Source organism: Stenella coeruleoalba, assembly GCF_951394435.1.
Source record: "Stenella coeruleoalba genome assembly, chromosome: 1".
In the NCBI taxonomy this organism is placed as follows: Eukaryota; Metazoa; Chordata; class Mammalia; order Artiodactyla; family Delphinidae; genus Stenella; species Stenella coeruleoalba.
This window is the reverse complement of record NC_137169.1, coordinates 76,423,347-76,492,101: the sequence shown is the minus strand read 5'-3', so window position 1 is coordinate 76,492,101 and position 68,755 is coordinate 76,423,347. Positions and strand designations below refer to the sequence as shown.

General features: G+C 42.8%; 1 protein-coding gene across 3 annotated transcripts; it reads right to left on the bottom strand.

The window, feature by feature from the left end:
* Positions 1-9,839: 9,839 nt before the first annotated feature.
* On the bottom strand, positions 9,840-28,607 carry LMO4 (LIM domain only 4; the record flags this gene model as incomplete). Of its 3 annotated transcripts, XM_079921354.1 has the most annotated exons (5): positions 27,728-28,605; positions 24,756-24,994; positions 17,309-17,405; positions 16,756-16,911; positions 9,840-11,707 (listed from the first exon to the last, which is right to left on the bottom strand). In XM_079921354.1, exons 2-5 carry the CDS (start codon positions 24,989-24,991, stop codon positions 11,699-11,701), a joined length of 498 nt encoding a protein of 165 aa, XP_079777480.1. In that variant the 5' UTR covers positions 24,992-24,994; positions 27,728-28,605. The 3 variants fall into 3 exon arrangements, with proteins under 3 accessions (XP_079777480.1, XP_079777478.1, XP_079777479.1); XM_079921352.1 differs by lacking the exon at positions 9,840-11,707 and having other exon boundaries at positions 16,744-16,911; positions 27,728-28,607; XM_079921353.1 differs by lacking the exons at positions 9,840-11,707; positions 27,728-28,605 and adding an exon at positions 25,194-25,263 and having other exon boundaries at positions 16,744-16,911.
* Between the last annotated feature and the right edge of the window lie 40,148 nt (positions 28,608-68,755).

Sequence of the window (68,755 nt, the reverse complement as noted above, 5' to 3'; positions counted from 1 at the left end):
CTGGGGTAAAAATCATTTTAGGCCCCAGCTGTAATCAACAGAAGTCAAAGATGTCTAAGGGCAGACTGTAATTCCATCCCTCTCACGTCAGGCAGGAGCGCTGCAGCGCTGCCTAGAAATAGATAACAGCAGCTCAGATTTAAATTGACCCAGAATCTTGCAGGTGATACATCTTTTTATTCATTCATTCATTCACTCGCTGATTCATTCATTCCCACACTTGTTTGTTCAGCCATTCAACAAAGATTCATCGATGCCAGGTACTCTTCTAGAGAGCTGAGATACAGAGAGAAATGAAATGCATTTTTGCCTTCCAGGAGCTCTCGTTCTGTTTGGAAGACAGATGATTTCAATCCAGTAGAGGAATCTGGAATGTAGTTGGGAAATCCAAGAAAGCTTCACAGAGGAGGCAGCACAAGTCCCAGAGGAAAAGCTAACAAATTACACAATTGTTGAACCCACATTAACCCTATCTGTTAAAGACAGCTATACCCGAATCTAGGCTTCTATCCTAAAATCTACCTACCGAGTTTAAGACCCAGTTTGCGAACGTCCAGGATCTTCACCTTGCCTCCCGGCAAAGGCCTTAAGCAAATTCAGAAGAGACTTGTATTCGTCCAAAGCAACATGGAGTAAAGTGGGTCAGATGAAATTAAAATATGTTCCAGCCAAAGGTTTGTCTCATAGAAAATGGAAAAAATAAATGCTACAGATATAGGGAGCCTCCTTTGATAAATGAGAGTGACTCACAATTGCAGCCATTTTTAGAAAATGTAAAGAAGAAATATGCTAACCAACCCAGAGCTCAGCTTACATTATTTTAACAGTAGCTAATGAGATTTGATAAATCTCTAGATGGTGAGGAGAACAAAAAAAAAGTGCTCCTAAAGACCTTTAAGATTGAGGACACAAACAGTCCAAATTTTAGACATTTCCCCTCAGTTCATTCTATAAATGAGCAATGGCTGTTGAGTAGAGTGGAGCGACACAGCAGAGGTAGCACAGTTCTGGGTCACACACAGCCTTTCAAGACAGGCCCTCAGCACATCATGCAAACCCTCGGGACCTCCACTTCGTCATCTGTAAAATGGCAATCATGCTACCTTCTTTGCTGGGGCTGTCACAGAAGTTATAGGAGGTACAGTACATGGCACATGGCAGAATATTGCAGACAAACATGGGTTCAGTGGTCAGCTTGAGCATGTGCTATACGTAGGGGGCAAGTTATCCAACCTCATTTATAATTCTCAGTTTCCACATGTGTAAAATGGATTCATAAAACCAACTTTATAGGTTTCTCATGAGAATTAAACGAGTTATTGCATGTAAAGTGCTGAGCTCAAAAATAGCTCTAATTGAATTACTAGATAAATAGCAAACGATAATTCCTTCTCCTTCCTCGAAGAGCCACAGAGTGGGAAATAAAGGTTATTATCTTTTCTAAGGAAAGTGTATGGTCAAGAGGGCACTATAATTATTTTCATATGTAAATAATGATACCTGGATCACTGTCTCCTTCCAAAGGCAATCAAACATTTTTAATATTCACAAGTTTGCTACGGTTTTAAATGTATAGTATCAACTCCATTATCTGATGGTAGACTAGCCAACCAGGGGATTAGCTGTGGTAAAGCTTTAATCTTAACATGCTTTCCCCTACAGGAGGCCATGGGAGCCTACGGATAGGGCTCTGGGGTCAGATTCACCTTTTTCAAATAACTCTAGCTGTGTGATCTTGAGCACCTTATTTAACCTCTGTAAGTCCCTGATCCCTCAATTGAAAATGCAACCTTCCTCAAGGTTGAATGCTGGGGATAACATATGGAAACAATGCATGGCCCGTATAATTGTTTAATAAATGTTCATCTCTTTTCCTGAGCTACCACCATTTGGTCTGAGTTTATGGAATTGCAAATTTTGTGTAACATTTGCTTAACAAAAGCATGATCACCTTGCTACCAAAAATGACGTAATTGAAAACTTACATCCACACAAAAACCTGCCCACGGTTGATTATAGCAGCTTTATTCATAATTGCCAAAACTGGGAAACAACCAAGATGTCCTTCAGGAGGTGAATGGATAAATAAACTGTAGTACCTCCAGACAATGGGATAGTATTCGGTGTTAAAATGAAATGAGCTATTGGGCCATGAAAAGACATGGAGGAACCTTAAATGCATATTACTGAGTGAAAGAAGGCAGTCTGAAAAGGCTACATACTATAGGATTCTAATTATACAACATTCTGGAAAAGGCACAACTACAGGGACAGTAAAAAGATCAGTCATTATCAGAGGCTGTGGGGTAGGGATGAATAGCAGAGCACAGAGGATTTTTATTGTGGTGAAAATACTCTGCATGATACTGTAATGATGGATACATGTCACTACACGTTTGTCCAACCCCATAGATTTTACAACACCAAGAGTGAACCCGAATGTAAACTGTGGACTCTGGGTGACTGTGACACGTCAACAATTGCAGGTTCATCAGTCGTAACAAGGGTACCACTTCGGTAGGAGATGCTGATAATGGGGGAGCCTGTGCAAGTGTGAGGGCAGGGAGAACATGGGAACTCTCTGCACCGTCAATTTTTCTGTGACTCTAAAACTGCTCAAAACATATTTTTTTCAAATGAAAAAATTATTACATTCTAAACCAAAAATAAATTATTAGAGTGTTACCCATTATTTTGGATTAATCTATGTCGTAAGTCCCCTCCATCAGAGAAGACAGGCAAGAGTTGGCTATAATCATTTTCAAAGTAAATTGAAGACTTTATAACTAATCCTTATATCCAAGAAGTTACTATACTTTCCATTGTTTCAGTGGTTACAATCCAAGGGTACCATTAGCAGAATATAAAGCCCTTTTACCTTCTCATGACTCATTTAATGCATGGGCAAATATAGCTGTTATTAGTAAATTCCTATTTAACAGATGGGCAAAATGAGGTAGTGAGATTAAATGATTAGCCCATGGCTAATATTTTATTGGAAAGACAAATTTAATTATAGGTTCCATTTGACTTCCCTTCAGGACTAGAATTAAATTGCAAGTGTTTCCTGACTCCCAGTTTGGTGCTTATGTCACATGACAGTGCAATGTGTGCTTTATTACGTGCTTTAAAATAAAAAGGAAGGGTGAGGAGGCATGAGTACCTTTATCCTAAAAATCACAGAGCACAGAATACAAGGTAAATATTCCATCATTAATTTTCACAGCATTCCCCTTAAGACAACAGTGAGTACTGTCTCTCCCTTGGTTGGTGCAGAAACCTAAGCTAAAAGAGGTTACATAGATACACAAGATGCCCACAGATACCCAGGGAATCAAAAAGAAAACCCAGAATTATATAGCCTGAGAATGGAATTGGATGACACACCTGGAAGGCACACAGTTTTATAAGCCTTTAGGAATACGGGGAAAGCAAAGAACTTCTTTAGGGGGAGTTGCAGAGGGTCGGTAAGGATAGTTTTATAGTTTTATAGAATGTTTAGCAGCAACCCTGAGCAAGTTGGTAGTGTTTTGGAAAATATTTTTTTAACTTAGTCACCCAATTCTCATCAGGCCCAACCAACCAACTGCCTCACCCTTTTTTGGTTTGAAAAATAATGTCACAAATCTGTCCAGAGCTGGATAAAATGCACAGTAATGGGTTCATTAACGTGCCATCTGCATACAAAACAAGGGGATTCCAGAGGCAGAATCCTTTGGTGGGCCTGTTGGAAATCAAATTCTGGGCTAAAAAAAATATAAAACACAACTTAGGCAGAAAAATATTAGTGCTACACCTTCACTTGGCCCACTGCAAAGACAGTCTGGCTTCTGAGAGGGCCAAAGCCAGTCGGAATCTTTTTTCCCCCTTCTTTTTAATTTTAAAACATGTTTTACTACTCAGAGGGTAAAAAAACAATTGCTTACAGCATGAGGTGACGGATGGAGTTTTGTGAATTACACCCATCCCTAGGAAGAAAGACCTAGCTAAAAGCCTCCGTGGCAGAAATCCATTGAAGATTGCCTGTCCTTTGAAAATCAAGTCTGTTTATCTGCCTGATTCACTGAGTAACAAATCAGAAAACTCAAACCTGCCGCCTCCATCTCTTCCAGCCCCCACTGCCTCCACTCCACTCCCAGAGAAGGGAAGGATTAGGTTTCCAGGGCTGTAGTTGTAACAAACCAGAGGCAATGTTTCTTGCCCCAGCGGTACCCCACGTTTCATCAAGAACATCGGAAGCTGCTTCTCTTCTGCTGCAATTTTCATTTCACCTCAGCTCTCCCTGACACACCTGTGAAGGGTCACCAAATGCTGTATCATATCAACTTTTAAAAACTGCCGACACTGCTAACGTCTGAAACCTCCTGATGTCACAGCCTTGCACAGGCTTGCAGCCCGCAAAAGCATGGTTGGAGTTTCACGATGCACAATGACGGCATCCTGGCTGGGTAAGGGCAGAGCCTCTTGTTGACAGTAGTGAAATCAGACAAACAAAGCCATGTCAACGGGATGTGTGGCGAGGGCATCTGAAGTGTCCCTACAGCCTTCCTCCCAATCTGCAGCGAGAGACCCCATCCAGCCCCTTGATCCTCCCTCCAAGAGCGATTTATTTAGGCAATTGTTCCTTCCATCCTCCCTACTCCCATTTTCTCATGAAATTTCTCCAGAGCCTAGGATTTAAAGAGAAAATATTTTATCTGTCATAAATTCCATAAACATCTATTCCCACTCCCTGCCCGAAAAAAAAAAAACGTTGATAAACACCAATCAGGTCCCTGCTTGTGTCAGTTATGCAGCGCACTGGCTGAAAAACTGGTTTTCCGTCAAACTATGGAAAGTAGTATAACTAAGTAGTTGAGCACGGGTCCTACAGGCTTGCTCACTACCTGGCGCAAATCTTGCCTACCCCTCGGTGATGTGACCAGACTCCATTTACTGATTTTATAAGCAGAGGTCATAATATACACATAACACAAAGATTCTCGTTCTTTACACTTGATACTCTGTAGTTTTTAATCTATAGTGCGTTCATCTATGCATATTTTTTCAGGTCCTTACCATTTAAAGAGGATGGATGTATATCCAACCCTATCCAATGAGAAGGGTAATTTAGTCTTCAGACGGGAAAAAAACATATATTGGGAAACTGAAGTCTCATTTTGCACACAGTAGAATGAAAAGATTAAAAGACCACGTGCAAAGAGTCATTGGGCTGAGATACTCCATGAAATAACATACAGAGGTTATGGGCTTTGAGAACCGGCCCTTTGGCACCAAAATCCGTACAATCAGGAATCCAAGCCGAAAAAGCCCTTTTTGCCTAACCTTTACATCAACATCAAAATAATGTTTTATTAAACTAAGTAGAAATCGTCCTTAACTATTTTTCCTTCTGTAACAAAGGCAGCTTGGATTTAATGGTATGTTATAGGAATTTATTTACAAATTTTGGTATCTTTTTGGATTCTAGCAATTAATGAGAAAACAGGAAGTACAGCCAACAAAATTTTCAAAATCAGCTCAGCATCACATTTGGATGTAATTAAAGGTATAATCTGTTCCACTGGAATACTTCAGTGCTATCCTATCTTAGAAAAACAAATATGAATATTAGTTCTTTCATGATATGTCTGCTTTTCTACATCATGCTAGAACATATAAAACTTTTCTATAAAAATTATTGTGTATTACCTCTTTTATACTTATAAATAAATGTTACTTTTACATAATTGAATTCATTGGCCTTTTATTTGCCACAAATATGATATTCAGGCTCAAGCCACAACTCATTCAAACATTTTAAACATACCATTTATTTCTTTGTATGGGATATAGTTAGTTATCCATTTCGCCTTCTGGACTGAGTCCTAAAGTTTCGCTTTTTTTCATCAGCCTCAACCACTTGTAGGCAGAGTTGTTATCAATTATATCTGATTATTCACCATAAAGTCATTGAGCTTTGTCAAAATTCGAAAGAAATTTCTTTGAGAGTGAGGCTAAAATATGCAGGTAATCTAAATGAGTCCGCATTCCAGGCTGGATAAAGATAAAATGCAAAACTTTCGTTTTTGAAGAGAAGAAAAAAAAAAAATAAAAACTAGTTACAGCTCATAGAATAAAGTATATCATTGTTGCAGTCTCACAATTTATAAGGCAATTCTACCAAAATGCCAGGGAACTGGCAGTTCTGGCACTTTGGGCATTAATAACAGTGCCCAGCAATGTTGGAGCCTGAGGAAAACGAAAGATAATACTGATCCTGCCTTTATTGGAAATTGTGATTCTTTTGTTCATCATGGGTGTTTTTGCATTAATTTTATTTTTAAACATATTGCATTAAAGCATCACCTTGATTACTTAAATGTTGCACCCAAAGAGAGTGCCCATTCCCCTCACTGTAGTCCTGGTCCTGCTTCATAAGTCACCTCTCTCAACCTTCACGACCTCGTCTGTACAACTGAGGCAATAAATCACTAAGAGGACTATTGAAAGGACTGAGTGAGAGAACATGTGTAAGAACTTGTTAATAGTAAATGTTAACATATAAATACATTTACAAAGCATTACACAACTCCAAGATAAAGTCATTATATTAAACATTACATTTAAAGATGTAAGGTTGATGGAAAGTGTAAGTCCCATAACTGATGATAGAAATTGAATCAGAGGCCTTAGAAGAACAGGCAGACTTGAAGACACACCCATTTCTACCTAACTATATTTAAATAAAGAAAGAGGTATACAATCACAGCCCAAGCAAGCAATTTCCTTTCCAGTTTTCATAATTAATCTTTGTTTGTGTAAGTTCAGTTTGTCTTCAGATTCCCTCTTTTCAGTTCCTAAAAACATTCAATTCACTGAAAATGAAAAATTAATTTAGGAAGAAACTCTTTAATGTTTTCCTCTTACTTAAAAAAATTACAGCTCAAATAACACAGGTGAAGTCCTACAAACAGATGCACTGCACATGAAATTTGTTTTTGAAAAAGTGGAGGGCATAAACCTTTTGATTCAAGGTAGGGAGAACTTTCTAGGCCAAGGTAGGTGCGATGCCTCCTGTTTTCATGAGCTAATGATGGTTTCCAAGCTGGTTGGAATTCAGCGCTAATTGTATTTTAAAACGCCACCTCTGAAATCCTTTCCTCTCTCAGGATCTTACATCAAGTTTTCGAATTTTCCGGAAAACCTTTGCACTTCACCTTTCTCACCCAACAAATTCTGAACTTTAGAAGAATTCAGTTCAGAGCTTCTCTTTCCCCTGCAGGTTTTGATCTGGGGATGGTGACGCCAACACCCAGGAAAGCTGTCCTGCCCTGTTTCGGAGGGGAGAGGGACAATTAAGTGGTGGCTCCACTCAGGCTTGTCCCTTCTAACAGAGTCATTAAACAACTTCCCAGTGTCATTCAAAGAAATTATAACAGAATCAATTGATTTTCATCCTCTGTTTTATTAGCTGTAATTTAGGAGAGAGAACGGCCCTGTTGACACAGCTGTAACGTGTCAGGACCTGCAGTATGTTATTGGCCTGAGGCCTCCGAGTTACAGTCTTCCCAGCAGAATCAATCTGAACTCGAAAACCTTCCCTCTAGGAAACATGTACCTATCTACTAGCAGAGAGCACTTCTTGTACAACTGAAAATAGTATTCACTTGAGGTATGTTGCAAGTTCACCTTCCCCAGATCAGCCCTGACGTGCCATAGCTCTCAGCGTGTCCACGATGGGAGAAGAGGGCTACAGATGTCTCTTAACTAGATACCCAACACGGGTGCACGTGTGACACTTCGCTGCTAGTCAGATCCCAGACTGCAAGTGGGAATCGCTGGCTGTTTAACATGCGTTCAGAGCCTTGCCAATCTAAAATGGCTGCTCCGTAATACTTTAATTGCAGTTTCATGGAAACAAATTGCTATTTAACTGCAGTAAGCATTTCTGTGACTTGGCTGGACTGACAATAGGTGAGTCTCAGTAGCAAAGAGACAGGTAACATCAACTTGTAAACGGTCTGTGTTTCAACAGCCTCTCCAATCGAGTCACAGGATGCAAGCACCCAGGATAGAATTCCTGGGTGAAGGAGGCTTGGGACAACGTCTTCTCAATTTAAATACAATTATTTAGGCTACATGGAAACCCTTCACTATAGCGTTTTGATAGACAGATCTTGGAGTCTATGTTATGCAAGTTATTGGCCCTAAGAAATATTTTATATAAATAGTAGTACACATTAGAATCTTACTATATTGACATTTAAGCCATTTAACTTAAGAGCTTCATTTTGGATTACCAGTTGTTTCAAACATCAGTGCAAATCAGGGCAAAAGAATTTAAATACGGTTAATATTAAGAGGATGACAATTTCACAAGCTTCATGTTGGTGTGACAGTTTTCTCATTTCGTATTTTATAAGACACTACAGTCTGTGTTAAACTATTTCCTAATAAATCATGACAAGCTGGAAACAGTTTCTCGTGGCAAACGATTCGGTTTGGAAAAGCTTCGTTCGGGCTCTCCGGCCTTTCGGACTGTGTAAATCTAACTAGACAGATAGGTAAAAAACATTAAACCCTTTCAGAGGACAATCTGTTTCATTAGCAAGATTGACAATTTGCATGATTGAGACATTTATATGTATCATAAACTTTTTTTTTTAATCAGGAGTTCAGATGGGCTCAGTCACATTTGCTTTTATTTTTAATTGCACTTGCTTGTAGAGACTGGCGCCATTTTGCTCTATGACGTGGTTAATATTACATAAGTCCTTTCAAAAGAACAGAGCGCATCTCACTAACATCACCAATGTCACGATGAAAGGTGAACAAGCTCGTGTTTTTTTTTTTTTCCCCAGCAATGTTGGAGCTGGGGGAGGAACACAATCACTGCTCACATCAGAATAAACCTGAGTGTTTTTAGTAGCTTTCTATCCACACACAGCATCCCCATTAGAGCCAGGTTTTATTGTTTGAAACGCCTCTGGTTTCAAGGTAGTGTTTTACCTAAAGCAAGACTACTACTTAAATATGTTCTATTGTATATTCATAGCTCCATTAGTCCTCCAATTTAGCACATCAAAGAGAAGCCTTCATCACTTGCATGTGGATTATACTAACATGAGTGACATTTGTAATCTTATAGGTCTGCAACTTAAGAAATGCTTTTAGAAGCTCGTTATTAAATACGCGGCAGTGCTTGAGGAACTAGCCCTATAATAGTTCATTTAAAGTCTTTAATGACCTTAGCCCTCCACATCACTAAATGCCACACTGTATTACTGACTACAAAGTTATTAACTATCTCCTTTGAATTTCTACACTATATGGGACATGAGTGCTTATGTCAAAAAGAATTAGAGAAGATGCTAGCATTCTTATTAACACATTTCTCCTTTTCTGTCCTGAAGAGTCCCACGTTCCCTTAAAGGATTTTTTTTTTTTTTTTTTTTTTGCGGTACGCGGGCCTCTCACTGCTGTGGCCTCTCCCGTTGCGGAGCACAGGCTCCGGACGCGCAGGCTCAGCGGCCATGGCTCACGGGCCCAGCCGCTCCGCGGCATGTGGGATCTTCCCGGACTGGGGCACAAACCCGTGTCCCCTGCATCGGCAGGTGGACTCTCAACCACTGTGCCACCAGGGAAGCCCCCCCCTTAAAGGATCTTGAAGGGAAAAAAAAAAGGTGTTAAAAACCAGAACTAGTTCCTAGCAATTCCCCAAGGATCCAACTCAGATATTGTTATCTATGTGATTTTGTTCATTTTATTTTTTTCCTGCATATTCTTTTTATAAAGCTCTAATAAACTATTCACTTTAACTAACTCTGCCTTTAAATTCTCCTACACGAGGTTTATAGGAGGTTTTCAGTTGGAGCAACTGATTTTTTTTCTCTTGGCCTGGAATCTCTGGAAGCAGGAGATCCCAAAGGGAAGCTGACTGCTAGTTGAGAGGTGTGGTGAGCCAGACCTCTCTGCAGAACCATTCCCATTCTCAGAGAGAGGGTGGGTCTATATCAGGAGCTTTTCTCTGGAACAAGAGAAAATAAAACTTAAAGGAGCATTATGAACACACCTGCTTTTATTAACCTGTAAGAGAAGTTGCAGTCGAGTTTGCTCACATACTACAAGCCTGGCAGGGCAGCCTTTCACGTGTTTCCTCCTTCCAGCAACGGCACTGGGCCCACTGAGTCCTTGGCCTACACGTGTTTTCTGCAGGCAACTTGGGCGCTGGTGGGGAGCCACTGCTGCCTAGAATGGGCGACTAAGTACCTCAAGACTACTACTAAATGAAATCCAAATCCTCCGCCAAACACATGGAAAGGCAGAGTCAGTACAGGAGCGTAAGAGCAAACCAAAATAAACAAATCATACAGCAGACCACAGGAGTCTAGAAGCTCAGCAGGAAATGGCTGCTTCACCCATCAAAGAAGATTGTAAAAGAGCTCGGGGTCCTAACAACTAATGGAACTTCAAAATCCGTACAGGTATGGTTTAGAACTGCTATTTCCTTCAAAAGCTATAAACTTGGTAAGAGAACAAGATGGTTATGCCACATTCTTTAACATGCTTTCCATCAATACCCAAGGCTTTCCTACTGAGAAAAAAGAATAAACGAAATAGCTGAAGAATCAAACGTATATATATAAACACAAAAGATTCACTGTGATACAGCAGAAGTGTAATGACATGCTGTTAACAGAATATTATGAATTTACAGAACGGACTCCGTTAGAGACATGGCTTCGTACTCCTGCCAAAAATGGCATAGTTAAGTAATCTGAAGAACACCTTATTGGCTCAGAGCTAAATAAATATACCCCCTGCTTCCCTCGACCCCCGAAGATTTAAAGTGAACTTGGTACGGAACAAAAAAATAAAATAAAATTTTCCAAAACACAGAAAACAAAAAGCAGTTTTTAAACCCAAACTCCATCGAATATTATTCTTTTAAGTTTTTATTATTTAAATACACCATACTAGAGCAAATGTCTCTGAAAATATCACAAATAAAAGATTTTTTTCTTCATTCAGCAAATTAGAAGTAGGGGGGAATTTCTACACAGTAGCTTCTATGAGCCTGACTTTTTTTCCGATTTTTTTTCTTTTTTTCATTCTTTTTTTTTTCTTTGCCGTGGGAGTAGCAACATTAGGACGAAAACACTTACATGCATACATACATTGTATTTTACAGAGATACAATAAAAGTGTTTGTGATAGAATATCACAAAAGCCACATCTCTTTCCTTTATCTCATGTTCAGTTTTGATTGAAACACATTTCCTTACAACACTTAAATATACAAAGAGCAAATAGAATGTTGTTAAGGTAAAAACACAGGGTACAAACTCTGGCCAGTGCCCTGCTAATTGTTAATGAGGGTAGAAAGCAGATTTGAATGCTTCTTTTAATTAGCTTCATTAGTCATTTCCCTCCTCCCAAGCTCCCTCCCCCCAAAGATGTCGTCCGGTGGATCTTTTTTCATTTTCTCTACAGTCTCCCATTAGCCCAGGTTCATGGAGTCCTTAATGTTCATATTCAGTCATTTTAATACACCAATAAATGCAAGAAGGGCAATCAAGACTAAAGAAGGTGCAATGGCATGGAGCTGGCACTGGTGCTAGCTACAAAGGTGACTTGTCTACCGAAGACACATGGGATCCACCTGTGATGAACAAGATCTGAGATGAAGGCACGCATTCTGCATTACTCTGACCTTTTAGCAGACCTGCAAGACATAAAAACGGGCATCTTAGCTACAATGCTAAACTTGGAGAGATATGAAAACTCAAACATGGCTGCTTTTGTCTTCCCTACATTCACTAATCTTCTTCTATTAATAGATTACTTTCCAACTGTGACTTGTTAGAGGCTTTCTACGCTACTTACTCTGGCAGTGGAGAACTAAAGCATAACATCTTCTGCACTGTTACTAGCGGACAAAATGAGACGATAAATGGACTTCCAGAAAGTTTCTGGTGTAAACTTCTACAATGAATTGCTGAACTCTGTTAAAAGCCAGTTTCTTTCTGCAAGGAATGAATTGTAACATCTTGCCTCGAACTAGGATCTTAAAGGCACGTCAGAGCCAAGTTCCTCCTCCCCAGGAAGTTTTGCGTTAATATTCTCAACTGTGTAAACTTTGGCAAGTTACTTAACTGTCTGTGTCTTGGTTTCCTCATCCTAAAAGTGGGGAGGGATTCCCTGGTGGCGTAGTGGTTGAGAATCTGCCTGCCAATGCAGGGGACACAGGTTCGAGCCCTGGCCTGGGAAGATCCCACATGCCGCGGAGCAACTAGGCCCGTGAGCCACAGCTACTGAGCCTGCGCGTCTGGAGCCTGTGCTCCGCAACAAGAGAGGCCGCGACGGTGAGAGGCCCGCGCACCGCGATGAAGAGTGGCCCCCGCTCGCCACAATTAGAGAAAGCCCTCGCACAGAAACGAAGACCCGACACAGCCGTAAAGAAAGAAAGAAAGAAAGAAGCTTTCATTTAAAAAAATAGTAATAATTTAAAAAGTGGGGATAATAAGGGTGTTATAAGGATTACATAATATATAGGGAGCGCATTCAACAGCGCCTGGCACTTAATAAAAAAGCTAAACGAATACTGGCAGTTAACATGATTATTCTAATATCCCCATATGATGTCTATGCACCCATGTCCTTCTCTGCTTATAGGTATGTGTGTATATGCATGTGTGTATACACACACACACACAAAAATATTGATACTTCTTTTCCCTTAGTATTTCCTACCATGCCACTTAATATTACATGAATATTGTAAACATATGAATCAAACATATGTAATGTGTTAATGACTTGTGCTCAATTAAAGAATGTAGTTCAATGGAAGTCTAACTTTAATATCTAAGTTAGAATTGATAATCCAGTTGTCCAATACAAGCTGTTTGCAATTACCAAAATGAAATAATAGATATTAGTTTTTTATGGTTTTTTAATGACATTGTGAGCTTCCCAGGAAGTTCTCATTTCACCCTTTCCCTAACTTACTAAAAGCCTGAAGTCTATTAGGAGCTGCAACCCCCTACTTCCAAGCTAATTAAAGTGGTAGAGGCTTAATCCCCAGAGTGGAGGCTCAGTGTGAGAAAGGTAATTTGTCTGTCCAGAACAAAGATGCGGCAGCAGCCAGCGAGCATATTTAATAAATGAGCAACAAATGTCCTCTACGATGGACACACACACAACGTCAATTATGTAACTACGGGGCGGGGTGGGGGGGAACTGCGAAGGGGTATGTAAACTAGAACCCTCGCTAAATTCTCTTCTGACCAAAGAGATGTGATCTCTTATTTTACTGAAAAGCACAGATTATTCTAGATGAAACCATCACTCCTGAGTGGAAGAAAGAATTCCAGAGCAGGCAAAAAATTTACCAACCCCTCCCCAAAAAACCCCACAATTCTTGATTCTATTTACATAACTCTCTCTCTACAAGGCAGTATTCTCCTGAGGGGAGCCAAGTCTCCTTCAGACAATATAGGCTATAACATTTTGTAGATCCTAGAACAAGAGTGGTCTGAGATTTCAGTCAGAGAGACTGTATGATTTAAGAGCTTAAGATTATTTTTTCTCAGAACATACAAAAGCCAACGGTGCAGAACAACAACTAAACTATACATCCCAGACGCTGGGAACAAATTTCAGGAGGATAAAAGTTGAAAGGGGCCAGATGATGGGGGCCTATACTTTCCATACAATTTTAGCTGCCTTTAAAGAACGGATGTACAAATAATCAACCCATTACTTTTCAGCCAGAGGATGTTTGGGTATATTTATTATGCATCATGCGCTAAAAACGTAATTGGTTCTGTGAACGGAAGGAAAATGGCCAAAATTAATGTCCAATTTTCCCCACCAAAAATATAGAGAATGAGAGAGAAGAAAATAATAAAATGGAGCTATTTGTCATTTCTCCCCATCTCATCTCCTCCAGAAAAGAAACGCCGCAGGGTTTGGGGAAAATCATTTTAAAGCGTTCTTCAGGTCCAAAAAGCAGTTTATGATTCCACCAGGAAGTATGTTTTCATTACTTCTTCCCCCTTGCCCTCTCATTAATATCTCTCTGGACCACATTCAGCTTACCCCAAACGTTTATTTACAAAAACTACCTTGTGAATTGACTGTGCTCATGGTGAGCTGAGCACCAAGGGCAAAAATGTAAGACATTTAGGCCAACGGGGATATGTTCTTAATTAACATCACCCCCAAAACACAGCTTCTCACCAATGTCTGACAAGAACACATCCTTAAGTTATACTTCCTTATTCCTTTTAAGAACTATTCATTTTTGAAGGCCACCTGTCTCCTTTTAAAAGGCTTCCAACATTAAAATACACGCCGGTAGGCTCTTTTTCACTGCCTCATATATTCTGTGTTCCAAAATGAACGCCCTACCTCTCCCACCCTGCAAAAGGTATGGACTTATACGAAAGGCACAATACTTGCAATCTCGTAAACACGTAAACCAGACTTTGCTCAAATTTTCCTCCCTAACGCCTCCCAATTTACATCATCTTTTTTTTTTTTTTCTGGTACGCGGGCCTCTCACTGTTGTGGCCTCTCCCGTTGCGGAGCACAGGCTCTGGACGCGCAGGCTCAGCAGCCATGGCTCACGGGCCCAGCCGCTCCGCGGCATGTGGGATCTTCCTGGACCGGGGCACGAACCCGTATCCCCTGCATCGGCAGGCGGACTCTCAACCACTGCGCCACCAGGGAAGCCCTTTACATCATCTTATACTCAGTAAGATGGTACTGTGAGACGCTGCTCGTACTTATTACGTGTCTGTGTACTTAGTCCCTGGCTAACACTGCTATGGCCTGTATTCAGTCTGGCTACATTTTCCATCTTATCTCTACATCCTTCAATTCTCACCATGCACGTTGGTGAGCTGTATCATTTTTTATGCCTTGCTAAGTCAGGGAAAGAAATGGTATAAAAGCAGCAACAAACTTAAGATATCATTTGTAGAGAAACTAAGCTTTTACCTTGGGGGGGTGGATTTTATTCTTGTACTTTTTTTTGGCTACCAAGTATAACTACAAATGGCTTTGCTTCTACATGAAATGGGTATCTCAAAATATTTGTTACCCATTCATTGTCCTCAACTCAGCCCTATAGATTCACTTAATTACAACTGAAACCACGAAGGTCTGTAAGTATTTATATGTATTGGCACTCCTTAAAGAAGCCTGAACTGGCTCATCAATGGTGACTGATTAATTTGCAATAAAAAATTAGATTTCCGTTCTTAAAATAGTATTCTATGCAGTTCCCATATTAGTAAATAAGGAAAACTGTACACATTTTGATGCAATTAACCTTTACCTAATAAAGCAATGGAAAATACATTTAAAATCATTCCATAAACTTGAGTAAGGGAAAATGATAAAAATAAGCATCAAAATATGGCAGTATAATTTAAAATTTTTCAAATATTAGTCATTTTCCCTGTACACAGCATTAAGAAAATGCATTACGGAAGACAAAGAAGCCTAATATCTTTTCCTGAGATTTTTGAAGCTCGCTAAATTCCTATTTGCAGATAAATGTTGTTTTTTGTGATCCCTACAACAGACATTAATGAAGTTCCTATTGTAAATCCATAAAGAATTACCAAGTGAAGTGTGCACTTTTTGTTTCAATGCAATAACTCAGTGCTGTGTGATTGCCTGGGTTAATGATGAAAAAGTCAAACATACTATCAGAGCTGATGGAAAAATCTATCACCAATCTGAAATTAAAATTCATCTGTGGTCAATAAGATTTAATATCCATGCAAGTGGTGCTGTAAAGAGTAAATGAATCAATGTCATCAATACATAATCAGTATGAAATATGATGTGAATAAAATTATGTGCACGAGTCATACATTTCACTCTTTTCTGGGCCAGTGTGGAATGAACAGTCTCTTAACTGAAGGTTGACAGTAATTGTTACAAATTAGGCACAGCAGTTATCAAAATGCACTCACTTGCATAGCTATAGGACTTACTAAGGAGATTAAAATAGATCTGAAACTATACAGTACTGCAGGTGCTGGACAACTGTTGATCACCCATTTTCCCCCTGGAGTGCCCTCTAATAACATGATTCGTACATTTGTATAATTTCCTCGTTTCTAACTCTGGTCCAAAAACTTTCCAGTTGTGGATCGAGAATCAAGACATTTAATCTTTAATGATCAGCAAGAGCTAGAACTTTTAAAAAAAATTTGTAACTTACTCAAACATTATGGGACTACCAATCAACAAAAATGCTCTCCTTTGGAATTCCAGAATGTTTTGTAAAACTGCTCTTCTAAGATTCAAAGCACCGTAAATTGGGTTAGGAAGGCAGGTGTCCAGATTGCTATTACTAATGCAGAAATCATTCTTTCATGACAAAGACATTTATTCCCCCTTCCTACCAAAAATGTTCTAATTCCCCCCGCCCCGACAATAACCTAGTCACATCGTATTTCTGAATTTCAAAATTGTCAAGTGGGATAAACAACTGGTCGTAGGCAAGTTTTACATTCTGCCTGACTCTGCATGTGATAATGTGTTCAACATTGGTAAAGCTACAGCTATAATTAAGTCAGGATTTTTTTCACCACAAAAGATTCATGATTTAACCCATCAATTCCTCTATTTCTGAACCGTGTATGTATGAGTAGTCTACATTTCTTTAAAAGGGCACGCAAAAACACAACCACCTAGGAAAACTCCCTCTTGTCTAGACGAAGAGGTTGAACCTTCCAACTAGGTATTCACCTTCTGGTCTGGCAGTAGTGGATTGCTCTGAAGTGAATTCAAATGGCCATTGATGAGAGCTGTAGGTCTATCATGTTCACAAAATAAACTGCCATTGATGTAGTGAAACCGATCTCCTGGGACCAGGCGATTCCGGCAGGTAGAGCATGTAAAACACTGAAAGGAAAAAGCAAATCCACTGAAAACAAGTACAAATTAAGTCTTTCTTGGTCACAAGTTTATAAACTGTTTTTAAGCAGGTATCTGTCAAGTACAGAGAGCCACTTATGGCTTAGTGTTTTCTTTCCTTCAACATGATTCTGGAAAAGAGTAAGCCAAAATGCAAGAAACTGGATCAAGCTAAAGGGGAAAAGCGGCAAACAGGTGCGTGCTTCTGTGGCATGGGGGAAGTGGCGTGGGTGGATGTGTAATCATCACTGCCACATAACAATTTCAGTGGATTCCTTCCATGTTTGCGGCTTGAGAAAACAGGGTTCCTACTAAGGAGACATGCTTTGTCTCCATGTAGGAAAGTTATGGTTCTTTTAAAAAACAGAGGAGGAGCAGATGCTACCTTCAGATGATACACATTGCCTTGGGCCCTCATGACGAGTTCGCTCGCAGGAATAGACTGTCCACAAGCGCTGCAAGCACCGCTATTCCCAAATAACCTGAAACAAAGATGACGGGGACACCAATGAATAATCCCAAACCAAGGAAAGAGAAAGAAATCCCCAGCCTCTGGCCCTCCCTTTGGAATGCATTTGACAGAGACTGAATGCTTAGGCTCCGGCCTCAAATTTTATGAGTGATTTACATAATCTGGGGAAAATCCTTTTGGGGGGGGTGGTCACAGCTAACTTCTCCCTACCGCAGAGGAAGAGGGTGCCCTGGGTTTCAACAAAATATTGACTTACACCTCTAGCAAATATGAAACAATTCTGTTCTACACACATTTTATCAGATTACTGAGTTCATCATAAAAAAAAAAGATACAATTCATGCCTGAAGTTTAAATGTATTGTGTCCTTGAAATTATGTGAAGAACTCTTTTGTACTTTAATCATATCTTGAGATATGAGTCATCAAAAGGGTTAAGAGGATTTGATTGTATATCTAAGAAGACATCATGCTCAGTGTATTGAAACTCCCGTAAACCTCCATCAGTGCAGACTTTCCATTAGAAACTCTCTGCTATCCAGGTTGATATATAATGTGTATGGGTTAACCTTTTCAATCATGGTGTCAACACTTAAGATTTGCCTCTGCTCATCTCTTTCATCCTAACCTTCTCTCTCTCTTGATAATGAAATGCTTGCTCCAACTTCCCTCTATCTGCTCCTGAGTCCACAATTTAGATTACTTCATCTCTGCTAGCAACAAACTGAATGAAATTTCGATTTGAGCAGAAAGTAATTTACCGGGATCTGGACCCATTTGTCATCATATCTCTCTGGGTGTTTGCTGTATCACTGCAGTTTTCCTATGCAATCAAATGAGACCACAACATCTGCCATGGGGGGAGGAGGGGGAGAAGAAGAAGTCTGCAGAGGAGGGGAAAGCTCAAGGAAGTGCGGTGTACTGAAGAAAAAGATATACATAATTCCTTACATCCTTCCACAGGCGTGACAAAATATTTTAACGAACACCGAACTTTGGCTTTTATGAAATCCGTCGACTCAAACTGGGAAGCTTTATTTGCTTTTGGGCTTCCCTCTTTAATATCCACAAATATTTATTAAACAGACCAAAATGATTTCACACTGAAAGGTGGTATCGGAACGAGTAAGCAGGGTCAGAGAGGCACTTTTCAACAATGAAAAACAAAGTAATAGGACTTACAAACTAACATATCGGTGTCATAATACATATTAATACTTGCATTTCTTCCTTGTCCAAAGAAAGTCATAAAATGCAGTTTGTGTCAAACCATGAGACAGCCTCCTATAGAACACCCCGTAATCTGAATGATTGTGGCATGCCTCTATATAAAAATAATTGCTTTGAGTTTTCAGAATCTGGTCTTGCAGAAGAGGCTTGTCATGTTCAAACTACTAATTTGCTGTCGCCACTTTATTGAAAATAGCCTGTAAGTTGTTATTAAATGTATCGACTGAACGACAGGGAGAGTAGTAAAACTGCCCCTTAAGATGGCTTTTAATAGGAAGCCCAAGAAACAAATTTTGCAGCAGCATCGATTTGAAGAGTTCAATCAAAACTCCATTTCAAAACTAATTAGTCTGAGATCAACAACACATTGACACGTTCTTACAGAATCAGAACAGTTACAGAGAGAAAGCTGAAATAATACACTGTCAGGACCTCTAGCTGCAGGACCGCACCGTGTGGGAGCTCAGGGGCCGCTGGCCTGCCATTTCCTAACACTGGACCATTTCAGGAGCATCGATGAAGCCTCCCGGAGTCTCACCCACAGCATCCTGCGAGTGTGGGTTGTCACTGCTGCCACGAGAGGGTTCTCAGAAGGGTGAGGTGGCCAGAGAATTAGCATTGCCAGGGGGAGTTTCCAGTCAACAGCAGGGCTATTTCAATCCCCAAAAGGGGTACCAACTCAAACACTTCAGGTAAGAATAAAATTAAAAACCTGTCGATGTAGCCAAAAACATGCTGAGGATAAAAGGGGGGCGGTGTAGATTAAGGGGGTAGGGAACAGAATCCTACCTGAGCTAAGGACCAAATATCCTCTTACAGCAACCCAGAAGTATTTTAATGGCTAGGAGTCTATAATTATGGCTGCCACTACCAACAGGTACACAGTGACACTCCATCTCAAAAATACCCTTTCACAGTACCAATCTGATTACCCAACCTAAGTGTTCATTTATTTAACAATTCACCCTGAGTAAAGTCAGCTGTATGTCTTCAATGTCTAAGGGCAGTTGTATGGAATCCAAAAGCTTTTCATACATCTCATTTTCTCCAGCACCACTTTCACAACCTTTCAGGGGACAATCAGCCACAAAATCACGGGATTCCTAAAGTGTCAGAAATTACAGTTACAAAGTTTGAAAATGACCAAGATCTACTCAGGACTGATGTGCTATTGAACAACATTATTAATGGAGTTTAATATCTTTCCGTGCCTACAGCTTTAAGGCTGCCTCAGAGCAGAAAACTTACATGTCTAAACACATTTTAATCCCTTTTACCAGAGAGGAAGGCTACCATTAGAATTCCACCCTTTTTTCTGAAAAGTTGTGTGTGTGTGTGTGTGTGTGTGTGTGTGTGTTTTAACAACGTTTCTGTGCACTGGAGAGTTAATTATCTAACCAGGGGGACTGTCCAGGACAGTGTTTGATTTAAAAGGCTTGAGGCTTTAGGTGCTCAATTAAGTAGCTATCGTCTCAGACTGGACTATAATGGGCTCTTTTCTCTTTAACTCAAGCAACGGGGAGATATACCCCAGGTCAGGCTAATTAAAGCCAGGGGAGTCTTTAATTGTGATGACAGAATCGGTTTCAGTTTCCTTTCTTTGGGTCCTCAGTCCAAGAAGGTCGTTAATATTTCAGCATTTGGGCAATGCAATCAATCACAAACATCAAGAGGTTACTTACATGGAGAAAAGGGAAAAGAAGGAAAGAAATCCCACCAAACCTCTACACTTTAGAGGTGCTCTGCTCCTATGAAAAGTACCATGTAGTGCTAGTACTGTTTGCCAGCTCCAACTCTCCTTGCTGACAGAGATGGAGAGCAAGTTGTATTTTTAGTTCAGTAATAATACTTAGCATCTTTCCCTAACTTCAACGACCAATAGGTGAGCCTACTTGCAACTGGTTACTTCAAGCAAAATACACACGATACGGAGCATTACCTGGCTGTTTTCTAAACCGCTTTCAGGCAAGGAGAGGTAGGTTTCTAAGAGTGTGGCTGAAAGGTATACATTTGTACCTACAAGTAAATATCAGCAACCTATCTGAGGAGAAAAATGCACATCCACAGCTACCGATCCAGAAGCAATTGGTTTTCCAGCAGGTTCCTATATTTAATCTAAATTCTGCACCGGCTATATTAAATGTAACAAAGAAAATGCAACCCAGAAATTATGCCTGGAGCCAAGTCCATTAAAAGTACTTCGGAATAACTAGAGACCAAGCACCTTAAAAGCACCAGAAGCTATTGATACTTAAGAGGGGGGCTGTGAATAATCGCAACTGATGCGTTAGAGAGGGGAGGGAGAAAAAAAAAATCAGCCAAATTACGCTTGGTTAATTCAGAGTAACAGATCTGCCCCCAAGTGAATTGGAGGCCTTGAATTAATTCTGTTATGACAAATCAAGATAAACGTTCCCCCTAAATTGCATGCGATTTAATTAATTTTTGAGATCCTAGGTTTTTTTTTTTTCCTAGCTAATAGTTCACATGCTCCTGTGCTGTCATTGTGCTTGAGTGGGCAGACTTCAAAGTGATATTAAATAACCAACTATTAGATTTACCTAGCACGTCCTATTGGAAAAGTGCCATTTAATTACCTAGCCTGTTCAATTAAAGGGACAGCATTCTCTGAATATAGCAGCTTGCTGTTGATTACCAGGGAAATGAACTCGCTGTCTGGCGGCGCCTCCGTTCCTAACGCTACCCGCTCCCGAAACGCACCCTCCACCACCAACCACCACCAATCCCCCCGCCCCGGGCCCCCACCCCCAGCTGCGCGGCGCTCACTGCGGCTGCGGGCGCCACGTGAACCTCCCGAGCGGAGCCCGGGGAGAGAAAGCGCTACCCGCTCGTCCGGCTCCCGCCCTGCGCTCGCCCCCTCGCGGGCCCGAGGCTGCCGGCCGGCTGGGCGCCTGAACTGCGGCCTCAGGCGCCGTCAGCCCCCAGCCCGGCCCCCGCCCGGCCGAGCGAGCGAGCGAGCAAGCCAGCGAGACCCGGCACGCCGAGAACCACCACCCGAGCTTCCGGCGCGTAGCCTCGCCTCCCCGGACCTGGAGCCCCACCCGTCGATCTCCGAACTTCCTCCTCTTGCTGCACTTTCCGCGCCAGTCTTCTGGCCCGCGGTGGGGGTGGAGGAAGGAGGACTCGAAGAAAGAGAATCGGAGTTTCTGAAGCTACTTGGTGGCGCTGGGATTGAGCTGGGGGGTCGGGAACCCGGGGGGGAAGGGGGAGGACGCGCTTCCAAGGTTCAACGACTTTTGTAATTTTGCTAGGTGGCGGGGCCAGGCCGGCGTTGGCCCCTTTAAGATCCACCCTCCCTTTCCTCTCCCCTCCCCCCTTGTCTATCCCTCCCTCTCTTAGAGGCCAATTTTGTTAATTAAATGTTTTGTTTGCAACGCAGCTCTCATTCATTGCGGACACGTCATTCGGAGCAGATCTAAGCCAGAGACCAGATCTCATTAGATAAAGCCCATCAAAACTAAGAAAATGGAGGAGCCACTAATTAAAGCTTTTAATTGTGCGGATTCGCTGCAGCAAGGCAGCCGCTTTATCTGAAATCTTGGAGGGAGGAGAGGCAGAAGCCCAGCTCTGCCCAAACGACACTTGGTCGCGCAGGGGGAAGGGGCTGGGGAAAAGCAGCACCACCCACCCCTCCCCCCCCACAACCCCCTCCTCCCCGGGCCCCTCCCAGCTCTCCCAAAGCTTTTTAGCCAGATCTTGCTGGTTTTCAAAAAGCCACAACCTCAAAGTCAGACAGTTTAAAAGCCCCTTAATAAATCGCTCTGTGGTCCCAGCTGGGGCCGAAGAGCCAAAGGGTCCCCTTCACCTGGCGGCCGGCGAGCGGATTAGTCCCGCTCCTCAGCGGCCGTCCCTGCAGAATTGAAAGCTCCTCCAACAAGTGGACTGAGGGGAGACTGAGGAGGGAGTGGCTGAAAGGAAAGGGAACGCGCAGCCTCCCCACCTTCCCACCCTTTCGGCATCTTGGTGGGCAGAAGGAACACTGAAGAAAGACTTAGGAGATCCCTTAAACTTGGTGGGTGAGAGGGGGGTGTCTGCTGCTGAGCCCTGAGCAGTGTGAGGAAAGGATCAATTGGGTACTGAGCTAGAACTCCGCTCTCCCGAACAAATCTAAGGTCCTCAGGGTAGCCTCCAGTTCAACAGCAAGCGTGGTTCCAGTTTTCAAAGTCAGGAAAAAGAAAGAAAGGGAGAATATGGACCCAGTTAATTAAGTCTTGGGGCTGGGCACACATCCTCCATTGCTCCATTAAGCCAACAGAAAAACACCAAATGGGCATTTATATTTGTTCCCAAGAATAGGGAAAGGAATGGAAGTGATTCCCAGGAAGCCACTTGCCTAAACTTGTCCTGAGGGAATGCAAGTGGACCCATCTTCTTTTTAATTAGTGGTAATCAGAAGCGAAGGTCTTCTGAAGGCACTTGGAAAAGAGATGAATCTGTACCATTCACTGCTTCTGAACAGCACTGTCAATTTTTCCCCTTTAAACCACCCCCCTTCTTACCAGTTTTGCTCTCTAATTACAGTACTGTCAAAGCTCATGGCATTGCTTGGAAGGAGGACCAGAAAGCATTATACCCACGCTGCTGCTGATTTTCCAACGTTTACTTCTAAAAGAACACTTCGTGAAATTAATGCTGCCACCTTAATTTAAAAATAAAAGCCCTCTCCCTTCCTGTATTTCTTTTACTTGGCTGATTGAGGAGGCCAGCAAAGAGGACATAGGTTGCATTACTGGAATAACCAAATATCATCTTATTCCATCATTTACACTAATGATATCGCTGGGGTAAACATACCCATACTCAGCTCCAAACTGCACTGGGATCTTCTGCAGTTTTAGATGCAGAGTCAGGGAATCACAATGGAGCTAAACTTTGAACAAAATACCTCATCTATTGATTCAGCCTCATTGAAGAAAGGGCAAAAATTTTCTAATCTCTATAAAGAAAATGGTTTAGGGCACAAATTTTAATAGAACGCATTTCTTAAAAGTGAGTGGTTGTCTAGTATCAACCGTGTGCGTGTGGGTTTGTTTTTTTTTTTTTTTTTTAATTACTGGATGTTGAAACAGAACACCTCCTAGAAGCATTCATGTGCATCAGTCTATCAAACCATTTACTCAAATTAAATGTGTAATCCTTCAAATGCCTCCTTTCAAATTAATGAGTTTAAGTAGCTTGAGTTCACCTGAAAAGATCCTATAGGCACCTGACCTCCTGAATTCTTTCCATTAATTGCACTGAAACTTGTTGGAAAAAGGCTGCTTACATGGGCATATGAATGTTCCTATACATTGCTTTAAAATGCAAGATTAGTATAATTCTATAGCCTCTTTTCCTAAATCTCTTTTGGGGATCAAGGGTAGTGATACAAATGACAACAACAAAAAACCCAAAATCTGAACATTCCGCAATTGAACTACAAATTCTACATCACAAACCACACACTAACACTTGAGTATTGCGAGCCTTCAAGTAACAATATATAAAGAGAAACATTACCATTAAGTTTTTTTTTTTTTTCTTGTTCGGGTTTCTTTGCTATAAGAAGAATGACAAGTCTTTAAACCGATGGGCAATCAGCATTTTTCACAAGGAGCACAAAGAATGAGTCAGTTTTCCACTCAAAAAAGTTTAAAGGTGCTTACGTAAATATCATAATCAGCCATCACCATATCATTTCTCACTACCCACACTTAAATTTTTAAATCAGTCTTTTGTCTCCCAAGTTCCTATGTTGGTCCCTACCTTGCTTTAAGAAAGCAGCTTAACTCCCACTTGAAAGGTTTATTTTTAGTGGAGGGTCCAACTGCGGCTGACCACGTGAAATCCTGGTCGCGAGGATCCTGGTCCCAACCTTTGCACACCTAGCAGCCCAGTCCCCCCAGATGCGCAGTTTTTACTTCGTGTGGCCTTTGCCGTTAATTTGCCACTAAATATTGGAAGATTAACACATGCTTCTTTAACCCCTTAAATTTCGGCCAACCAGGTTTTTGAGGTGAAGGCTACACTGTATTCTGAGATGCCCTGCTCCTTTCTTTCAAACCCTTGGTAACCTTTGGCCTTGCCATTGCTCTGCCCGCCCATGTCGGGGAAAGGCAGCCAAGTCTTACCTAATGTAGTCATTTCTGCAAAGGATCATGCCGCTCTTGGTGTAACAGGACGTGCCGATGTCGCCCAGCTGCGCCTGGCAGCAGGAACACTTGAGGCACCGGCTGTGCCAGTAGCTGTCCATGGCATAGAGCAGAAAGCGGTCCGCAATCTTGCCTCCGCAGCCTGCGCACCGCTTCCAGGAGAGGGAGCCGGCCGTAACCGGGGGCGGCTGTGAGCTGCTGCCCGGATTCACCATGGTCTGCAGAAGGCGGGAAGGGGACAGGGAGAGAGAGACAAAACAGGGGCGATGCAAAAGTTAGTACTCGCCGCGCGAGTGAGCGAATCCGTCCCCCGCCAGCCCCCAGAGCTGCTGGAAGGAAGCAGCAGGGCAAGGGCGGGAAGGAGGATGAGGGGGAGAGGGAAGGAGGGAGGCTTGCCGGCAGCAGCCGCCTGTTTACTTTTCTCAAGCTTTGTTCTGGGGCCACGAGCTCCTCTCAACTTTCCAGCGCCCGCCGCCGCTGACAATTTCAGCTCGGGTACTGTCAAAACTCAAGAGAGCGAGGCTCCGCGGCGCGCTCCTCCCCTCGCGGCGCCTCCTCCCGGCCCCCGCCTCCGCCCACTGCCCCCTCCTCCGCCGCCCGCCTCCAGCAAATGAGGGTCAAACCCACCCACCGCCTCGCCCGGCCCCTCCCGGGGCCCCGCTGAGCCCCGAGCGCTAGTCGAGGGGAGTGAGAGGCGGCCCCCGCCGGAGCCACGTTCCCTCCCGAGCTCTGCCCGGGGAAGTGCAGCTGCAGTTCACAAGTTGGAAATAGTTCGGCTTTCTGAAAGGGAAGGAGGGAAGAACCGGCGGAGGGGAGATGGAGAGAGTGGTGGTGGGAGGGGAAGCGAGGGGACTTCGGGGGGGGGGGGGGGTGCGGTGTGTAAAGTTGCGAAACTGGTTTTTCTTATTTTAAACAGCACCTTTCACATGCCATTGTGGTGACCGCCATCTCCTATTATTGTTCCAAATCTCATTTCATTTTGAAGATCAATGAGTGTTTTCTCTGCGTTTGCAGGACACAGGCAAGAATAATAGATCATTGAACTTTAGGATGCCTGTTAACTTCCTATACAAACACTCTCCACTTTGGTCTCACTAATCTGCCCTTGATCAGCAATTTAAATGGTAGAGCTTTGTTCCTCCAAAAGGGTGAGGGGTACGTTACTGATAATATGTGAGAAGGCACTGTTAAAGGATGCACAAGTTATATCTGAGCCAGACCTACTGTCACCAAAAACTGCTTTTAAAAATTCCCCACTCTTTCTAATGAATGTCACGAGAGAAACAACTGGGGTCTAATATAGGAATCAATTTATAAAGCTTAGCCTAAACCGATTAATTTGTTGCCTCCAATCCTGAGTCCAATAAAGTCCTAGTGTTCCTCCAGTCACTTATTCTATAAAAAGATCAAGTTATTTACTGCCAATTAAGCAGCCTGTTTTGTCTTTGTCCTCTGTAAGCCGAGAGTGTGGGCTCCCCCCGAGGCTCCCGGCTATCTGCTCAAGACATTCAGCTGATACCTCAGAAGCGAGAGGACGAACTTTGCCTGTCCCCGGCCCAACTTGGCTGCTGCAAAAAAACGAGGGGAAGGGAACGAAACAAGGACTTGTGTTCCTTAAATAGGCCGATTTTAAACACATTTCCTCCGAAAGAGTCCTGGAACGTGTGTCCAGTGACCGCACAATAAACCAGAATAAGAACTGCACCAATTAAGCTGTAACAAAACCCTGAGACTTTGGAAACAGGACCACTCTAAAACCCATTAGCATTGCATTTAACCGAATGCATCATACCTTTATGTAAATTGATTTATCTGATGCATTTACTCGAGGCATTGCTTTTTGTTACAATTTCAGCCCTAACCCAAATGAATCTGCATTTCCTGCCCTAGGTCTTTAAACTGCCCACCCCCGCCCAACGTTTTAATCGCTCTGAATTCCTTTTTAAAAGAGGAGGAGGGAGGAGATTCCAAGCTCTTCCCCGCCCCCATCTTTGGTGAGAGGTAAATATATATGTATATTTTTTTTGAAAAGGAAACATTACACTGAGAAAAGCATCCAGTAACCCCATTAGCTAAAGCTCTTAAGGACAAGCAATACCTTAATGCTGATTAAATCTAAAAGAGATGAATCAAGACGACTGACCAGAAACTGACTCCCCTGATAACTAAGGACGGGCCCTCATCAAGTTTCATTTAGAGTTGGAAAAAAAAAGAAAGCTTTTAAGTTAAATAGGCTTATACTCTAGTAATTACATAGCCAAGCAATTTAGGTCCTGAGGTAGTCTGTGAAATAGAAAGCAGAACTGGCAGCTAGAGGCAAAATCTGCCCCCCTTTAACAACGTCTCTGGTGTTTTTTAATGGAGACCAAGGGAGGGACAAACGTAGCGCTGACAATTTGTAGTACAAAAATGGATGCTTAATTCATGTCTTGATTTTAATTAGGTGATTCACCGGATTTCTCCTGGATTGGAACAAAAGACTTATAAGCCAAGAGGAATTTTTTTAAAAGAACCAGCAATACCGAATCCTGCTCACTTAGATCCTTTCTGCCACTGTTTCAAAAATAGTGGTGGGGTGCGGGGGGTAGGGTCGTGACTATTTTCCCCACACTACTTCTCAGACTTCAACGCTTAAAGCACCTCCTGCCTCTCCCTTTGGAACTGAATATATCCCCACACGCCTCCAAGGTCCCCACCAGCCCCGTCTCCAAGAAGAACCCTTTTGTAAGCAGGAACCGCTACAAAGCTGGCGGCCCGGGGCTGCCCTCCGTCCTAGCTCGCAGGCCGGCCTCGGTAGTTTCGGACTCGCGCATTATCTAAGCCGACGTATTGTTTACTTGCAATTTGGGACGGTCAAGGGAAGGAAGCCAAAGAAAACAGCCCCGGCCCAAATCGCCCCCCTCCTCCTTCTCCCCCCCTCCCTGCCCACGGCTCTCCAGCCGTCCCCTTACCTGCTTTTCCCCTATATTGCAATATTGCGAGAGGCGGCGGCGGCGAAATTCGTGCGAAGCCGCTCGGCTTCCAAGGAAGGGGCGCCTTGGCTGGCGGAGGTGGAGGGAGAGGGGGGGATGTTCTCGCAGAAGCAGGAAAGGGGAGGAGGGGGCTAAGGGCTGCTTTTCTTTTCTTTTCTTTTTTTTAACGCGCTGCTCTGAGGCTGGGTTAGGGGGCCCCGCGTAAGTGGCAGGCGCCGGGAAGCAGAAGCGTCAGTCTCGGTCCTCGTCGTTCTTCTCCGCCTCCGGCTCCGCGCGAGCAGCTGCAGGAGCCCTCGGCCCGCGCGGCGCGGCGCAGCGGCAGCAACTGCTGCAATCGCTGCTGCAAGTTTGGCAATGTGGCTTCACTTTGTATATTCCCCCGCCCGGAGGCCCCCGCCCCGCCCGCGCTCCTCCCGCTCCCCCTCCTACTCCTCCGCCTGCCTCCCTCCCGTGCGCCCGCCCGCCCGCTCGCTCGGGGCTGCTGGCGGCGACGGCCGCTCGGCCGAGCTTCCTGCACCTCCAGCCGGGGAGCGGCCGCAGACACAACAGCCCCGGGAGCGGCGGCGGCCGGCGTGGAGGCCGGGGGGCGGGCGCGCCCAGGAGGCGGGGAGCTGCGGCCGGCGGGGTCCCGCGCGCCTGACCCTCGCCCCTGCCGGAGCTGCTGCTGCCCGGCTTGGAGGCGGCGGTGGCGGCGGCGCTGGCCTCTAACCGGCTCACTCGCTCCCTCCGCGGCTCTTACACATGTGTTACTGACAGAGCAAAATCCCAACTACTCCCAGGCTCTGCCGCCGACGTCAGCGACCCTCAGCCACTGGGCGGCCGGATTGTTCAGGCGGAATAATAAAACCTGCCAATCCGGGCAAGGACAAAGGGATGACTGAAACGAGACTCCGGGGGCGGGGGAGAGAGCGAGGCGGCTGAGCCGCCGGAGGCTGAAGCGGGGGAGGGCCCGAATCAGGTGGGGAGAAGTCCCTCGGGCGCTGCCGACCCCGCCGGCTCGGCCCCCCGTGGCCCGAGATGGCAGGCCGAGGCGCGGGGGCCACACCTGCCCTCCCTGCTCACGTGGCCCCTTCGGGACCCGCGCCCGCTCGCCCCTCGGGGATAGCCCGTCCTCGCGCCGAGAGGAGCCCCTTAGGAAACTTACTTCACATCTGTCTCAGAAATGGGCCTCTTCCTGTTGAGGTAGAAAAGCTTGGTCGAAATCTCAGGGCGGTGGACTTCACACACACGCAGAAGAGATGGTTTCTGAGGAGTTCTTTTGTTTTTGTTTTTTAAATTCACGATGTTAGAGATTTATGAACCTTAGTGGAAGTTTCATTAACAAGGTAGAAGCTTCTCCCCATCAACCTGAGTATAAACTAAGTGCCCAGTAGGCATTTCATAGGTATTTGTCAATTGCTGGTGGTAGAAAGATCACAGTCCTTACGTTCAAAGTTGAGGAAAACTTCAAGGGAAAAGCCTGGCCCCCTGTATCCACCCCACTGTAGAGGATGAGAGGCCAAATTTCTCGTAGCCCCCAGAGCGATGGAAGTTATTGCAAGATTCAAAATCTCACAGCCTCTGGAGAGTAAGAAAGGTTACTTCTAGTATAAATCAAGTTTTGAGGAATGCTATTAGGGTGGTAATCTGAGTGTCTCTTTCCAGGGCCGCAGCTCAGCCTAGATGCTTCAACTTTATCTGCTCTGCCAAATAGGTTTAATAAATCTCCGATCTGAGGCTAATATTAGGTCTGATTATTATTAGTAAGTTCCAGAGAGATTTTTCTGGTGGAAATTATCATGAAAGTGCAAAGCCCTTCTGCTGAGTATCATTAAGTAAAACCAGCCTTGTGGGACAAGTTTTCATACTGTATTACGCACAGTACTGCTAGATTGAGGAAAGAAACCTGCAGAAGAATCTGGCTAGACAATGCAGATGTTAAACATCTATGGTTTTAGTGTCTGTTTGGGGGATTTCTGTCTTTCAAACCATCAACATTAAGGCTGCAAAAGAAACTATAGTCATTGCCTACAATATCAAGCAGAAGACATTTTTAAATACCAGTTAGAATACTCCTTTCTTTATATTTCTAGCACCTCGAAATTAAATGGCTTACTTTTATTGATTGGAACTTAAAATTGCATTTTTATGATCAAGTCACTTTGTGAAAAACTTGATATGAAGTTTTTCGTATGAAAATCTTTTTAAAAAATCATTATAACTATAATAATAATTAAAATATTCTGTACAGAAAACAGCTGCAGATGGGTGTGATTAAAGAAAGCCAACTTAAAAACATGTAATGTTCCTTGAAGTTTGGTAAAGAAAACTCAGTTAAACAAAAAGGGGAAAGGAACCCCGTAAACAAATAATACACATAATAATACAAATAATTCCCTTGGTCAGCTTCAGTTGTTAATAATTTATAATAATCAAAATGAGATAACACAAGATCTTAGTGAGCTGCAATTAAGTTATGATTTGTCACGTATAAGTAAATTTCCTGCTCTGGCCCTTCATTTTCTAATCCACAAATGAAGGAATTAAGCCAAATCGTCTTTATTTTTCCCTTCTTTAAAAAATGATTTTCTTATAGAACACATAATACATAGGTCTGGAATGAATTGTGGTACTTTAGTTATTTCCCAAAGTATGTGCTCCGAAATTAAATCTTTATTTTAAAACGAAATGTTAGAAAATAAATCAGACATCGGATATCACTGAGTAATTATCCAAAGGATTGTAGTTTTTGTGGAAGGAAAAGAAGAGAGAAGGATAGATAAAACTGTCAGTATAGATCTCTAGGCTTGCAGGAGCCTAGGAGGTAGTTTCAGTGTTTTGGCTCTGATTGTGTGTGGAGTGAGGACTTTACACATGTCCCTGTAGACTGGAGTGGGTGGGAGTATGTTACTGGAGACCTTTATTTGCTGATGCTGTGGTTATAGAAACACAAAAGCAGTAATGGCTAACAGTCTCTCTTCAGAGGGGTAGGAAATAAATTCATTCACTGTAATCAAAATTCAGGTGTACTTTAACCACAGCGCCACCTCTGGGTAGTCTTTATTTCTGCATTCCTTTCATTTAGCAGGCCTTTCTCATCTGGGTAGCGAGATGTTTGTGGTCTGAAAGGGCCAGGTTGAATGAGGTAGCAGTGTTAATCTTTTATTTCCACTGATGCTAAACTCGCAAAAACTGTGTAAATACAAGTTCATTATGGGTAAGGCAGTTCTGCATTCAGGTGTTCTTCAAACGGATATAAAAGTGCTCAAAGTAATCCTGGTATATAGTAAAATTAACTAAATTCAAAATAATAGTATTATAGTGTGCCCAGCAGTTCAAGAAAGCTCAGCTGATGTCATACACTCATCATTTAACGACTCACCTACAATGAGAAATAAGAATACAGTGCTTCAGAAAAGAAAGAGAAACTCAAATCGTTTCTTTCTTGAATCCTAATTAAATGCAGGAACTATATTGATCTTAGATCAAGCCCTCATTCTCCCCACTCACCCCAAAATGATTTGTCCATACCTTCCCTTCTTCTCCTTTAAGTCCTCAAATCACAATCATTTTTTCCATTCTCCAAGTGACAGTTCTCTGAGACTCTCCCGTGGACAGCCAGAGGTTCCACACAGACCCGTGTCACCTTCTGTGCCCTGAGAAAGGCCAGATTATTTGATGCTGATATGACAGCTTCCACGTCAAAGTGCCCCAGCTCCTTCTCAAGAAAAATATACTTTAACCTTTTAAAGTCAATGCAAAACTGTTTTTGAAGGCAGTCTTTTTAGAAAGGCATTTTTTTAAAAATCTGCCTACCATTATTGCTGCCATCGTAGAGATCCCTAGAAATCAAAAGATTCAGCCAAAGTGAATCTGAAAAGCTTGAATCTGGGGCAACAATTCCAAAATATAAAAGGTGTGGAGAGAAGAAGCAACGATAGTTACCAACAGATGTCATGAGGAAAGAGGAGGAGGAATGGCACTTAGGTCCCTGCCAGTTTTCGCTAGGGGGTGGAGAAGTACTGCACAGTGGTAGAGTCGGAGAGACTGCTGCAGCATTTCAGAATAGGGATTCATCTACAATATGACACAAATGAAATTATCTATGAAACAGAAACAGACTCACAGACATAGAGAACAGACTTGTGGTTGCCAGGGAGAAGCAGGGTCAGGGAGGGATGGATTGGGAGTTTGGGATTAGCAGATGCAAACTATTATATATCGAATGGACAAACAACAAGGTCCTACTGTCTATCACAGGGACCTATATTCAATATCCTGTGATAAAGTATAATGGAAAAGAATATGTGTGTGTGTGTAACTGAATCACTTTGCTGTACAGCAGAAATTAACACAACATTGTAAATCAACTGTACTTCAATAAAATAATTGGTTTTAAAAAAGATTAGGGGGCTTCCCTGGTGGCGCAGTGGTTGAGAGTCCGCCTGCCGATGCAGGGGACGTGGGTTAGTGCCCCGGTCCGGGAAGATCCCGCATGCCGCGGAGCGGCTGGGCCCGTGAGCCATGGCTGCTGAGCCTGCGCATCCGGAGCCTGTGCTCCGCAACGGGAGAGGCCACAACAGTGAGAGGCCCGCGTACCGCAAAAAAAAAACAAAAAAATTAGGGATTCATAATGAACTCAACTTATCTAAAAGACTATACTTCAAATAACTATATCTTGGCTTTAAATATTGATAATACTTTAAATTCACTGACTGCCTTTTGTTGGTATTTCTCAAAATCTCTTATAAATATCTCACTAACTGTTTCATGTGATAAAGGGGTAGGTTCTTGCTTTTTTAGAACATCTTTTTCTTTCTTTCTTTCTTTTTTTTAAGCAATCCAAATGTCTACATTTGGTAAATGTCCCACCAAATTATGTTGATCAGGATTTAGGAAATTCTATCCTAACCTCTCCTTTATAGGGTAATATAAAAGCATAGTGAAAAAGTCAATTTCGTTGAAATAAAACAATTAGAAGGTCACTGAGGAAAAGGAAACAGCATTGATACCGTATGATCAGAAATATAATTTACAACGTAGATTTTGCTTTTAATTATTCTACTTGATAAGGGCATTTGAAACTCCTGGAAATGATGGGAAAGGTGGAAAAGATGATGGGAAAGAAGAAAATACATCTGTGACACATTATTTTGTCTGACATAGCAAAGCCGCTTTTATTATAGTGGCAAGAAATGACTCATTTTCTTCATACACGTTTATCAGGATAGGAACAGGACCTTAAAAATCCCCCAAATCTGCCTCAGAACTATCAGCAAATCTTCATCTATGAATATATTTCATAGTGGTGATATTATAGGAAAAATTACTTGGCTTACGCCTGCTACCTCTTGCTAGGACTGAATTTTGTCAATAATATTCAAGCACAAGTGATATTCTGCATATATCATTGCAAATAAGTTATGAGACTATATATGTGAGTATGTTATTTGTTCATTAGGGTCTTCGAAATGGTCTACTGGGCCCACAGGCAATGCTTATTAAAGTCGAGTTAAATCTTACTATGGATGAATTAAATTTTGTAGTAGTTAAAAAAGAGGGTATGTAGATGACTGGGCCATTTGTGTATATGTGAGGTGGTTATTACTAAGAATATATATTAAAATTATAAATCCAGTAGAAAATAGCAATTCCATTTAACATTAATTACTGTTCCTCTCCAAGACGATGGAAATGAGCATTTATTGATAGAGAAACTAAAGCATTAAAGCATAATTCATTCCTGCTATGTTCCCACTTACAGTTCTTGGGAAAAGAAAGGCTAATAATTCGGAAATTTCAAGTACCCCAAACCACAGCTTCTTTAGTTAGTGTCACTTTTAATTATAGTATTGATATAATTAAGCTTTTTCTCTATGTAGATTTGCAATAAAATGTAATTTTTTAAAGTATAATACTGGTCTCTATTTGCTCACAAAAAAGTTGATGAAAATATGATAATATTTATTCATCTAATTATAATGAATAACCCTGGTGGAATTAGCGGAGTTCAATCCATAGCTGTCCATAGACTTGAAAAACACATATTTCTATTCTATACAGTGCCATAAATTCTTTAGAATAAAACGAACAACGAGATATGGATTTTTTTTAAATAATAATAAAATTGGATAACTCAATTGACTAAAATGTGTTCCCTCCATGCAGAGGTACACATTATAACGTCATCATTTATATTTCTCAACATAAATCAAATTTCATAATAAAATTTTTTTTGATGAATCACCACTTCTCTTCTAGCTTCAAAACATTCTGACAGAGAAAGCAAATTTGTCGATTTCTCTGTATGATAAGAAATCACCGAAAATATATTTAAGACCTTTAGTCTAAGATGATCATTTGTGTGGTCAGGGGCAGGGGCAGGGTGAGTTTCCTTTAAAAGGAAAATATTCAAGCCATTTTAAAATTCGGGAAAGCAACTCAAGAATAAAATAGACTTTCTTTCCAGTATTTTTTCAGAGCCATCTGTTGTGCTTTCTGACAATAGGGCCAGGAGAAGTCATTACGGAACAATACTCTGGAAACAATTTGCTGCAAAGAAAGAATGAAAACTTAAACAACACTACCTTTGTACATGTTTGTCCTAATTAGAGGGTTAAAACATCCAAGCACTGTACCCAGATGTCACTCTCTGTCCTGTTTTTATTGCTTTTCTCCACTGAGATAACACTTAGCGCTGCATTGAAATTTCTACTTACTGTTTGTGTCCAGTAGTAAATCCTGGCACATTATTGGAATATCTGCCTGTTATCAGCTCAGTCAGGGAATGAATTATTGACTATAACTCATTGCTGGGAAGACTACGTATGACACTCCAGTGAAGTTTTGATAATTTCTGGAAGTCATGGTAATTTATGGAAGGGGGGTTTTGATTGATCTCCCACCACCTATTTTGCACCTATCAGTAAATAGGACACATATTGATGGCCTACTTGAACTGTATTAACAATATGAGGAATTCACAACTTAAGCATTTCTTTCTTTCTTTTTTTTTTTTGTCAGTATGATTTCTACTAAAACAGTAACTCAGTTTCTATTAATTTTCTTTTGTGTGGTTTACCCATGGGAGTGGGGAAGCACAGATCTAGACTGTTGAATGCATAATATCAATATTGTAATAATTATTTAGGTATATTCCTCATTTGTAGTTGTACCAGCCCTGCCTTTTATTTATTTTATTTTCTTTTTGGCTGTGTTGGGTCTTCATTTCTGTGCGAGGGCTTTCTCTAGTTGCTGCGAGCGGGGGCCACTCTTCATCGCGGTGCGCGGGCCTCTCACTGTCTTGGAGCACATGCTGCAGACACGCAGCCTCAGTAGTTGTGGCTCACAGGCCCAGTTGCTCCGTGGCATGTGGGATCTTCCCAGACCAGGGCTCGAACCCGTGTCCCCTGCATTGGCAGGCAGATTCTCAACCACTGCACCACCAGGGAAGCCCAGCCCTGCCTTTTAGAAAGAAAGGCTTGAGACCCTTGGAACAGATGAGGATGGATCAGAACACATACTGAAAGATTTTAAAGGGTATCTTCAAGTGTTAGGATATAGCTCGTAGAACAAAAGAGAATTTTTTAAACTAACAGATAGTCGGCAAGTTACTTACTATGTGAAAAAATGTTTGTAATATATTTTATATGAAATTTACAGATACCATTTAATATGATATGACTGTCAGCTTAAAGTCCATTTGTCAGGACATTAAATAATCACTAACAATCACGACTTTCTTTTAATTGAGGTTTATTTTCCTCCTGTCTTATTTTTGCTGCATTCTCCAAATTCAATTATTTCTCAGAGTAAACTCTACTAGACAAATGTTTCCTTTATTTCTTTCCTGAGTTTCCATCATTGAGATTTCATTATTGTTTTATTTACTACAACAATTGCTTCTCAGAAAAATAACCAGTATTTTCAACTCTTAAAATGTACCATGTAATAGAGCAAACAATATATATAATGCTTTAAAATCTAATGGTTATTTCCTAGATGACGTTGAAAGCATGTCTAGATTTCTAGAAATTTCAACTTATACCCAAATAGTCTTTAGTAATCTGATACAAAAGTAATGGTGTCTCTTGCCAGCTCAGTCAACATTGGGGGTGGGTAACTTGACTGAACACTTGGCTTAAAGAAAATAATTCTTTCTTCATTTTATCTTAATTTAGTAGCTTCTAGTAGTCATCTAAACAATCTTAAAATTAAAAGATAATGTTAATGGGAGAGACTGTTGTCATAGGATAATGGTTTCCTGCTGCTAGATTAATGCAGTGGCAATAATACTAGAGCATTTATTGAAAATAAAGGGAAAGACAAAGCCAGGAGATTTATTTTTAAAGCAGGTGTCATGCATCCTCTGACACTGTTGTGTTGTAGTTACTTTGTTTCAATGTTGCCAAATTGCTGAGGGAGAAGGATCCATTTTCCTGATGGATGTGGGGTGGCAGAATGACACTAGCTGGTACTCCCATGGCTGGAGAGTGTATTCTTTCTAACTAGAGGAACAGATTTGTTGTGATTCTTCCAATCAGAAGGCACCTTCTAACAGCTGTGCCATTTAAAGAAACAAACAGCAAAAATGCACAAATAAATGTGTCCTTTTCAAAAGAAAAAAAGAAAAAAGAAAAAAACAGGCATCATCTACTTAACACAGTTATCAATCATTCTAGAAACATTAATAAGACTTTCCACATCGGTACCCCAAATACCTTGCTCTCCTGCAAGCCCCAGGAATGGCCTACAGGACAAAAGCTCTGTCCATGGATATTAGCCACTGTAGCCAGCTGTCCTGAATTTATCTTCTTTGAATACATATGATAATTTTGGACCGACTAATAGACTTCTCCAGGTGACATCCTCACAGGAATGCTGTGCTAGTCAGAATTCGAAAATGGCCCCCAAGATTCCAACTCCCTGGTGTACACACCCTGTATAATCCTTAAGTGTATAATCCTTAAGATTCGGGTTGCTATGTCGAGAACAAACTACATAGGATTTAGGCAAAAACGAAGAGACCACCAGACAAGAGGTTCTTGCAGTAATCACGCAAAGGATGATGGTGGCTTGAACCACAGTGATAGCAGAGGCGAGCTGAGAAGGGATCGAATTTCAGATATATTTTGAATATCTGAGGCAGATAGGACCATGGATTCTATTTCAAAATTTACAGTGATGAGTGCATGTGCCTTTGACAGTTCTTTTGTGCTTTCATGATTCATGACAGCTATAAATTCCCTTCTGCTGCTTCTGAGAAGTCGAGCAGGGCACCCCCGCCTCACCATCTCCCACCCCTGTATGACTGCCCTTCCCAACATGCTGAGGTTATGTCAAAAATAGCCACAATATTGTTTTTCACTCAGATTTTCTATTTTAAATCAGAGGGAGAAATAATGAACGCTGAACCTCTCAATGTGTGCCAGACCCCGGGCTAAGTTCTTTCCATACAGCGAACCATTTAATCCTGTTAACAACCTGATATAAGGTATCATTGCCTCCATTTTAAAACTGAAGAAATGTGAATCATAAAAGTTAAGTGATTGCTCAAAACTTGGAATTCTGCAAAGCTTGCCAGGTTGAAGAAAACTTCCACAGTTCACCTGCATCTGCTAATAAATTAGTATGTAGTTTATACATACTAATGGTTCTCAGTCAGAGATGATTTTGCCCCCGGTAGACATTTGGCAATATCTGGAGACACTTTTGGTTGTCACAACTGGGAGGCGGGGATTGCTACTGGCATGAGTTGGTAAAGGCCAGGGATGTTTCTAAACATCCTACAAGGCATAGGAAAAGACCCCTATAATAGAGACTCATCTTGCCCAAAGTGTCAGCAGTGCTGCCAAGGTTGAGAAACCTGGCGCTAAACCACTGCTAGGTAATTAGACTGTCATAGTAGAAGTAACATCAGTTATAAAACTTTTATTAATAATCTTTTCATTAAGATGCTTAGAAATGAGGTTTCTGTAGTCAAACAATTTCAGTGGTCATTGGGGTGAAATTTACAGTTACCCAGGGAAATTTTACTAAGTATGGACGATTGGCACAATGTTCTGTGCATATAAGTTTTTGAGCTTATAAGAAAAAATGTTAGATACCTGAAGTAAAATGTTTAGTGGCTCCAAATTACAAAAGCAAAACCACAAAAATTAAAATTAATAAACGTCCAAGTAAATGTCGACAAAGGTAACTGGTTAACTTGACGCAGTTTAATTCACTTCTTATATAGGCACAACCAAATTCTATTTATTGTGGGATGTATTTTATGTGATTCAGGTAGATATTCTAAAAGTAAGGTTTCCTAGGCTCTACAGAAGTATGATAATAGCTCTGAAGTCAACATTCTAAAGAGTAATATCAGGAAATGGGGCAAGACTGTACCTGAGTGAAGCGAGGTGCTGAGTCACGCCAAGATTTGGAGTAACACGTTTCAGGCAGCAGAAACAGCAAATGCAAAGGCCCTGCAGTGGGAATAAGCTTGGAACGCTCAATATAAACTGGTGTTGCTAGAATGAAATAATAGGGACAGAATGTGTAACAGATGATGTTGGAGAGAAAGACAGAGCCATTAAATTTTAATTTGAGCACAATGGGCAGCCATTGGAAATTGTTAAGCAAGGTAATACCATAATTAGATTTTTTTTAATTGACTGGGGAAGAATTGATGAAAGGGATTTGTGGTAGAAACAGCTACAAGTTTACCGCAGGATCCATTCTCTCCTTCCTCTTAGAAACAGAACCCCAATTTAAGCGGCATGCATCGCCACCTGGAATGAAAGACTACATTTCCCAACCTTCCCTTGCACGGAAGAGAAGGACGTTGTGACTAAGGTGTAGCCAATAAATAATATGTAAGGGGAAGTGGAGATAGGACTTCTACGAAAGTGTTTAAAGAGCTGATTCATCTGAGAAGGACCCTTTTTTTTTTTTTTTTTTTGCAGTACACGGGCCTCTCATTGTTGTGGCCTCTCCCGTTGCGGAGCACAGGCTCCGGACGCGCAGGCTCAGCGGCCACGGCTCACGGGCCCAGCGCTCTGCGGCATGTGGGATCTTCCCGGACCGGGGCACGAACCCCTGTCCCCTGCATCGGCAGGCGGACTCTCAACCACTGCGCCACCAGGGAAGCCCAAGGACCCTTTTTTTTACCCTCCGTATTTCCTCCTTCCTTAGACCTGAAATGTGGACCTAATGGCTTAAGCTCCACCATGAGATGTCCTTGAGGATGGAAACGGTATACCAGCATGAAGCCCCGTACTGAGAAGATGGAGAGAGAGATAAAAACCCTGGTGAAAGATGGGTCTCTGGTGACACTATGAAGTTACCAAAACAACGTTGGAATAGTTACTTCCAAACTTATGTGAGAGAGAAACAGAATTGGAACAAATTCTAAGTGACATAGGAGGCAAAAGTGGAAGCCAGCGAATAGTAAAGAGATGACTGCAGTGAAAGATAAAGTTGGTCTGGTGAATGGTGGGAGTGGTGAGAAGTATAAGATTCTCCATATACTTTGGAGGTAGTGTTAAGAGCACAGGTCGTATGCCCATGCACTGTGTGGGCAACTGGAGAGAGAGAAGAAAATCAAGGATGATCTCCAGTTTTCTGGCACGAGCTTGAATTGTTGTTCTTTTCTAAAATGGGTAAACCTGGAAAAGAAACAGGATTTGGGGGTAAATCAAGATTCCACTGGGGACCTAAACATAATAAGATTGAAATCCTCTTTTAACATCCATGCGATAAAGTGGAGAAGTAGCTTAGATATGAAAGTCTGAAGCTCATGGGAGAGGTCTGAACTGTAGAAATAAACCTGGAAGTTGTCAGTATATACATGGTACTAAAACCATGAATGAGACTCTATAGAGTAAGTTTTGGTAAATAAAGGACCAATGGTTGAGTGGTAGGGAGCCCCAACTTTAGAGGTCATGAAGAGATGGAAGAGTCAGCCTAGGGCTATAAAAGAAAAGGCAATAAAGTGGGAGGAAAACCAGAGGCCGTGTGAAGAAGAAAATGTTCCGAAGTAGGACACTGGTCAAAATCTTTAAATGCTACTGAGCAGCTAAGACGACTGAGAAAAAATCATTGATTTGGCAAGATGACTTTATTGGGAAGAGAAGTGCCCAGTGAACTTCCTTCCCTCTTATGTCTCATTGGCTAAAATGAGGTCATATGCTCAGCCTAGACCAATCATGATTAAACCTCTGAGCTGGAAGAAAGAAATACCTTCCCTGGAATCAACGGATCTCAGTTCTGAAAAAAAAAAATCAGGACTTGATTAGCAGAGGAGTGGGTGCAGGGAAATAGCTGTTCATTGAGTAATGAACAGTGTCTGCCATAATACTTTTTTATTTTTACATAAAAATTCCAAACCTCATCACAGTTACAGCTGGTACTACATTTGGCACATGTAGTAACGTGATCTGGTGCTCTTCTTGCTGCTGCCATTGATCCTGTGATGAACTGATTGTCAGGCACTTGTATACTTTTAATTGCAAAATAATCACTCCCATCTTCAAGAAGTTCAACATGCCAGAGACTTCTAAAACTAAATAAAGATGCTGCCAAGTGAAAAAGGAATCAACTGCATGGTTTTTTTCTCACTAAAATACTAAAGCCACCTGCTTGTCAACCTCAGAAGAGTAAACACAGTTTGGTCACATGTGTAAAAGCTAAAAAGTTATTACTGACCAACTTTTGAGGAAATGTGATGGTGGGGGTTTTAAAACGCCTACAAGAGAATTCTCCATGTGAACCTTAAAATTCTGGGACCCTCAGCTTCTGTTTCTCCATTCTCATGTAAAAATCCTCTCACTTGTCTTTATAACATTCCTTAAAGTTAAACATTCCATTGTCATTTGGCTCAAAGAAGAAGGTGGATTATGGGAACTAGCCTCTCTTACTTCTTCTCACTCTGCTGCCATATATGGCAAGTGTGCTTATAAAATGAGTGAGTGGTATTGGGAAGCAGGAGTGCTGCCTTATTCACAAAAATTGTGACCCTGTGGGAGTAAACCTGGCCATATCCTCATAATAAACTATACATATAATACCACTACCTTAGAGCTGCTGTGCTACGCAGTCTCTCTTAAGAAAGTCTGAAGACAGCGAAAGCTGCTGGAGCAAAACCGATAAGGAAATAATGACAGAGTGCCCACTATGTGAGAGCCAAGCATTTCACACTGTGCACAGCACTGAGTAGGTCCTCAATAAGTAATAACTCAATGAATACAAGAGATTGCAAAGCATACAGATATGTCTTGGCCTTGGGGTCCTTATAATCTAGGCTGAAGAGAAAGAGTTAACAGAAAGAAATATCTAAAGGTAGGGAGAGAATTTGGGCATGCCATTTGCATAAGCTGAAGAGTAAAGAAACAAGGAGACTCACCAGATGTCAGTGAGTAAAGTGAAAATCCATCCAATTGTGAAGTGAGAAGAGGTATTAAGGGACCTCTAGTCCCACCCCACCCCCCACATTTTAGAGTGAAGTCAGTGAGGTGTACAGAGGTCCAGGATGCAGTAGAGATCACCCGACAAATTAGTGGCAGAGCCTATCCCGGTCCCCAGGTTGCACTCACCCAACCTCATCACCTGGCCATCGAAACCCTTTCTGATGCCAGGACGTGCTCTCCTTTATTGACTTTTGAATGAAAGTCATTGAGAGTGGTTACCTTGGAATAATAATCTCTTTAATTGGGTGACAGACGCTGCTGTTTACCTTATCAACACATCATTCACCATCATTCCCTTTCTCCTCTTTAGTGAAATTTTCGGTTTTGTTCAAGTATCCAAGTGCCAGGAGCTTTACCAGAACCTGGGACCCACCACAGCCTGTGAGATGAATCATGATTGGTTTAAGCCTGAGTCAGTCCTTACCAGTGATTGGTTTAGGAGTGGGCATGTGTTCCTATTCTGGCCAATCAGATGTGAGAGGAGGTTAGCCGTGGGTATTTCTAGGAAAGCTTTCCTTGTTCTTTATTTAACAAGTGGTGGAAGAAATAGCAGCATCTCTTCTACTTTTTTTTTTCAAAACAATAATGCTAAAAACTTTATTGAAAAGTGTAAATATGCAATTAATATTTTGAAAAATACTCAGCAATAATAATAATGACCATCATTTAACAATAATCTAAAAGATTCCCAAAAGCATAATGTGTCTTAATAGTCCCAGGTTTTGTTGACTGCTAGAAACATCAACAGATCAGAAGTTTTCATTTACAGAACACCTTATGGATTGAATCTACTGCAAGCCTCATGGACTCAAACCATATCTAGATGTCCAGTATTAAAACTCTGATTTAGGGGAGGATATTGAGATGGTGGCATGGGAAGCAGTTTCCTCTTCCCTTCAGTTGTGAGAACTATAAAGTGAATACTGTGGGGTTTTCTACCAGCACATACGTTAGAGCAAAATGGAGGTGGTTATTTGGGAAAATAATAAAGTAAGAGTTTGTACATCCTGAAATGGAAAAATCAGTGTCAAGTGACATTGATACTGACTACACAGAAGTAGCCAATAATCAGGGAAGCTGCCGGGCACCATATTAGAAAGGTGACATATGGAAATTATGTTTCTTCGCTTGATGGAATATGTACACATAGCACTTAAATTCATCATACTTTTCTTATGGTACAAGTAGCATCTCTTCTGCCTTTAGATTTTGTTATGTCAAGATAAGATTCCTGGACCTGCCTCAGCCATCCCGTGACCGTGAAAGGAGACACCAACACACTGAGACAAAGTGAGTGGAAAGACAGTAAGAACCTGTGTCTTCAGTGATGTTGGTGGGTGCCTGGATTAATCAATCCAGAAACGTCTGATCTCTAATTTTTTGTTAAGTGAGGAAATAAGTGCCCCTGTTGTTCTAGCCACTTTAAACTGGGCTTTCTGATCATTGCAGCAGAAAGGATCCTAATTATTTTAAGAGTGGGAACCGATCTTCAGAATTTGCAATAATCCTGAAGAGGTTTATTTTGTTTTCCAAAAACAACAACAAAGAGGGCTGTCTTTGGAATGACGGTTCTGCAATTAAGCTTTTGCTGTGGCAAAGCCTCTCTGGTGGCATGATTGCACCACATACTATCTCTTAACACTCTTGTTTCCACGCTATTATTTTTCATGTGGGATTTTAGACTGAGCCAAACCTTGTTTATACCATTAGGATTTAACATGCCTCATGACTGTTGGGTTTCTCCTATTTCTTACTACCTGTTGCAGAAGGCTGGGGATACTTTGAAAATAATTTAGACATAGGAAGAGGAAACAAATTCTCAATATCAGTCTTAAGGGTACTAAAATCTATTTCCCACCAGATGGATGGGATTTCAGGGTCTGGTAACTTCGTGATGTATACATTTGAAATTTATAAAACGTTCCCTTTGTTTCATCTGTCTGAATGAGGGCAGTAATGATATTCCTTCACTGTATATAGTTATTAAGCGGGCTTAATAACTTTGCTTATGTTATTGTTATTTTTGCTTATGTTAAGCGGGCTTATGGAAGGTTTCAGCCAAACAGAAAACCACTTATTAGGACAAACAGAGCTTTTAAAAGAATACTATACTCTCATGAATAAACTAGTTTCTGATTGGCTAGAGTTGCACTTTAGCTTTTATCAGTAATTAAGGGCAAGCCATGGAGCAAACTCGTTAGTTGACACCAATTACAATTGGTAATGAGTCCAAGAAAAAAGTTATTTATTTCTAAACTTTTGAAGCATAATTGTTGTGTAAATCGGATAGCGTGCAAATCTTTTCCATACGTGTAGGTTGGTAATTGAGAAATAAAATGGTTACCAAATGTACCCTTTGTCCAGTTTTGTTCTGCAGTCGATCTCTCTCGGGACTCTTTAAAGTGTAAGGAAAAGGTGATGTCAACAGCAACGTACTCTGGGCAAACGGAGCCAGGATTAATTAATAGAGATGAAAGGGAAACACTAGGCCTTTCTTAACCATCGCCCTACAGTCCCCTCTGTTAGATACTTGCTGCTCTGCAGATAACCGAACATAGCACTGAGGATGAGGACCGGGGCCCCGAGACTGCCTCGTATTTAAAAACAAAACAAAACTGGAGAACAGAGAATGAGGTTTGTCTCCATCTCATTTCCAGCATGTAGTCTTTAAAATGAGGCACTCTCAAGAGCTTTTCCCTTTGAAGTTTAATATGTGGGGGTTTACATCAGTATAACATTTTTAAATGTGTTAAACAAATTAGTCTCTGGTTACAAAAGTTTTGAGACATTTGCAAGTTGCTGTTTAACTAAATTTAATATGTGCCGGCAAAGTTGATGGTGCAGTTGTTCATTTAGAAGAATGCACACTTGGAATGATTAATAAATAAACCAGCCTCCCATTGCTTCAACCTCTGTGTTCATTTGAAGGCAATCTACTTTAAAAAGACATTAATATTCTTAGAATTATTATTAGAATAATTGCTTTTACTCCTCTCAGAACACACATTTTTTCTCATTTCCCTTCAGCACAGACAGCTTTTCACTCAGATAGAAACTTCCCATTATTATTCCCCATCCCCCAAAAATGAAGAATAGGAATTATACACTTTTCACTAAGGAATAATTAATTTGTCTCAAGTATTAGAACAGAGAATTGTAGAGTGACTTTGAATGGTGGTCTCTGAGGAGTAGCATTGTTTGTTCTCTCCAGTCTTTAATGAGCTTTAGTAAATGGCCAGGAAAAATTACCTTCTTTCTGTAATATGAGAGAGGTGAAGAATGAAGGAAGCTATAGAATCCCTAAAAGGGAACACACACACACATGCACACACTACACACACCTCCTTCACAACGGCACTCGAGTCAGCGTGGAGGACACAGTTCTCCTTTAGACTTACTTGAGGACAAGAGATCTGGTTACTAAGTGCATTAAAACAGAAGCATGTCCCTAATTTGTATTGATTATTTTTATCACTACCATGGTTGAATCTGCTGGGGAAACCATCCATCCTGTAATTCCATGGGGTTGGATATTTGTTACACCCACCATGTTAAATTTCTTTTCTCTTTAATGACTGGAAGAGAATTAGAACCAGAGCTTTAACAGAAATTAGCTGTAAAGGACCTGCCTCTCCCCCACAGGTCACTAAACTCCATGAAAAGAGCCCCCAGATTGTAAAGCTCCCACCCTAAAGGAGACTCTCCCCAACCAAACGACTTTTATGAAGAGCTGAATCATTTTCCCCATGTTGCCATAGATTGCAGGGCCTGCGTAGGGAGCTGCTTCGCCTTGTCTTCAAGAAATGGGGGGCTTCCCTGGTGGTGCAGTGGTTGAGAGTCCGCCTGCCGATGCAGGGGACGTGGGTTCGTGCCCCGGTCCGGGAAGATCCCACATGCCGCGGAGCGGCTGGGCCCATGAGCCATGGCCGCTGAGCCTGCGTGTCCGGAGCCTGTGCTCCGCAACGGGTGAGGCCACAACAGTGAGAGGCCCGCGTACCGCAAAAAAAAAAAAAAAAAGAAAGAAATGGGTCTCTTCCGTCTTAAAGTTTCTCAAGTCAAGGGGAGATACTGTACTCATTTAGCGGTGGCCTAGAAAGTGGACTGCCCAAAGCCAAAGAGAGTTAAGCTCTTTCTTTCTTCCATCCCCTCAGCCTTGCGCTAGGGCTTCAGGGAACCATGAGATAACACCCATCTTTCTTGCCTGAGTTCTGAACCAGCTGAGACATAACACAAAGGACAAGGCAGGAAGACATCCAAGTATCACTCTCAGACTGATGAAGCTGGTATGTGCAGATGTGGCTTTTATCTGTGGGCAAGTAAGCTAGTAAACAGCACGACTAACCTCACTTCCCAACGCGGGTCCAGCAGCTCCAGGCTCTGCAGCCAGGCCAAATGCAGGGCAGGGAGCAGGGCAGAGCCTGACCTGGGGGGCTTGCTCCCAAGAGCAAGTGGCAGGCATGTCAGAGCTCTCTTTCTCCTCTCAGGCGTCTAGCGTCCCTTTGCCCAGCATCCAGAGTTGGAGATGGGGCTCCGTCCAGCGCTGTCCTCACCTGCGCTCCCTGGATCGTGCTTGTCTTCCATTCTTCATCAATAGCTGTTGATCATAAGCTTTTTTCTAGCATGACTCTAACTCTCATGTTGACAAGATGTGTAAACTGGTTTCCACTAAAAGTGGCATACCTGATAGAAGCTGAATATATTATATACTGTCAATGCGGGGGAGAAAAACAACCATGGGTTTTGGAGTCAAACAAACTTGTGTGAATTTCAGTTGAACTTTTTACTAATTTTTCATCCTTGGGCAATTCCCTTAACCTCTTGGCCCTTCAGGGTCCTCCTGTATAAAATGGGGGCATGCCATTGCTGGTGGAGACTCTGCAGGTCACCGTGTTAGCACAAGGCCTAACCTTCAGTAAATGTGCCCGTCTTTCTGTTTATATTCAGATGTAAGGAGATGGTAAAACAGCATCAATAGTTTCCAATTATATAATGCTTAGAGTTTACGAATGCTTTATTATAAATATCACAATGAAGCTTGCATGGTTCTAATAAAACCTCTCCTAAGGCAGGAATTCTGTCTGTTTTGCAGGTGAGGAAACTGAAACTCAGAGGATAGCAAGGACTTGCTCAAGGTCATTTAGCTGGAAATGGATAGAATTCAGATGTGAATGTGAGCTCTCTCTCCAAATCCTACTTGCTACTCATCTGCTTAGTTAATAGTAGATTTTCTAACACTGAAAAGCCAGAGACAGTATCCCTTAAGTCAGAGGAGGCAAACTGGCTACCCAGGGACTTAATCCAGCTATCAGGATTTTGTTTAGCTGACAGTTTCTTAAAAATTTGAATTTTCTGCTAACATTTAAAAATGGAGTTTTTACTTGTAAATATTTGGATTTAGAGCTTCTCTTAAAAACCACGAGGCCTGGAACCTACCTGCCTGTGTGGCTCCCCCGCCTACTGATTCTGCGACCTTAAGGAAGTGACTTTTTTGCCCTCCTTTGTGTGTAAAATGAGGCTAGTGACAGTACCTACCTCAGAGGGGGGTGGAGAATTAAATAAGATATTCAAGATGTTTGGAACAGTCCCTGGCATACAGGTGGGTCCCAACCAACTTTAGGGTTGATTTTCCTTCTATTTCCTACTGTCTACCAGCAAAATGGAGGCTGGGGATTTTCCTGGAGACCTGCAAACTGTTCTTATATTTGAAGGAGTACAAGATGGAAGTGTTTTAGTCTGACACACAAAGCCAAAGTTGGTTCTTACGCAGAAGGTACAGCTTAACCCAGCATTAATGCCTGAGCTGTTCCAGCTGAGGTTCTGAAGAAAAGATTTGTCATGTCTCACATTTATGATATTTAAAGCAAACAAGGGGAAAACCTAACTCTTGAGCTGGCCTTTTAGAATAGAGGAGAGGAGAGGAGAGAAAAAAAGAGAAAAGGAAAGGAACCGAAAGGCAGAGAAGGTTGTTCTGAGTATCAGGAAAGGTGACTTATGCTGCCAGAACACTTTAGACGCGCCAGTGCCCCCTGGTAGCAACTTGTATTTTGCTTTGTTTTGTTTTCAAAAACTTCAAAGTTTCTCCAGGCTTCATCTTCAATTAGAACAAATGTCAGTAACATGCTTGAAGGAAATTTGTTTAGAGATGTGTATATGGTTGAAAATTGCACATTACACATGCCCCATGCATGATTTTCCACTAAATTTTTAACGATGAGCGGAGGTACACGGTTCCAGATAGACGAGTGCATCTGAATGTATATATCTGGTGCTTTGCACACTGACATAAACACAGCTGCTTTTATACATTTGAGAACATTTGTGTTTATTTGAATGTGTGATGGGGAGGTCATCAAAATGAATGCACTCATTGTGTTTATTTGAATCTCACATCGCTCATAAGAATACATGCCGTGTTTGAACATGCAGTCAAACACCAGCTTCTCTAAAAGGCAAATCAAACCCCAAAAGGCAATTCAGTGCAAAACCCCATTAATGCCGCATTAAAGTTGAAATTCCATTCACATGAAAGCCAGAGAATTTGGAGTTAAAAGTTTTCAGCAATCGTAGTTCTACTAGCTGGAGAGAAGGATGCAGTCTCTTTCCATTACTTTATCACAGTACATATAATTTTTATTAAAGAGAGAGAGAGGAAGGAAGGAAGGAAGGAAAGAAGGAAGGAAGGAAGGAAGGAAGGAAGGAAGGAAGAAAGAAAGAAAGAAAGAAAGAAAAAAGGAAAAAGAAAAAAGAAAGAAGAAGAAAGAAAAGACCAAACTCTAGTACTAAAGTATCAGAAATGTTGCAGATCTCTAAGGAGCAATATGCTGTTATAACATCCGTTACATAAAGAGCACAGAAGGCTTGTTGCTTCTTACTTGGGGGAGGCTGCTGGCTGTGTGAGTGAAGTTAGAGACCCCTCTCAGTAGGACTTGGGGTTGAGGATTTGGGTGATGGTTATGGTGATGGTGATGATTTGAATGCATGCTTTAGTATCTCTTCTTGTAGACACAAGGATGTTCTACTGCCATTAAAAAAAAAAAAAAAGACGGGTGGGTATGGATGTGGTCCATGAGTAGAGGTACTTACACGTAAGCACGCTTGGCACGCCTTAAACAGAGGCGATTGCCGAACACTGCAATTCATGACACAGTCTCCTGCACACAAGAGGAAGAACAGCATTAAAATTCAACCCTGACACTTTGAAGCAATGCAGGCTGCAACGTGTGCCCCGTTCTCAACTGTTGCTCTAGTTACAGGTAAAACCCCCTTTGTCATGGCAGGCTAGCTTTTTAAATCCTTCATCCACCATATGCCGCAGTTTAGAGTATTCAGCTTGTCATAAACTGAGGCATCTGCCATCAGAATCTTCAGTTTTAGATTCACATGGCTCGCTACCTGTGGTTTTCTTTGGAAAAAATATGAAAAGCAAATAAATAAACAGAAGGGAGGAAAGGGGCACGCAGAACAGCAAGATTAGGCTCCTCTGGAAATTAAATAGCAGACGCAGGCGACTGAACAACAACAAGAAAAAGTGTGTTTCTGTTTGGCTTATGAGAGCTGACAAGATTACAGCCGAGGGTGGTTTGGCTGGGGAGTAGGAATTTTATTGTACGGTATTAATTAAAGCCGGAGGGAGTGGGATACCCAAAGCAGGAGGTGAGCCCGTGTTTCCACAGAGCCACGGGACACTAGGGTTTGGCCACCAGGCAAGACTTCATATATGGGAAAAACTTTCAAAATAAAAGACATAAAAAAAAAATCTTTAAGGCCCATGTTGTTGTCACAACAGAACACACTTAGACTAACATAATGTCTCCACTGGTTCCCCTTAGAACAATTACAAAATTCCAAACTGCTAAACTTTTTAAATTAGGTAAGATCAGATTGATTGAGACCAGAAGCAACACCTGTTCTTGTTTTCCATTGTCACCGACTGTAGCTGAGTCTTTGTTTTTCTACCAGGATGCATTTTTGTCTACCTGAAATATTATTACTGCATCGCAGTTTGTTTCTCCATTACTTTTAACACTTTCTAAAAAATGTTTCAGAAATGACAAATGGAAAAGAGGAGAGGAGTTGTGATTTAAATCAAGCAATTTTATGAGTTTTATGTGGAAAACAAGCAAGACTATCTCAAACCTCCCCTTTGATGAGGTCCCAAATATACAAAGGGATCAAACTCCATATAGACAAAAGGATTTTTTCCCTGACTTTGGAATAATATCTTGTTACACAAATGGCTCTTGACAGCTATCATAAGACCCTTCATTTACAATCTTCAGAACTAAGAAAGCTAGACTCTGCCATTTTAAACCTCAGTGTCTCCCAATCAGAAACATGTGAGTTTGCCTCTTGGAAAGAGACGTGGACCAAGGTAAGAGAAAATAGGACCCTTTTAAGTGAAAAGGGAAGTTAAAAAACAGTATATCTGATATGAGCTCATTTTCATTTTTAAGAATTTAGCATCTGTGTGTGTGTTTATCAGAAAGGACATAGACCATGGTGCTAATTGGGAATCCTTCTTTTCATTAACTATATTTAGTACTTTTCTATAATACATTTATAATAGGAAAAATATTTTTAAAATACTTTTCAATTGTGGAGATTTTCAAAGTCATTCAGTTCTACTGAATGACTATGGTATCTACATGATACCATAGTCAATGGTATCTACATGATACCATTCAGTTCTACTTCTGAAAATAATTCACTCAAGGATACAGCTTACTAATCCTAAAGGTTCTTGAACAGCGTGTAAGATAAATCTCTTTGAGATCTGTTCCATTTTAATTCCTATTTCACAGACAGGGCAAATGAGATGCCCAGTGGGGACACCCTCGGGGTCTCATGATAGTAAACGAAGGAGGTCATACATGAACTAGGTCCTCTGTCTGCAGATATCATGTCCTCTCCTCTATTTAGAGCAGGACAGACATAACATTCTATCGTTTGTCAAAGTTGCCCTCATCTTTCCAACAGCCCAGCAAGGAAGAAATTACTATTAACCTCCATGTTAAACACGAGGAAACAGAGGCTCAGAAAGAGAAGGATTTGACAGAGGTCTTGTGGCTGGAATGTGGCCAAGCTGGACTTGTCTAGAGCTCTGATTCTGGGCCTAGAGTTCACCCTTCTGCCTAGGTGAGGTGACACATGCAAGATACCCAGGACATCTCCCACTTGGCCACTGACGGGAGGATCAAGACAGCGTGGGATTAGCCCCTACCCCACACCCATACCCTTGAGCGAGAATGCCTAAATGGGAATTCTGGCTTCACTACTTACTAACTGGGTGAACTTGGGCAAGCAATTTATACTTTCTTGGCCTCAGTTTCTGCATTTGTAAAATAGGAATAATAATAGGGTTCTTTTTTTATTGTTGTTGTTGTTGTTGTTGTATGCGGGCCTCTCACTGTTGTGGCCTCTCACGTTGCAGAGCACAGCCTCCGGGCGCACAGGCTCAGTGGCCATGGCTCACGGGCCCAGCCGCTCCGTGGCATGTGGGATCTTCCCGGATCGGGGCACGAACCCGTGTCCCCTGCATCAGTAGGTGGACTCTCAACCACTGTGCCACCAGGGAAGGCCAATAGGGTTCTTTTATGATCCAGGGTTCTTTCGAGGATTAAATGGGTTAATGTACATTAAACAATTAAAACAGTTCCTGACCCCTGGTAAATATTGCATGACTTGACTATTACAAGAGGGCAATCTGTGTCACTCACCTTAAATAAAAAGAATTTGTTAATAAATAAAAATAAAAACATGTTATTAAATTATTGCTTTATACTGTGGTCAATTGAAGGCTCTGAGAATGTGGCTTACTCTCCGTTAAACAGAGAGAATAACTACGTTATTAAACAAGTGTTAAAGAAAAACAGCATCAGTGGAGACAGTCTGCTGAGTTAATTAGAAGGATTGAAAGAGAATTTTAAAGGGAATAATTTTCTCACTAAATGAAGCAATCTACCTTGATGCCTGTGTCCAGGAAACACTCCAAATCACCTTACATATACTGTCCCATCCTTAGGACATACTGATAAACTGTCTTGGCTAATATAGAAGCTGGACTACAGGACAATGTGTGGCTTGTCCAAGGACGGGGTACAAAGTTGATTAGCCAGATAGGATACTGGGTCTCATTCTTCTGGTTACAAGGGGTTAAATCTTGTGCTTGTAAAATCTTGTGCTCCCCAGCAGTGCGGCAACCCCCCTCTTCCTCTCCTTCTCCCTCTCCTTAAATGCTCTCTCTGCTCCCCACAGGGCTTCCAGACCCAGGGCTAATGCCCAGGACAAGGTGAGCCAGCTCCCTGCCCTGCACTGAGAACAAGCTCGCTTTGTCTCTCTGCCCCGCCCCCGGTTTTGCCCCCTGTGCAGTGGATCACCTTTCGTAGCATCCGAACAGTAAGCTCCCAAGCAGGAATCTGGGCGCTGAGGGAGGAAGGGGCAGACCCCAAGCCCACTGCAGTCTGAGGGCAGGTTGCAGGGACCAGCCTTCCATGTGGTCCAGGACAGCATTCCAGATTTCTCAGACTGGGGTTAGAGGCCATAGTACTGGCTCCTAATAAAATATAAGTTCCCATTCCATTGCCTCCTCTCCCCCATTCTCCCTCTCTCCTTGGAATGAGGCTGAGTGGCCAACCAGCAAGAATTCCTGGGTCCCTGAGTTTAATATCATGTAATACTATCCCACTCACACCCCAGCTTTAAACCATAACCTACTGGTGCTTTCTGGGACTTTCTGGAGGCAATGGGTAGCCCAAAGGCTTGTCTCTGACAATGGGCACACCAGGCTGGCTGGCAGGATGCTGTAGGGGACCCTTGAGGCAGGCCATAATCTGTGGGGTGGCTGCATTCCAGAGTGTGAGTTTGGTGGAAGGATTCCTGAGGAGGCATTTGTGGTGGGTTTTCTGCTTTTGCTACCCATTCTGTGACTCAGCTGGGAAGGCAATGAAAGCTAGGGCAGAGCACAGTCTGGAGGAAGAACCCTGGGCCTAGCCACATGCCCGGCTGGTGCCCGTCAGCATCAGAGTTGCCTCTTTGAATGTCTCTGCCGGCAATGAGAAACCAGTTCAGTTTTTTGTTTGTTTACATTTACAGAATTTTCTTTTCTATTCAAAATGAAAATAGCTTTATTGAGTTCCATGGAGATGACAGCTTTACAATCTAGATTACGTACTAAGAATGTCGATAAAAGTATTGGCACTGCTTTCGGTGCACGCATCTGGGTATGTTTGAGAATGATGTCTCTCTGTTGATTTAAAACATGTTCATACCTTCCCATGGTCCTTGGGGTGAGCCCTGAGCCCACGTCCTGCCTTCCTCTCCCCTGGATCACTGCCAGGACTGAAGCCAGGATTGGTTCATTCCCTGTGGAACAGCATCCAGGGGACCCTCTCCGTTGACTGGTGTGTGCGGGGCCGGGTCCTTCATCTTAGGCCTCCTCTGCCAAGGCTGACCATCCCCCTCTGCTTGGCTGGGCAGGCAAGGGAGTCTACAACCTGAAGAGCCTCAGCTGCAACCAGTTTTCTAGAAGAATCCATAGCCAGGGTGACACTATGTTCAGGGGGCTCTTCTACCACACCTGTCACCGGTGACTCTGGAAAGCCCCCTCTCTGTGTTTTCCCTTCAAGTCCCTTTTCTCCACCAGGGCAGAAGTTAGGCCCAGACACTGGAAAGGCAAGAAGGATGCAGCTGCATGAGAGGTGCCTTTACACCCCGGGGACCCAGCTGGCTGTTCACACTCAGTGCTGTCCCCCTGCCTGTCCTATTTCACTCCCAGGCCGACAGAGAGATGAAGACAAGAGCTGCCATCTGACAGATTGCCCACATTTGCCCTAGAAACCTCTCTCCAAGATAAGACACAGAGCACCTCAAAACCTTCACCCCCTGGAAATACAACCCAGTCACTGCCCCCAGCTTACCATCCAGGTACTATTAAAAAAACACCAGGCAGATCCTGGCCCAAAGTCTGTCTCCCCTCGACCTTTTTGTTTTCCGATTTGTGGACTCAGGTACCACGAGAAACTGCATCACTGAAAGTTCGAAAATCTGGTTTGTGCTCCTCTTGTTAAATGACGGTAACTTATAACCACTGAATCGGAACTCATTAATGGGGCGGCATTAAGGAGTCGCTGCCACATTTGAAATCCATTTCTAGGGAGAGTCTGAGTGCCGTCAGGGACTTTCTCGTGGGGTCATTGAAGTCATTACCTTTAGAAAACAAAGTCTTCTATACAACACCTCAAGGTCTCTGCCTGCTTTCTTTTAGGTATTTAACAGAGGATTATATAAGCTCCAATAACTCAATTAATTAAGAGTAAAATGAAGACGGTGATTCATATTTCTTCGGTCAGTGAAAATTTTAACATTCTCCTAACCCTTTTCAGTCTCTTTGTGAATGCTAATAGAAAAATCCTTTGAAAATGGTATTTTGTTAGCAGGGGATATGCCGGCCACTCTGCACTATCTTCCCACAGATCACTGCTCACATCATTCAGATGTTGAAAATTTTAAATGAAATCAATACCAGCCTATTCACGTCAACAGCACTCTCCCCGGCCATGTAAAAATATAGAGAGAAATTGCAACCCAAGTGACTTACCCAGCGCTCTTTTCATTACAGGTCGTCTATTAAATTATTTCTACAATATTGTATCCGTCACAGAATGTTACACAATATTCATGCACATTACTTCAGCTACACAGAATCCCCGGGAAATAAATGAGGGTGGGCAGGAGAGCTTAAGAGATCTACTAAAATGGGAAGGCATTTACAATAAGTCCAGTCAAAATTGCCCCCAATGTGATGCTTTTATTATCACTTAAGAAACAGCAACGTCTTCGTCCTTGTGGTTCCAGATTGTTCCAGATTCTAGAAAGGAGTATTCCCAGAGAGGTTTCTCATGGCAGTTGACGATGCAGATTTAGAGGAACTTTGGACATGAAGCTTGAGGGTCAAGGCTGCCTCTTTTGTCGTGGACCAAGCAGACGGGCCCACCTTCGGAGAAACTGGCCATGTCATTGTTTCTCTGGATACGGGAACAGCAGCGGGATTGAGAAGCAGAGTTCATTCCCAGTCAAGTCCTCTGTCTTCACTGCCAACACCCCCAGAAGGTCCTGCGGTTCCTATTGCCCCTGGTGCCGAGCAGAGAAAACCAGCAGACTGTGCTGAGCCTCGGCCCTGGAATCAGCATCCAGCCAAGATGCAACACGATAGGAGGATGAACAGATGGAATCAATCATTTCAATCACCGCCTGTCCCTGATAGGAACCAGGGAGGGCAGAGAAGCAGGGCGGGAGGGGAAATCTGCAAGTCCAGAGCAGCGGGGCAGGAGCTAAACCCAGCCTGGGCAGAAAACAAGAAAAACCTCACATAAGGAAATGCGGGTCGGAAAGAGGGAAAAGGCACTAAGTTCTCTAAATGTCTAGAAATTGTTCTCGCCTGAGAGAGTCAGCTGCAAACAGTCCGCCATCCTAGGGTCTCCTCGTCCTGCGGATCATGGACTTGTCAGCCTTTTGGTCTGAGGACGCTGATGGCTGTGGGCTGCAGGATGCCCTGCCCTTCCTCACAGAGCATGCTGCTCCCTGGGCCTCTGGCTCTACGGCACGAGGCACTGGTGGGAAGCCCAACTCTGGTACCTCCTCAGCTGTGTGGACACAGCTATACGGGAGGTCAAGCCACAGGATCTCTTTAGGTTTATTTCCTCCCCTTTCAGAGACAGGGCCGAATCAGACACCGCTTTGGATAGGATCCTCCCAGAACTAACCCTGGAGAGTTCGTCAGGCCAGAGTCAGTGCCTACTTGCTCCTGATCCCTGCCCCTCTGATTGGTCTGGTACTTTTCATAGCGAAACCCAGACACAGATGTTGAGAGCAGCAGGGGCTGCCTCCCTCCGTAAGACTGGCTGTGTTTATGGAGTGCTTACCCTCCCGAATCTCCTTTAGTCCTCCTAGGAACCACATGGGGCTTACTATTTATGTCCCCATTTTATAGACGAGGAAGGGGAGGTACGGAGGAGTTAAGGACCCGCGCAGGTCACCGAGCTAGTCCCCAGCAGAGCCAGATGGAAATCTGGGTCTGCGTGGCCCCAAATCAGAGCTTTTAGCAGCCGGAGTACACTGCCTCTCTCCCTCTCTGCCCTTTAATTGAAGCAATACGAGGATTGAGTGTCTTCTTTTGTAGGGTAGCCTTCAACTACTAGCCGAAAATCCAGCAGGGGTCTTCCCCATGTTTTCTCCAGGTGCGATCAAGAAGCAGAGGGCTCCCGGGGACACCCCTCTTCACTACCCATCTTCCTCTTATGCCACATCTAGGACCCTTGGCTTCACCCAAGTCATCCATGTCCTAGCCTTCATGGCTAACACAATCCTCTCCCCACATTCTACCCGCATCTACACCCCAGTCAAAAGATACTACTCCCGGGCTTCCCTGGTGGCGCAGTGGTTGAGAGTCTGTCTGCCGATGCAGGGGACACGGGTTCGTGCCCCGGTCCGGGAAGATCCCACATGCCGCGGAGCGGCTGGGCCCGTTGAGCCATGGCTGCTGAGCCTGCACGTCCAGAGCCTGTGCTCCGCAACGGGAGAGGAAGATGCTACTTCCAGGTCCCAAGGGATGCTAGGATAACGTATAGAGCCTTGGACAGTGTGTCCTGTGCCTCCATCAGTTTAGAACATTTTAGAAGACAATGGTCTGAATCGAAAATGGTAAGTCAGTGTGGTTGCCAAGGGGGAGGGCGAGGGCAGAGGGTAGGATTGGGAGTTTGGAATTATCAGATGCAAACTATTATATATAGGATGGCTAAACAACAAGGTCTTCCCTACTGTATAGCACAGGGAACTATATTCAATATCCTGTGATAAACCATATGGAAAAGAATATGAAAAATAATATATATGTATAACTGAGTCACTTTGCTGTAGAGCAGAAATTTAAAACATTGTAATTAAATTAAAAACATTGTAAATCAACTATACTTCAATAACATTTTAAAAAAACTTCACTCAAAAAAAATCGTAAGTCAGAATTTCTGCACCTCAGGGAAGGTCATTTGAAGGAGACTTGGGGAAGAAGCAGCTCTGGCACATCCAGCATCCCAGTCAATGACAGAGGGCTACCCCAATCACCTACAGGACTCGTATGGCCCAGCCTGGGTACTCCAGGGCACCCTGCAGCAATGGAAACACGCGGACGGAGGAAACCCTCCAACAGGAAAGCTGTTGGTGGTTTGAGAAGTGGAGGGTAGAGCGTAAGAACAGATGAAGCAGGAGGTGGCCTGACTCCTTTCTAATCGCCATGGTGGGAGTGACCCCCAGCTTTCCTGAGAGAGACACTTGGCATATGTAGTGTGTAGTTAATGGAGCTCATGGTTGTGTCACACTGTTTTTCAATTCAATTCACCAAAAATTTTGAAAGGATTTGTATGTACAAGGTCCCAGTGTTGAAACTGGAGACATGGAGATGAATAAGACACAGTCTCTGACCCTGAGAACCTCGAAGTCTAGTGGGAAAGTCAGACACACACAGAAGTAGCCACAATGCCAAGCAAGCAATGATGAACGCTAAATAGAGATAGAGACACAGAGGGCTGAGGGGCTCGGAGATCAGCTGTTTATACTGCCCACGCAAAGGTATTTGCAGATGAAGGGACCTGAGCTGGGCCTTGGGAATAAGAAATGCAAAAGCCTTGCCCCTCTTTGAACACTTAATACATACCCAGGTTTTGACAGGCATTGCCCAGAAAGTCACCAGAGCACTGTGGAGGGGGACTGACCCCCTTTTACACAGGAGGAAGCTGAGCCTTACGAGGTGTGAGCAGCTCAGTCAAGGGATAGCCCGGGCAGCAGCCAAACCCAAGCCTGTGTGCCTCAGAGCGGAGATAGCCCTACAGGCCAAGAGAACAGAGGTGGCCAAGGCCTGGGGCTGGAACGTGCACAGTGGGTTTGGAGAGGGGAAGGGGAGCAGGTTTGCTAGGGCTGAGGTGTCCTGGGAGGGGCTTGGGATGGGTCAGGGAGGTGGGAGACATGGAGAGAGGGAGACAGTGTCACCTGGGGGCAAGAGCAGGGTCTCTGCGGCCCCCTGTTTGGGCTTATGTCCCAGTTCTACTGCTTACCAGCTATGGAGCCTCAAGTAAGTTGCTTAGCCTTTCTGTGCCTCAGTTTCCTCATCTATAAAAGGGGGATAATGGCACCCCTCATAGAGTTGTTTGAGAATAAAGAGCTGACACATGTGATAGGACAGTGCTGGGGGCATAGTGAATGCTATATGCGCTGATGCTTCTTCTTCTTGTTCCTCCTCTTCTCCTTCTCCTTCTTCTTCTTGACAGACAGAGGCAGTGTAGACCCTGGCTTAGAGCATACATTTTAGAGCCAGGTGGCCTGATTCAAGCCCTGGCTCCGCCACTCAGTGGCTGTGTAACCTTGGTCAATTTATATCACATTCCTGTGCCTCAGTTTGCTCATCTATAAAATAGGGCCAACAGCGCCTGTCTCACAGGATTGTCACAAGGCCTCAAGGAGACAGTTTGCCAAAACAGGAAGTCTGGCTCCACATACAAAGTTATTTCCTAAGTCATATTCTCACTCTCCTCTGTTGCTGGTTATAGGCTAAAAAGTTTCTTTGCAATCAGTTGTGCAAGTGTCCTCCTGGGAAATCCAATAAAAAGTTCAGCAAAAGAACTGTAAATTCTTAATTGTAGGGGGTTAATAGGGGTTTATTACAGTAAATTCATCTCACATGATTTAATACGTCAAAACTACAGTTTGGGGCTTCCCTGGTGGCGCAGTGGTTGAGAGTCCGCCTGCCGATGCAGGGGACACGGGTTCGTGCCCCGGTCCGGGAAGATCCCACGTGCCGTGGAACGGCTGGGCCTGTGAGCCATGGCCGCTGAGCCTGCGCGTCCGGAGCCTGTGCTCCGCGACGGGAGAGACCACAGCAGTGAGAGGCCCGCGTACCGCACAAAACAAAACAAAACAAACAAAACAAAAAACAAAAAAAACTACAGCTTGTAATTAAAAATCTAAGGAATCATGCACGCTGAGGCTTATAACACGTAAATTTTAGTCTGAGACAACTAACTCAGGAAACCGTAAAAGACAAAGCAATGTATATCAATCTCGGCTTGGGAGGGGGCAAGGTCTCAGGAGACAGGTAGATCTACTTGGGGATTTCGATCAGGCCCCTCAATATAGGTTCTCAAGCCCTTGACATTTGAACTGTTCAACCAGCTCCAAATGGGAAACAAGCACGCAAACTAGGGGCCCCGCCAGTGTTGACCCCCTGCCTCAGTTTTCAGTGCCCAGCTTCCTGCCTTCCCACAGGCACTCAAGCAAAGTCTTCAAGACAGAAGCTCACTCTCCATGCTTTCATTTGAACCTGCAGATCTGGCATTAATCTGCATTAGAACTGTGGATCCTTTTTGCTTAAGTGGTAAGGAAAAACTGTGGTGAAGGTCTGGAAGTTTCTCAAGGTAACAGTATATTTCAGTCAGAGGACAGCATTGCGTAGCAGTTAGGTAGACAGACCTGGGTGAAGGCTGACCCACCGCTCAGTGGGACCTGGGGCAGATGCCCTCAGCTCTCAGCTAGCGTGCGAAACTTTCTTCTTTTGTAAAATGAAAGCAATAATAGTCTCTACCTCTTACGGTTGTTTTGAGGACTATATAACACTGTAAAGCACCATGCCTAGCGCACAGTAAGCACTTAATATTTATTATTATTATTAACCCTTTACTTAGGCAAAAGAGTCAAGAAGAAGGGGGGATGGAGAAGGGGAAACCATAAAACCTGCATCACTCTTTGCCTTGTCCAGAATCACAGAGATGTTTCCTTTTCTGAAAAAGAGATGCCTTCCTGAGTTAGAAACAATAATTATACATTTCAACAAGTTATCTAATAAGTTTTACTCTTTGGCAAGAAGGTTGAAATTTCACTTAATGTGGTGCCTGACATTTCTCCTCAAAGGAAAGTAAAATTGAAAAAGTTGGTGCCGAAGTTATTTTTGGAAAGAAAAACCAAACAAGAGGTTAATTGATTTGAAAGCTTTGGTTGTAAAATGCCTACAAGTTGAATTTCTGTTTGTTTTCATTTTAAGTCACATTTAGAAGCAGATATTTATGTGTGTATGTGTATATACATTTTATACATATTTACATATCTGGTTTGATGTCATAGAGTTTACAGTTCTTTGTCCCTATGTGAACAAGAAGAGAAACCCCTCACACTATAATTGCCTTGGGGTCTAGGGCATGAAGGCTCCATGCAGCCCTGAGACAGCCTCCTCTACCGGTGGAGGGGGCACTGAGGTAAATAGGTCTCCACTTGTTTGACATGGCTTCCAGCTGGAGCATTGCTGCCCCTCCTTCCCACCCCACCCCATCCCTGCTCCCCACTTCCTTCTGGTCCCCAGAAGGAGAGGTTGAAACCAGCCCAGCTCACAGTGGCCTTCCATTCACTGCTCTCATTTCCTGAGCTGGGATCCTGTGTGCCCGCAGGAGGGCGGTAGTGCTACTGCCTCTGTGTCTTATCCTAGGGAAGGTATCTAGGTGTGTCCTTGCCTTCCGCTCTGGTTCCTGAATTGTGAGGAGCAGATCGTCCAGTTCATGGTGGGAAGAGAGCTCTTCTCTGTGTTGCCAGCAACACATGTTGTAACAGTTAGTATCTTCCACTTCAAATCCAAACAGATGGACTGGGTTTTTTTTGTTTTTTTTGTTTTTAACCTCCTGGGCAATCTGCAAGTGGTTACGTGAGACTGGCCAAGTGGGCTCCAATCGCGGCTTCAGTTTTGGGGTCTCCCGATCAGGACTTAAGGAAATCAGATTCACTAATAAGCCAGGAGACTCAGAATGCTAAAACTTAGAAAAAAAAAAAAAAGAAAAGTTTAAGGCTGAATGGGCTTCCTGCAGCAGTGTCCTTGCTAAATAAATGCTAGCATTTGCTTTTTTCATGAAGGGTGGGAAAATGTTTTCAAGAAAAAAGTGAGAACAGAGTCCTTGTCATTAGACCCATCGGTGAGGAAGTCTGTGTGCAGTGAATGGTTCTATTTAAAATTCAGGCCTGAGCACCACACAGGTGTTTCTCCCAGAGCTGACAGTCTCTGGCAGTTCCACCTTCCACCCCTCCCCTGCCTTCACCCAGAAACATGCTCCCCTCCTGGCCTTGAACACTGTCTTGGGCTTGGGTTGGAATCTGGCTACTCTTTGGCATTGCCGTAATTATGCTGGTCAGCGCCTGTGTTCTTGACAAAGAAAACATTCCTCTGACTCAACCTGAGTAATCCTTAATGAGTTCTTGTATCTTGTGATAAATTTCATAATTATTCAGCCCCTACCACTAACACCGAAATTCATCAGTCAAAGCAAATTAGCTGAGATTCATTAGAATAAGACATCTAGTCGGCACATGTACTTTATTAGCCTCTTACACCAATAGTTTTAATTAGGTACATATTTCACAGCTCTTGAGCTACTCCAGTGAAGGGCTGCCTTTATCTCTTTTATTTACAGTAACAAGCTATCAAACAAACACCACCATAATTAAACTTGGATATAAAAAGACTTGTTTTATTAATGGCAGCCTATTCGAGCCTGGGATTTCTAAAACCTGCACTAGACAGATATTTTTATTAATTAAATAAATGCTATTCAATTAAACTGAAAAGATGTGGTGGTGCATATGAGGGGGCCGTGAGCTTGAGTCAAGAGTGAGATTCTCTTCTTCCTTCCTTGCTGATGGTTTCCTCTAGCTCACCTTCAGCGGGGGAGAAAACAACTCTTCATCAGATATTTTAGTGAGGAGAAAAGTGATTAAAATCCAGAACATTTTTAAATTATTAATGAGGAATTTAAATGATGTTATAAAAAAGGGAAATACAGGAGACAATGTTACACATTCATAGAATTTGGGTTCATGCATAATAAACAGTCGAAAACACTTTACTTATAATGCAACCCAAGTTAAAGAGGCAATAAGCCATGCCACACGCTTTTATACGCGGATGTCAATAAATGACAAATGGCGCCATCTGCTGGTCTTCCAGTTAAACACTTTAAGAGCCAGTCGTCAGAGCCATCAGTTCTGAAGTTGTCAAAAAAATAAAAGGAATGATAAAACTCTGTGCCTACCGATACTTCCATATGGGTGGGCAAAGTTTGAGCTTAACTCTAAAAGTTTCATCCAGAGGCTACAGGCAAGACAAGGAGGAGAGATTGCTAACCTTTCTGGTCTCTTAAGAGCCAGTGTGAGTTGAGCTTTTTCTGAGGTATACACAGAAGAATCACAGCCAGACCCTCAAAAGGCAACAGGGCATTAAAAAAAAAAAAACAAAAAAAAAACAAAACTGCGAAGTGCACCCTGAGTTGAAGGACTAATAACGCCTGCTGCCTGGGAACCCTGAGTTACTGGATCACTATACTGGGGAGAAGCACAGAATTCTGGGAAGGGACCACTGAGCTCTCTGGCTGATGCCATGATGATACCATCTCCATCCCTCCTCAAGTCCTTCTCTGGAATATTTGTTTCTTTGTTTCCATTTCCACCTCCCTGTTAATTGTTTGTGTCTCTGTGCATGAATATGAAATTCCTCACTCTTCAGACCTCCCAGGGGCTGGGGTGAAACCAAATAAAAAACATCATTTTAATATAAATGAGCTGGATCGATTAACTAAACCAGTTTCTACAAGTCACTTTACAAAAATATACGTGCAACAACCTTTGAATAACATCTTTTGAAATTCAAATCCTCAAAAAGAGAAAAACTAACCATAATCCCAGTTTCTGCAAAGAGCCTCCCTCTCTTTAAGCTTGACCAACTAAATCAGTCCTCCGGAGGCTATCAATACTTGTAAATTGAAAATCTACATTTCCAGACACCACAGTCACCGGTACCTTCATCTCTGGCCACATTTGGAGTAAAACATGAAATTAGGTCATTTTTAAGATTCCTTTATTATTGTTATAATATTGCTCATAAGTAACAGCGGAGAAAATAATTTACATTTTTATAGAATACCATTTAAGAGGTTATTGTGAATAAAAATGTTATTTAAAAAATTTGAGTAACTTTGTATTGCTTCTGCCCTTTTTGTGAGGTAGGACTCAGAAAGTTTCTTCCAATGGGACTGTGGTAAGAAGAGGTTACCCCAGCTACAGCCTGCCAGTTTATAAGGTAGGTTACACATAGTGTAGAGTGATTGTGTGGGTGTAGGTATGGGTGTGAATGCATTTCCTCAAGTCCATCTTCTTTGGGGCTTAAATCTCCTGTGAAAATAGCAAACAACCTGGAAAATCTTCCTGCTAGGGAGAATCAGCTACCCCTGAAATATTCCTTATTGTGAGTGAACAGTTCATTTTAATTCCATGAGTTCCTTGCCAGGGTTCTGCCTTCCTGAGTGGCCCTCTTCCTTGTGTAGGGGTCCATATTGATCGCCACCTGTAGCTTTCTGTTTTGCGGCCTTGGCCTTGGCCCTGGCCCTCGGGTCTCTGCTTTTCTCAGCTCACCCTTTGGAGTCACAGATCTTTCACAGCCTTGGGGGTTCTGAAGAGCCAGCGTCTCCTATCTTCAATCAGCAAGATCCCTACACCCCTTTTCTCTCTTTCTTGTGCCCCTCACTGCTTACTGACCCCATAGACCACCCTTAATTTTAATTCTTACGTGAGCAAGAGGGTGACTTTAGATCCACCTCTGCTCAGGCACTTCCAGGCGGCCCTGCCTCATCTCAGACTGGAGGAAACAGACAGCAGTGAGGTCGGTCAGCAATGGCAGTGAAATGGAGAAAAAAGAAAAGAGAAAAAGAGGCTGATGTGCATTGACACTTACACGCCGGGCTCCACATTCAGTGCTTTATCACTATCTCCTTGAGGCCTCACAACAGTCCTGTATAAGTGGGATAATATCTGTGGGTTATAGATTTGGAGACTGAGGCTCAGAGAGGTTGGGACCCTTCCCCATCATTACACCAGCACTGTGGTGGGATCTGATTTCAAAGCCCTCGCTGTTTTCACGGCACCACGTGGCCTCCTCAAAGCAAGACCCAGCAACAAGAGTTGCCTCCAACAAAGAACCTGCTCGGGGGTCCAGGAGACCCCTGTCTAGCCTCACCTGCCTGGTCCCTCCACTGCCTTTGGCGAAACCCTTCCTCCTGTGATGCTTTCCCTGCCTCCGATCTCTCTGCCTACTCTACCTCTAGCTCTTCCCTCAAATGGTCCTTGAACATGCAAGTCCCAGAATTCCAACCTCAGTCTCTGCTCCTCTGCCACACAGCCCCTCCCTGAGTCACCCCGTCCACCTTCAAGGCTCCAAAAGCCAGACAGCACCTCCCAGACCCCCAGCTCGAGCTCTCATCCTTCACCTGATCTTCTCATTCATTTGCTCAAATCCCCACTAAGCCTCTCTGTATGGACATCCCACACACACCTCAAACTCAACGCGTTCAGGATAGTTCATTTTTCCACCAAACTACATCTCCCTTCGTATTGCTCATCTCAGTCAAGGGCATCTCCGTCCACAGTCCTCTAGGCCTTGAAACTTGAGGTCATCCTGCTGTTTCTTGAGCCCCCAGCACAATCAGTCACACAGTTCTAATCGTACCACCTCCTAAACAGGCTTAGATCCCATGTCTTTCTCTCTGCCCCCTCCTGGCACTCTTCCACTTCCTACAGTATGTAGCCATCTATTTCTGTCTATTGTAATGATTTCCTAACTACATCTCTGTCTCCAGATTTTCCTTCTCAAATCTTCCCTTTAGAGTCATCAAAGACATGTTTCTAAAATGCAAATCTTTCTGTATCAGTCTATATTTTGCAAGACTCTCTTGATCACTAGTGTCAGAAATTCACTCCACACAGACTTATGCAAAAGAGGGAATGCATCGATTCTTATAATTTGGGAAGTGGACCCAGGTGTTCAGAGGTAAAGCTGAACTCTGTGTTGAAGCTGGTTCATGTCTAGGAAGCCTCTCCTCGTGGTGACAAGATGGTCCCTAGCAGCTCCAGGCGTACGTTATAGAAACTTAGCAACCTCAGCAGAGAGAACCTTGTTCCCAAGAATTCCATTATAATCCTGGATTGATTCCAATGTGGTCCATTTGGGGTCACGTGTTAACCTCTGAGCCAATCACTGTGACCCGGAGGATGAACTACTGCTTGCTCATGGGCACATCATAGGCCTACCACCACTGTATTTCACCTGACCCACGTGAACTAAGAGGTGGGAGCAAGATTCTCTAAGGGAAATCAAGGGCTCTTACCTGAAAAGGGGAAATCGATTCTAGGCGTCCATAAACCTCCCCTTTAAAACCTTTCAACATTAGGATGGCTATTATCCCCCAAGCAGAAAACAACTTGTGTTGGCAAGGATATGGAGAAATTGGAACCCTTGTGCACTGTTGGAGGGAATATAAAATGGTGCCACTGCTATGGAAGACAGGATGTCTATTCCTCAAAAAATTAAGTGTATAATTACCATATGACCCCCAAATCCCACTTCTGGATATATACCCAAAAGAACCGAAAGCAGGGTCTCAGAGAGGTGTTTGTACGCCCACATTCACTGCAGCATTATTCACAAGAGCCAAAGGGTGGAAGCAAACCAAGTATGTTCATCGATGGATGAATGGATAAACTGTAGTGTACAATGGAATATCATTCCAACTGAAAAAGGAACAAAATTCTGATGCATGCTACAACGTGGATGAACCTTAAAAACTTTACTCTATGTGAAATAGCCAGACCTGAAATAAAATATTGTATAAGTCCACTTAAATTAGATACGTGGAATAGTCAAATTCAGAGAGAAAGAAAGTAGAATAGTAGTTACCAAGGGCTGGAGTGAGGGGATTGGGGATTTATTATTTAACTGGTATAGAGTTTTAGTTTGGGGTCATGGAAAAGTTCTGCAGATGGAGAGTGGTGAGGGTTGCACAAAAATGTGATATTCTTTTTTTTCTTTTTTGTGGTACGCGGGCCTCTCACTGTTGTGGCCTCTCCCGCTGCGGAGCACAGGCTCCGGATGCACAGGCTCAGCGGCCATGGCTCACGGGCCCAGCCGCTCTGCGGCATGTGGGATCCTCCTGGATCGGGCCACAAACCCGTGTCCCCTGCATCGGCAGGCAGACTCTCAACCACTGCGTCACCAGGGAAGCCCCAAAATGTGATATTCTTAATGCCACTGAATTATACACTTATAAAGGGTTAAAATGGTGAATTTTATCTTATATATATTTTATCTCAGTAAGAAAAAAAAACTCTTTCAGCAGCTGCCCATTGCTTTCTGGATCAAGTCTGAGCTCCTAAGTATGTCATAAAAGGTCCTTTGGACCCAACCCCTGCCCACTTCTTCGACTTGTGCCATGCTCTCTACCTCACCCTAAAAGAACACTGTCACACAGAAACTTCTATAATAATAGAAATGTGTTATACCTGTGCTGTCCAATATGGTAGCCACCAGCTATATGTGGCCGCTGGGCACTTGAAATGTGGCCAGTGTAACTAAGAGATTGAATTTTACATTTAATTTAATTTAGATTTAAATAGCCATGTGTTGGTGGTTACTCTACTGGACAACACAGCTGTCAGTGTCCTTTCTTCCCTTTCATTCTCAAACCCTGAGATAAATATGGAAGCTTCCAGGAAGGTGGGGTTGGAAGGACACCTGGGAACTTTGTATCATGGTAGCTCTTCTCACTCTGCTATTGTTTTATGCATTCATTCATTCTTTTTCACAGCTCCTTGCTAGGCACTGGAGATGCAAAGACAAATCCAGGTCTTGATATAGAGCTCACAATCCGTATCTCTTCCAGCAACCCTGACTACCCTATTCTGCCCATTAACAAAGTCATTTGCCCACCCCCACTGACCTCAGCCCTGACAATCCCTCACTGCCTGGCTTCATTCTTCCTCCCACCAGCTACTCTTTCTTCAACTCCTGATCTACAGCAAAAAAACACTCACCTTTGTCTCCCACTTCTGGAATATGGACAAATCTAGGAGGCTATGAAGGTCAGCCACTACACAGAAGGGGACTGTGTGTGGGAGAGAGGTCCCCGAACCAGGGCTGTCCTATGTCTGCCATAGACACCTTTAGGCTATACCTCTCTATTAAAAATTGGTCATACACATCCCCAAAAGTCTCCTCTAAAAGAGGGGGTGCAGTCTCTTTGAGGATAAAGAAGAGAGGAAGGTTGGCCATCCATCTCAGGGCACAGTCACTGAGGGTGATGGTACCTGGCCTTTAGGATAGAAGATGAGAGTATTGGCTCTCAACTCTGGGGGCATCAGAATCACCTGGGATAACTTCCTAAAAATAAAGTTCTTGGGTCCTGCTCAGGCCTATCGAACAGGCATCTTTGGGGGTGGGACCTGGTTGTTTGTAGTTGAGGACTCTCCACAGGTGATTGTGTTATGACCAAAGCCTGAGAATCCTCAGCCTAGATTCTAAGGAAATAAAAACCTGGGCCAAGGAACAAAGCATGAGTGTGCTGAGAAGATATTACCATGAATGCCTGGCAACAGCATCCCATGTGGAAAACTCTGGAACCAACGGTTAGCAGCAGGTTAAGTCTGGATACCCACCTGTATTAGTTTGCTAGGGCTACCCTAGCAAAGTACCACAGGTTGGGTTACTTAAACATCTAAAATTTATTTTTTCATAATTCTGGAGGCTAGAAGTCAGAGATCAAGTTGTCAGCAAGGTTGGTTTCTTCTAAAGAATTTCTCCTTGGCTTATAAATGGCCATCTTCTCCCTGTGTCTTCACATGGTCTTTTCTCTGTACACATCTGTGTACTAATTTCCTCTTCTTATAAGAATACCAGACTTATTGAATTAGGGCCTACCCTGATGATCTCATTTTAATTTAACTACCTATTTTTATTTAATTGAAGTATAGTTGATTTATAATATTATATTAGTTTCAGGAGTACAACATAGTGATTCAATATTTTTATAGATTATATTCAATTTAAAATCATTACAATATAATGGCTATATTTCCCTATGCTGTACCATATATCCTTGTTGCTTATTTATTTTATACATAGTAGTTTCTATCTCTTAATCCCATGCCCCTATCTTGCCCCTCTTCCTTCCCTCTCCCCGCTGGTAACCACTAATTTAACTACCTCTTTAAAGATCCTCTCCAAATACACATTCTGCATATTGGGGGTTAAGACTTCAACGTATGAATTTTGGAAAGGACACAATTCAGCCCATAGCACCACCCTACTTTAAGGACAAACAGAAGTCTTCCTTGCTCAAAGTCCATAGAAATCCTATGTGCAAAAGCTTTTCCTGAGTTGGAAAAACCTGACTCCTAATCTTGTCAACGTCTTTTGTGAAAGTCTCACATTAAGCAGAAGAAAAGTGACCCATGATAGCACATATATGATTTGAAATAGAAATTGTCATTATGAGAATATTTACAGTTTTTCTCCTTCTTCCCTTAGTTATATTCATGTCGGACTGCAAGTTACAGAAAACCTGAATAATAGTGGCTTAAATAAAAAGGCTTATTTTCTTTTTTTAATTAACTAATTAATTTATTTATTTTTGGCTGCATTGGGTCTTCATTGCTGTGCATGGGCTTTCTCTAGATGCGGCCAGCGGGGGCTACTCTTTGTTGCAGTGCACGGGCTTCTCATTGCGGTAGCTTCTCTTGTTGCGGAGCACGGGCTCTAGGCGCGTGGCCTTCAGTAATTGTGGCATGTGGGCTCAGTAGTTGTGGCTCACAGGCTCTAGAATGCAGGCTCAGTAGTTGTGGCACATGGGCTTAGGTGCTGCATGGCATGTGGGATCTTCCCAGACCAGGGCTTGATCCCGTGTTCCCTGCATTGGCAGGCGGATTCTTAACCACTGTGCTACCAGGGAAGCCCAGGCTGATTTTCTCATATAACAAGAAGTCTGGAGATGGGCTGCTTCTGGTGTTAGCTCTGAAATTTGTGGATGTCAACATCAATGTCTTTGTGCTTCTCATGGATTTTCCCTCATGCTTGTGACTTCCTGGTCACAGGTGTTGCTGTAGATCCAGATATCACACTCTCATTCAAGATAGGAAGAAAAATGGAGGAGCCATGCCAGCTATATCAGAACCTTTTCCAGGGAAACAAAAATATCCTTAGAAACTCTCAGCAGACTTTCACTTATATGTCATTGGCCGGAACTGTCACATGGCCACTCCTAACTACAAGGGAATCTGGAAAGGCATTTGGCTGGGTACACTTATTCATTCATTCAACAATTATTGACTGTGTGCCTAATATATGTCAGATACCATTCTAGGAACTTGGAATACAGCAGCCAATAGAAGACAAAAATCCCTGCCCTCATGGAGCTTATCATCTGAAAAGAGTTTGTCACTTCCCCTAGTAAAATTGGGTGGATAGATAACACATCTGCCACATCATCTAGCCTGCAACAACAGAACACTGTAACTTCCAGCCTAATTTTTCATTTGCATCCCCTCCTTGAAAAGAGTCTTGCTCAAGCTGGGCTAGGTCAACTTAACATAATAAAGGAACAGATGAGGGGAGGAAGGAGAGGAAGAGAGAAATCAGTGAGGGTCTGAGATGAAGAGAGCTTTCCAGGAACTGTGGAGA